Raw genomic sequence first — 71,812 nt, 5'->3', positions numbered from 1 at the left:
GGCTCCGCATTGCCGCCTCATTCCCGCATGCTTGTGTTTGTTAAGCAACACCAGCATGTAATCCAGCTCAAACAGGACTTTAGTTCCTGTCAAAGAGACTGATCCCTTCTTCCTTGGAGCCTGTCATATTGAAAGGGACATGTCTGGTCAAATACAGCCCGAAATGTAGGCTGGGGGAAAACGAGCAGAGGAGAACAAAGCAGAGAAGTGTTTTGATGGAATTTTTAAAAGCCCAAATAAAAGGGCTGTTAATATAAACATCCCCTTGAAGCGTCTGTGCTGTGCTAAGGCAAAAGGACAGCAAAGTGAAATTGACTAGAAACAAAAGAGATACTGACTAGTTTATTTTCACTGTCCATGGTGAGTGAAGTGTACAAAGCAATGAAACAGCTGAAACAGACAAGAAACGTAAGGTTCAGATAGGGCACTATGCCCATTTACAGCAGCTGAGGATCTAGCCCTAGATTTAAAAAGTCTGTCCCGTTTAATAATAAAAGGTGGCGCTTGTTTTTATAATGTAGGTAAGGATTTTTTTAAATGTATGATTTTTAGCCTGAGAGCATCTCTGAAAATTGGTCAGATGCCCAGATGCCACGGCAAGGCATGCCTAACCATCTTTTAACTAGGTAGCTGTGGCTCCACAGAATAGGTCATGCGGGTGTGAGACGAATCCTGACGGTGGCTAAGGGGGAGAATTCTTCCCTCGACGTTTTCAAAGCCATGCGACGGGATTTAGCCACACAACTCCCACTGACCTTAATAACTCGCATTGACTTAAATGGGAGCCGTGTGGCTAAGTCCTGGGCAAGGCTGGAAATGTAGGAGTAAGTGTCAAAAGTAATTTATTCAACACATTTCTCAGCCTGCTAAACTCGGGGAAGCCAATTCTTAACAAGGATCTCAACAGCGCCGGAGCCAACAGAGACGAAAACCTATGAGCTTTCCCTTTTTAAACCAAATTTCCTCTCTTCCCCCACAGCTGGCGAAAGCTGCTGAATTGACAGCCCCGGAGAGCAAAGTCTTTTGTCTAACCCCAGAACAGGTGCAGAAGAAGTGCAACATTTCTTGCACCCTGTCCAATCAATGCCTGGCGCTGCCCAGATCTAGAGGGACCTGCTCTCTCAAGGAGAGAGGGAGTCAGTTTCCATGGCCCATTTAACCCCCAGGCTTTATGCTGAGACTGCCAGTGAGAGTACAGTCAATCATAGCGGAGCTTTTTGGAAGTGGATGGCAGCCTCTTAGGAACTGGGATCAGACCCACTGTCTCATTCCTAGACCACGAGAAACGTTCACAAGAAATGTGCAGTCACACCAAGCTCACCTGGGCGCATGGTCCACCACAAACACTAATCTTCAGCCATGTTTGCAGAAAGGTTTGCAAACCATTCAACTGACCCATTCTAAATCTGTACCAGCTGACTCCACACCCATTCTGAGTGAGTACTTGGCAGACTATTCCAATGGCTCCGGGGCCTGTTCTGTGAGACTCAATGTTGATTTATGATTCTTCTTCGAGTGATTGTTCACGTCCATTACACATTAGGTGTGCGCGCGCCGCGTGCAAGAACGTCGGAAACTTTTTCCCTCAGTGGCTCCCGTCGGGCCCGCAGTGATATATATACGCTAGAGCGCCCCGCTCTAGCGTATATATATATCACTGCGGGCCCGACCCTCCCTCAGTTCCTTCTTACCGTCCGTGGTGACGTTGGAACAACTCTGTCTCTCGTCTGAGAGTGTCCCTTAGCGTAGTAATTAGTGTTATCTTTACAGTTATCAGTTCTTTAGTAGCTAGTGTTAAGCTTAGCAGTTATCAGTTCTTTAGAAAGACTTAAACTTCTTTGTGTTAGGTGTTTGGTCAACCCCGGCACCGCACCGGCCCTGGGCGGCGGGGCATGCCGCACACCCAAGGCTTCAAGGCTTGTGCCACGTGCCGCAAGCCTATGCCATTAAGCGATCCACACGACTCGTGTCTCCGTTGCCTGGGGGAAGCACACCAAAAGGAGCGCTGCAAGATCTGTAAGGCTTTCAAGCCCAGGACTAAGAAAGAGAGAGACTTTCGCCTTAAGCAGCTGCTCATGGAGACGGCGTTACAGCCCTCCACTCCGACGGCACCGTCAACCTCGGTGCGGAGTGCCCCGGCATCGGTCCGTGACCCGGCGCCGACGGGGCATCCTAAGCCCATGGCACCGAATCAGCGGGAACGCCTCCGGCACCGGTCGTCTTCGCCGGCAAAATCGAAGGGCCAACCCAAGGCCTGAGGACGTTCCCCGCATAAGAGGGTAGCGCCCGCGAAGACCTCGAGTGCGCTTAAGGCCGTTGCGGCCCCAGCACAGATCCCGGTGACAGTGGCTCCGGCGCCGAAAGGCCCGTCGAGCCCCGGGATAGGCGCGTCGAGTGAGGAGGAAGGGCTGGAGGAGCTTTTGGAACAGCCCTCCACCCCGGACACATTTGAGGCAGCAAAGGACCTCATTGAATTGTCCGCTGAGGGTTCCCTCCAAGCTAAGGACAATCCGCCGAGACTGCCATCCAGAGGCAAGCCGGCAATGGTGCGCCCATCACGGTCACCATCTCGGCACCGTTCACGGCACCGGTCCCGGTCGAGCTCCGCCTCGGTGGACTCCCGGCTTCCCTCCGCGCAGAGAGACGCACAGCCGTCGGGCCCCAATAAGCGCCCGGCACCGACCCAGCAGCCCTGCTCGAGTAGGCACCGGGATGTGTCAGTTATGCGATCCCCGAGACCGACCACCCACAGTCGTTCCCGGTCCCAAGGTCACCGGTACCGATCCAGGTCCAGGTCGGCAAGACACTACTCCCGGTCCCGGTCACGGAGGCACTACTCTCTGACCCCGGACCGGCACCGTCCCACGGCACCGCCGTGGCCTTCCAGATCACCGTCCGTGGTTTCGGATGCAGACTCGGGCCGGTCCAACAGATATGCCCACAGGGCACAGGCCAGTAGGGAACACGAAGCCACTTGGCACCCACAATGGGGCCAGCCAGGACAATGGCCATTCTGGACCCCTTGGGCCTACCACCAGCAAGGCCCCCCGTCCAGGACCTCGAGATCTGGCCCCTCGGGACACCGGTCCCGCTCTCCGCAGTGGCGCCCACCCTCTCGCAAGGAGGCCACGGTCTCCAGACCGCCGGAGCGAGAAAGGGCGGACTCGGCACCGAGCCCGGCACCGTCTCAGACCCACGTCACAGAGCGGACTCCAGAGGAGCGCCCAGTCGGTGAGGAGTTGCAGGAGGAGGAAGACGCGCAAAAGGCCCTGACCTCTTCCTCCTCGCCAGACGAAGCCGTGGCGGGCACAACAGTGTCCGGCCCTCCCCCGATTGACCATCGGGCGCACCAGGAACTGCTCCGCCGAGTAGCCCTCAATCTGGGGTTGCAGGCGGAGGAGACGGTAGAGCAGGAGGACCCCATGGTCGACATTCTAAGCCCGGAGGGTCCCTCCAGGATCACGCTGCCACTCATAAAAACGGTCCAGTCCAACTACAAAACAGTATGGCAAACACCGGCCTCCAGTGCACCAACTGCGAAAGGCGTGGAGAGGAAATACTTCACCCCATCTAAAGGGTTCGACTTCCTCTTCTCTCACCCAACACCCTGTTCGCTGGTCGTCTCTGCGGTCAACGAACGAGAGCGACATGGCCAGCAAGCCCCGGCCCCGAAGGCCAAGGAGGCAAAACGCTTGGACTTATTTGGGAGAAAGGTCTACTCGTCCGGGGGCCTCCAGTTGAGGATCGCTAACCAGCAAGCGATTCTGAACAGACACAACTTCAATTCTTGGGCATCAGTCTCCAAGTTTAAGGAATCCCTGCCTCAGGGCTCACAACCCGAGTTTGCGGCTATAGTAGACGAAGGGAAGGCAGTAGCCAAAACCTCTCTACAGGCCTCCCTTGACTCCGTGGACGCAGCTGCTAGGACAATCGCGTCAGGAGTGGTAATGAGGCGCTCGGCATGGCTACAGGCTTCCAGCCTTCCCCCAGAGGTGCAAAACACCCTCCAAGACCTTCCGTTCGAGGGGTCAGGCTTGTTTTCGGACCAGACGGATGCCAGACTACATAGCCTCAAAGACTCTCGAGCTACCCCCAAGTCGTTGGGAATGCATACCCCAGTGACACAGAGGAAACCCTTTAAGCCCCAACCACCGCAGAGGCAGTACCACCCTCGTCCTAGACAGGAACCGTACCGCAGAAGGGGCAGGGATAACAGGCGTAGACGTAACAACACGCCTAACGAGGGCCAGAATCATGGCCAAGGCAAGCCGCAGCCGGGAAATAAGCAAGGGTTTTGAAGCTGCGATCGAGGACAGCGTACCAAACTCTATTCCGGATCCCCCTCTATGTTTCAGAGACCGCCTGTCCCATTTTTACCGTGCTTGGTCACATATAACATCGGACCGCTGGGTCCTGCGCACGGTGGAGGCGGGCTACACCCTTCAGTTCTCCTCGCCCCCTCCCTCCCATCCCCCATCCCCGTCCCTCTTCAGGGACCCCTCTCACGAGCAACTCCTCATGCAGGAGGTGCGGACCCTCCTCACAGTAGGAGCAGTGGAAGAGGTTCCTCCGGACCTAAGGGGGAAAGGGTTCTACTCCAGATACTTCCTCATTCCCAAAGCAAAAGGGGGCCTCCGTCCCATTTTGGACCTACGCAGACTAAACAAATTTTTGGTCAAGGCACGTTTCCGTATAGTCTCCCTTGGCGCTATTATCCCATCCCTGGATCCGGGGGATTGGTACGCTGCCCTCGATATGAAAGATGCGTACTTTCACATCGCCATCCGCCCGGCCCACCGGCGGTTCCTGCGCTTCACCATCAACCAACACCATTTTCAATTTACGGTCTTGCCCTTCGGCCTGGCAACGGCCCCGCGAGTGTTCACAAAATGCATGTCCGTGGTGGCAGCTTTTCTTCGGAAAAGAAAGATGCGCGTATACCCGTACTTGGATGACTGGCTCCTTGTGGGCAGGTCGGAGGCCGAGGTCCGCTCCCACGTGACGCTGGCACTACAGGTGTTCCGCAAGCTCGGTCTACTGGCAGGGCCGGCTTTAGCAAGAGCGGGGCCTGATTCCTGGGGGCGTGGCTTGCCGCAAGCCCCGCCCCCAGGAATCGGGCTGCGGTCCGGCCGGAGCTCCAGCCAGGGTCGTGGGGCTTGGGTCTGGCCCGGAGCCGCTCAGCCGGGGCCAGGCTGGAGCTGAGCCGGGGGGCCGGGCCTGAGCCGAACCCGAGCCGGACCGGACCCGAGCCAAGCCGGGGGGCCGGGCCCGAGCTGAGCCGAGCCAAGCCGCGGGGGCTGGGCCCGAGCTGAGCTGCGGGGGCCGGGCCCGAGCCGAGCCGAGCCAAGCCGCGGGGGCCGGGCCCGAGTTGAGCCGCGGGGGCCGGGCCGGGCCAGGCCGGGCCCGAGCTGAGTTGCGGGGGCTGGGCCCAGCCCGAGCCGAGGGAGCCGGGCCGGAGCCGAGCCGAGCTGTGGGGCCTGGGCCGGACCCGAGCCGAGCCGTGGGGGCCGGGACGGAGCCGAGCCGAGCGGGCCAGGCCGGCGCGCTCGGCCAGAACCGGGGCCGGCGCCCCGGGGCCGGAGCTGCTGGGGCCGGAGCTGCTCGGCCGGGGCCGGACTGGGCCGCGCCGCGCCTCCCCGGAGCGCTTCTCACGTCCCCCTCCCACACCCCTGACTCAGCTTACCAGGTGCTGCCTGCCCGCCCCTGCTTCTTTTCAGACTTCCCGCGAACCTCTGATTCGCGGGAAGCAGGGGCGGGGGAGGAGCAGGGGGCGGAGCGTTCAGGGGAGGGGAGGAGGGGGAAGTGAGCTGGGGGCGGGGTGGAGAGCTGTGGCGCGGGGCCCTCTTGGCGCGGGGCCCAATTCAGCCGAATCGGCTGAATTGGCCTAAAGCCGGCCCTGTCTACTGGTCAATGTGCCCAAGTCCTCACTGATCCCCACGCAGAGACTGGACTTCATAGGGACAGTCCTGGACTCGGTGGTGGCACGGGCAAGTCTTCCAGTATCGCGGTTCTTGGCCATTCAAAGGGTCGTAAGCTCCATCCAACAATTCCCCACGACCACGGCCAGATGCTGTATGCAACTCTTGGGGCACATGGCGGCCTGCACACATGTAGTCAGACATGCCCGCCTAAGACTCAGGCCATTACAGTTGTGGCTGGCCCAAACGTATCGCCCCAACAGAGACCCCTTAGACCTGGTAGTGACAATCCCAGCTCGGGTGTCAAACTCCCTCCGCTGGTGGCTCGATCAGCAGCAGGTTTGCGAAGAGGTCCCTTTCGCCACCCCGCAACCCACTCTGATGTTAGTAACAGACGCGTTGGACCTGGGTTGGAGGGCGCACCTGGGGGACCTGCGGACCCAGGGCTTATGGTCCAGGGAAGAAAAGTTGCTTCACGTCAATCTGAAGGAGATAAGGGCGGTTCGCCTCACCTGCCAGACCTTTCACGCTACCATAGAAGGCCACAGCATGTCAGTTCTGACGGACAACACTACCGCCATGTTCTACATAAACAAGCAGGGCGGGTCCTGATCCTCTCGCCTCTGTCACGAGGCGCTCCTCCTATGGGACTTCTGCATAGCCCATTCAGTCCACCTACTCGCAACATATCTCCCGGGGGCCCAAAACGGGTTAGCAGACCGCCTCAGCCGGTCCTACCACATGCACGAATGGACGTTGAGACAGGACATCCTGCATTTAATCTTCCAGAGGTGGGGGTTTCCCCAGGTGGATCTCTTCGCCACCAAGAGCAACAGCCAATGCCCTCAGTTTTGTTCATTCCAGAACCTCAGCCCGGGCTCGTTGGCAGATGCCTTCGCGATTCCGTGGGGCGGGAGCCTGAGGTATGCCTTCCCTCCATTCCCGCTCATCCACAGGGTCCTCCTCAAGACCCGCAGGGACAAGGCGACAGTCATCCTCATCGCCCCGGCGTGGCCACACCAGCACTGGTTCACAACCCTGCTGGAACTGTCCGTGACCACCCCGATCGCCCTCCCCCTCCATCGCGACCTCATCACACAAGACCGGGGTCGCCTACTCCACCCGAACCTACCGTCGCTACATCTCACGGCGTTGTATCTCTCTGGCTAAACGATACGGAGCACAGGTGCTCCCACCAGGTCCAGCAAATTCTCCTTGGTAGTAGGAAGCCCTCCACAAGAGCGACCTACCTTGCCAAATGGAAAAGGTTCTCCCACTGGTGTGAGCCTCATCACATACAGCCTCTGCAGGCCTCAGTCCTATCGATTCTGGACTACTTGCTACACCTCAAGCATCAAGGGCTCACCCCCGCCTCAATTAAAGTGCATCTGGCTGCCATATTGGCGTTCCACCCTGGGGAGTTGGGGGTTTCGGTGTTCTCCAACCCCACAGTAGTCCGATTCCTCAAGGGGCTGGAGAGGGTGTTTCCCTACTCGCGCCCGCCGGTCCCTGCGTGGAATCTCAACCTGGTCCTGACTAAACTCATGGGGCCGCCCTTTGAACCCCTAGCCTCTTGCTCCCTCATGCACCTCTCATGGAAGGTAGCGTTTCTCGTGGCCATCACGTCGGCTAGGAGGGTATCGGAATTGAGAGCCCTCACTTCGGAACCTCCTTATACAGTTTTTTTTAAGGATAAGGTGCAACTGAGGCCGCACCCTAAATTCCTTCCAAAAGTGGTCACGCATTTTCATATGGGACAGGACATTTGTTTACCGGTGTTCTTCCCTAAGCCCCATTCGGACCCAAGCCACCGCAGCCTGCATACCCTCGATGTCCGTAGAGCCTTGGCGTTTTATCTAGAACGGACCAGGCCATTCCGCAAATCGACTCAACTGTTTATTGCCATTGCGGAGCGAATGAGAGGCCAACCTATCTCGACGCAACGCTTGTCAGCATGGATTGTGCTTTGCATACGCACATGCTATGAGCTCGCCAACGTACCAGCCCCGGAGATCAGGGCTCACTCAACTAGGGCCCAAGCGTCCTCGGCGGCTTTCTTGGCGCAGGTTCCACTCCAGGAAATCTGTAAAGCGGCCACCTGGTCGTCGGTGCATACGTTCACAGCCCACTACGCGATCCATCATCAGACCAGAGAGGACGCGGTGGTCGGCAGGGCTGTGCTTCAATCAATTGTTCCTTGACTCCTACCCTCCTCCAATGGTAAGCTTGTGAGTCACCTAATGTGTAATGGACGTGAACAATCACTCGAAGAAAAAACGGTTACAGAAGGTAAGTAACCGTTTTTTCCCATTGAAATGACATGAAATTCACAGCTTCACAGAGCTCTAATGTGAAAGTCAGTGTCTTTAACTGAAGTTTGCCTCAGAATTCCAGCTTCATTTGAACCCAGAACTCAGAGCAAAGCTCAAGAGGTAGAGAGCAACATAGGTGAACCCTTCTGACAAGTGAAATGAGAAATTTTGCACAATTCCAATAATTTCCCATAGCCTTCCAAGCAGCCTTCATAAGGCAGTAACGTCCCATCACTACCAATGTGGGCCAGGAGCTGGTATCCCAGTGGCAAAAGGATCTGTATCTTAGAACCAATCCCGCTCCCATTCACCTGATTTATATTAATTTATGAGGCCTGGCTCTGTTCTCCATCATGGTGAATTCGGCTTTCATGTACTGACTTTTCTTTAAGAGCTTAGCGTAGAGAGATGGGCCCAAATCAAATGGCAGGACCATCGCACAGAGAGAAGCCAGTCTCCAGCTCCTTCTTCCCCCCTGGTTCTGTCCTCTCGTAACAACCAGGGGGCTGGAACAATTTGTACAGTGGGGGTACAGAGAGCCATTGAACCAAACTGTAAACCCTGTGTATGATGGAAACCACTTCAAGCCAGGGGATGCGGCAGCACCCCTAGCACCCTAGTTCCAGCACCTATGGTAACAACTCAAATATTGTCACAGAATCACAGCAATGTAGGACTGGAAGGGACCTTGAGAGGCATCAAGTCCTGCCTTTGTACTGAGGCAGGACCAAGTAAGCCTAGACCATCCCTGACAGGTGTTTGTCCAACCTGTTCTTATTAACCTCCAGTGATGGGCATTCCACAACCTCCCTCAGAAGCCTGTTCCAGAGCTTCACTACCCTGAGAGTTAGGAAGTTTTTTCTAATATCTAACCTAAATCTCCCTTGCTGCAGATTAAGCCCATTTCTGCTTGTCCTACCTTCAGTGGACATGGAGAACAATTGATCACCGTCCTCTTTAGAACAGCCCGTAGCATATCTGAAGACTGTTATCAGGGCCCTCTCGGTCGTCTTTTTTCAAGACTAAACATACCCAGTATTTAACCTTCCCTCACAGGTCAGGTTTTCTAAACGTTTTGTCACTTTTTCTCTCCTGGACTCTCTCCAGTTTGCCCACATCTTTCCCAAAGTGTGGCACCCAGAACTGGATACACTACCTCAGCTGAGGCCTAACCAGTGCCGAGCAGAGTGGAACAATTACCTCCTGTGTTTTACATACGACACTCCTGGTAATACATCTCAGAATTACGTTAGCCTTTTTCATGACTGCATCACCATGTTGACTCATATTCAATTTGTGATTCACCATAGCCCCCGGATCCTTTTCTGCTGCCCAAGATCATCACTGATACATAATAATGCAACTAAGGGAATCTAACGGCAGTTCCCTGATGCACTAGTCTTAGCCTGTAGCTTGCTACCTAGATCCCAAGTGGATGACATCTGTGATATGAGAGTGTTTAACATCTGGGCAGTGCAGAGTCCAGGCTGGGAACTTCTGGAGCCTAGCAGGGAGGTTATGGAGCATGCTGGGAGTTAGAGGGTGGCCAAGCCGGCTGTGAGAAGGGAGGAGCCAGGCAGTTGTCATCTAGGGGAGGAGTTAGTCTCTGGCATTATTAGGGGGAGGGATAGCTCAGTGGTTTGAGCATTGGCCTGCTAAACCCAGGATTGTGAGTTCAATCCTTAAGGGGGCCATTTAGGGATCTGGGGCAAAAATCTGTCACATCTTGATCTACTTGGTCTTGCTGTGAAGGCAGGGGACTGGACTCGATGGCCTTTCAAGGTCCCTTCCAGCTCTATGAGATAGGTAGAGGGGACTTGCTGGAGATTTTAGCAGTGGGGATGACAGCCCAGGACTGCAGTGCAGTTTGCTGAGGCTGACTATACATTCACTACTTGGCTGTAGAGTTCAGGGTAGGTGAAAGCCGCTGCTGTGGTTTGAACATCCTTCTCTGATTTTTTGGCAGCTTTTCCCTCTTTTTCTCCTGGAGCAGTCCTGCATCTAAACTTGCTCTCTCTCTTCTGGCCTGACCGTTTCTAAAGGTGTTCACAGATTGTCTCAAATCTCTTTTGAGCCGAACAGCAGTTGACAAGATGAGACGATAGGGGAGGGGTTTTGTGAAATGCTCTGTTCAGCACAGGTGGAACATTTTTCTTCGATACGCAAACAGTGGCTCTCGTAGGAAAGGCTATTGCGTGTAAAAGGTGAACTTTGATGGGCCAAGACCTGAGTTCAGATCCTGTTTTTCCCCTGCAATTCTAATCACTACCATCTACAGGTGTATGCGGTGTTCACTGACCTAGTGTGAGTGAGTCCATCAACAATAGTGACAGAGACCTGAGTTCAGGTCTTGGCAGGTATGTAAAGGAAAAAGTTACTAGTTGTAGGGTGACAGCCTCAATTACCTGAATATCATGGGGAGAGGCACTGAATGATTTCAGATAATCAAGGGTTTGGATAATTAACAAATGTTAATGAAGGGTGGAGACCTTTCTCTGATAACCCAAACTTCCCGGTAACTGCCCCATAGTTTGGTTTAAGGTGTATTCGTTTAGAACAGTGACTCTCTACACTGATCTTTTATGATCGTTCAGAGAAAGCAAACAGCTTCCTTTGCTCGCTGTTCTCCACTAAAGCCAACACCATGCCAGTAAGCACCACTGGGATATTAATTAAAATGAGAAGCAACTCTCCTGGGAGTGTCTCAGTGAGCTAACAAGTTTAATGCACACACGAGAACAAAGGAAGACAATGGTGAGGTGGGGTGGCCTGCACACAGACCTGTGTATTAGGAAGTTGTGAGTTCTGATCCCACCTCTCCAACAAACTTGCTCCATCGCCATAGGCAGTTGCTTCGTCTCACCTTGCTTCAGTTTTCCCCTCTGTCACACAGGGGTGAGACTTACTCCCTCCCTGGAGTGTTGTGACAATGAATTGGTTAATATTTGCACAGCACTTTGTGCATGTGCTAACCAGTGCAGTTACTAGAACCTGATGCTAAAGAGTGCAAGTCAGTCACTAGCCAGTGAATTGGATACACAGATTGAACAAGTGATTGATAAACATACACATGCTAGGAGAGAGAACAAAGTTAGAAAGATTCAAGGGGTATGCATGGATGTGTGTCGCAAACACAAACTCCTGCTGTGCATGCTCAATGGAAGAAGCAATAAGGACATAGATGTGCAAAGCACAATATTAACAATAGCTCCTGAGCTAGGACTGTGTTGATGGGCATCTATCTCTAGAGGGGCCTGGCCTGGCCTGGCCTGTGAGTCTTGGAGAAATGTCCAGGTAGGTAAGTGGGTAAATGTTGCACACAGGAGGCTATGTTAAAAGAATGTCAAGCTTGCAAAGCCAAGTGTTCAGTGTTAGGCCTGGTCTACACTACGAGTTTAGGTCGACTTTAGCTGCGTTAAGTCGACTTAAGCCTGGACACGTTTACACGACGAAGCCCTTTCTTTCGACTTAAAGGGCCCTTTAAACCGGTTTCTTTACACCACCTCGACGAGGGGATTAGCGATAAAATCGGCCTTAGGGGGGTCGGAATTGGGTTAGTGAGGACGGAATTCGACATTAGTGGCCTCCGGGAGCTATCCCACAGTGCTTCATTGTGACCGCTCTGGACAGCACTCTCATCTCAGATGCACTGGCCAGGTAGACAGGAAAAGCCCCGCGAACGTTTGAATTTCATTTCCTGTTTGCTCAGCGTGGAGAGCACAGGTGACCATGCAGAGCTCATCAGCACAGGTAACCGTGATGGAGTCCCAGTCCCAGTCCCAGGATCGCAAAAGAGCTCCAGCCTGGACCGAACGGGAGTACGGGATCTGATCGCCATCTGGGGAGATGAAGCAGTGCTGGCCGAACTCCGAAACAGTAAAAGAAATGGCAAAACATTAGAAAAGATCTCCAAGGCCATGAAGGACAGAGGCCATAACAGGGACGCACAGCAGTGCCGCATGAAAATTAAGGAGCTAAGGCAAGCCTACCACAAAGCCAGAGACGCAAACGGAAGGTCCGGGGCTGAGCCGCAAACATGCCACTACTACGAGGAGCTGCATGCCATTCTAGGGGGTGCAGCCACCAGTAGCCCAAGCGTGTGCTATCAGTCCCTCACTGGAGACAGGGAAGCGGGTTCGGCGGACGAGGAAGATGAGGATGGAGAGACCATCATAGATAGCTCACAGCAGCAAGGAAGCGGAGAAACCAGTTTCCCCAACAGCCAGGATATGTTTGTCACCCTGGACCTGGAACCAGTAACCCCCGAACTCACCCAAGACCCTGTGGGCACACAGGGGACCTCTGGTGAGTGTACCTTTGTAAATATTACACATGGTTTAAAAACAAGCGTGTTTAATGATTAATGATTAATTTGCCCTGGCAATCGCGGCCAGTACAGCTACTGGAAAAGTCTGTTAACGTGTATGGGGATGGAGCGGAAATCCTCCAGGGACATCTCCAGAAAGCTCTCCTTCATGTACTCCCAAAGCCTTTGCAAAAGGTTTCTGGGGAGGGCTGCCTTATCCCGTCCGCCATGGTAGGACACTTTACCACGCCAGGCCAGTAGCACGTAGTCTGGAATCATTGCATAACAAAGCATGGCAGCGTATGGTCCCGGTGTTTGCTGGCATGCAGACAACATCCATTCCTTATCGCTCTTTGTTATCCTCAGGTGAGTGATATCATTCACGGTCACCTGGTTGAAATGGGGCGATTTTATTAAGGGGACATTCAGAGGTGCCCCTTCCTGCTCTGCTGAACAGAAATATTCCCCGCTGTTAACCACGCGGTGGGGGGGAGGGGTGAAGTGACCATCGCAGAGAATTGGGTGTGTGGGGGAGGGGAGTTAGTTGGGTTTGTGCTGCATGTTAAACCTGAAACCGCAGCCCCTCCTTTTACATTGCAAACCCATTTTAAATGGCCAACCCAACGGGTGCTTGGTATGGTTAATGAGAGCAGTACTGTTTTAAACCATCCCCACTTATTAACAAGGTTAAAAAAGCCAAAAGACTGTGTCTTACCATGGCTGCCTGCAAGCTGAAATCTGTGGCCTGGCACTGCGTGAGTGATCTCTCACACCAAACCGGCAGGCCCTCAATATAAGAGGAAAAATGCGACCTTGTAACGAAAGCACATGTGCTGTGTGATGTGAACAGCAAAATCTAACGTGAAAGAGTGTACCCATTGTTCTCAAAAATGTATCTTTTTTAAACAACTCTCCCTTCTCCTCCACCAGCTGCAAATGTTTCACCTTCACAGAGGCTAGTGAATATTCGAAGAAGGAAGCGAAGGACGCGTGACGAAATGTTCACTGAACTACAGACTGCCTCCCACGCTGACAGAGCACAGCAGAATGCGTGGAGGCAGTCAATGACTGATTTTAAAAAAGCCCAATATGAGCGAGAGGAGAGGTGGCGGGCTGAAGAGAAGTCGCGGGCTGAAGAGCAGAGGTTGCGTGCTGAAACGCGGGCTGAAGAGCAGAAGTGGCGTCAACTTGTACTCATAAAGCAAGAGTCGATGCTCCGGCTGCTGGAGCATCAAAGTGATATGCTCCTGCGTATGGTTGAGCTGCAGGAAAGGCAGCAGGAGCAGAGACCGCCGCTACAGCCCCTCTGTAACCAACAGCAGGAGCAGAGACCGCCGCTACAGCCCCTCTGTAACCAACAGCAGGAGCAGAGACCGCCGCTACAGCCCCTCTGTAACCACCAGCCCTCCTCCCCAAGTCCCATTGCCTCCTCACCCAGACACCCAAGAACACGGTGGGGGGGGCCTCCGGCCACCCAATCACTCCACCCTAGATGATTTCCACAGTAATAAGTTTTAAAGTGCAGTGTGTCCTTTTCCTTCCCTCCTCCCCCACCCATCCCGGGCTACCTTTGCAATTATCCCCCTAGTTGTGTGCTGCTTCCCTCCTCCCCCACCCATCCCGGGCTACCTTTGCAATTATCCCCCTAGTTGTGTGCTGAATTAATAAAGAATGCATGAATGTGAAGTAACAATGACTTTATTGCCTCTGCAAGTGGTGCTTGAAGAGGGGAGGGTAGGGGAGGTTGGGGTGCTTGGTTTACAGGGTAGTAGAGTTAACCGGGTGCGTGGGGGGGCTGCGATTTCATCAAGGAGAAACAAACAGAAGTTTCACACCGTATCCTGGCCAGTCACAAAACTAGTTTTCAAAGCCTCTCTGATGCGCACCGCGCCCTGCTGTGCTGCTTTAACCGACCTGGTGTCTGGCTGCGCGTAATCAGCGGCCAGGCGATTTGCCTCTACCTCCCACCCCGCCATAAATGTCTCCCCCTTACTCTCACAGATATTGTGGAGCGCACAGCAAGCAGCAATAACAATGGGGATATTCTTTTCGCTGAGGTCACAGCGAGTCAGTAAGCTGCGCCAGCGCGCTTTTAAACGCCCAAATGCACATTCCACCACCATTCGGCACTTGCTCAGCCTGTAGTTGAACAGGTCCTTACTCCTGTCCAGGCTGCCTGTGTATGGCTTCATGAGCCATGGCATTAAGGGGTAGGCTGGGTCCCCAAGGATCACGATAAGCATTTCAACATCCCCAATGGTTATTTTCTGGTCCGGGAAGAAAGTCCCTTCCTCCAGCTTTCGAAACAGAAGAGAGTGCCTGAAGACGCGAGCATCATGTACCCTTCCCGGCCAGTCCACGTTGATGTCGGTGAAATGTCCCTTGTGATCCACCAGGGCTTGCAGCAGCATTGAAAAGTACCCCTTGCGGTTTATGTACTCGGTGGCTTAGTGCGCCGGTGCCAAGATAGGGATATGGGTTCCGTCTATCGCCCCACCACAGTTTGGGAATCCCATTGCAGCAAAGCCATCCACTATGTCCTGCACGTTTCCCAGAGTCACTACCCTTGATATCACCAGGTCTCTCATTGCCCTGGCAACTTGGATCACAGCAGCCCCCACAGTAGATTTGCCCACTCCAAATTGATTCCCGACTGACCGGTAGCTGTCTGGCGTTGCAAGCTTCCACAGGGCTATCGCCACTCGCTTCTCAACTGTGAGGGCTGCTCTCATCCTGGTATTCTGGCGCTTCAGGGCAGGGGAAAGCAAGTCACAAAGTTCCATGAAAGTGCCCTTACGCATGCGAAAGTTTCGCAGCCACTGGGAATCGTCCCAGACCTGCAACACGATGCGGTCCCACCAGTCTGTGCTTGTTTCCCGGGCCCAGAATCGGTGTTCCATGGCATGAACCTGCCCCAGTAACACCATGATTTCCACATTGCTGGGGCCTGTGCCTTGTGAGAGGTCCATGTCAATTTCCTCATCACTATCGTCGCCGCGCTGCAATCGCCTCCTCCTCCTCCTCAGCTGGTCCTCCTGGTTTTGCTTTGGCATGTCCAGGCTCTGCATATACTCCAGGACAATGCGCGTGGTGTTCATAGTGCTCATAATTGCCGCGGTGATCTGAGCGGGATCCATGATCCCAGTGATAGCTATGGCGTCTGGTCTGAAAAAAGGCGCGAAACTAGTATCTAAAGACCAGGGGAAGAAGGGAGGGAGGGAGGGAGGGAGGGAGGGGCGGGCGACTGACGACATGGCGTACAGGTACAGGGAATTAAAATCAAGAAAGGTGGCTGTGCATCAGGGAGAAATACAAACAACTGTCACACAGAATGCCCCCCCCGAGATTGAACTCCTAAGCCTGGGTTTAGCGGGCCGTTGATTTGACGGAGGGAGGGGGGAAGGAAATGAATACAGAACAAATCTATTTTTTACATCTTAAGACGACAGTGCAGCATGACTGATAGCCCTCGGCATTTTCTGGGTGCTTGGTAGCAATGTAACCCTACGTGAGCCAGCCATATGTCTGCCAGCACCCAGATCGCCCTCGGCCTTTTCTGGGTGCTTAGCAGACAATACTTGGCAGAAAATAGTATACTACGACTGGAAGCCATCATCGTCCAACGAGGACGGTTAAAGGCAAGGGGTTGCTGCTGTGTAGCAATATATGCTGTACAGTAGCCAGAAGGATTGGTAAAGGTGCTCAGGCTACAATAATCTACGAGCATTTCAGGCAACCTGTAAATTAGGTCCGACGAGGACGGTTACCAGTCGTAATAAACCATCTACTGCCAAAAGGCAAGGGGCTGGTGCAATGCAGCCCTACGGCTGCCAGCCCCACAGCTACCAGCATCCCGAGCGCCGATGAAGGCTACCACTCATGCTGCACCGTCTACCGCCAAAAGGCAGTAAGCTGCTGCTGCTGTTTAGCAATGCAGTCCCACGTTTGCCGGCACCCGGAAGACATATGGTGACGGTGAGCTGAGCGGGCTCCATGCTTGCCGTGGTATGTTGTCTGCACAGGTAACCCAGGTAAAAAGGCGCAAATCTATTGTCTGCCGTTGCTGTGACGGCGGGGGAGGGGCCTGACGCAATGTACCCAGAACCCCCCGCGGCACTGCTTTGCATCATTCGGGCATTGCCATCTCAACCCATAATTCCAATGGGCGCCGGAGACTCCGGGAACTGTGGGATAGGTACCCATAGGCACCCATAGTGCAATGCGCCGGAAGTCGACGCTAGCCTCGGTACTGTGGACGCGGTCCGCCGACTTCATGCACTTAGAGCATTTTATGTGGGGACACACACAGTCGGCTGCATAAAACCGGTTTCTATAAAACCGGCTTCTATAAATCCGACCTAATTTTGTAGTGTAGACAAGCCCTTAGGAGATGCAGAATGAAGGTTGCCTGTGCAACCTTAATTCAGCCCCCGGCTGCCTATGTATTAAGTTAATCCTGTAAAAGATATTACCTCACCCACCTTGTCTCTCTGTGTATTACATGTTCACAGGCTCGTCTTTGCACAGGACCCCGGTCTCATGCAGTGCACAGGATGGACGGTGCTCACGGGATGGGTAGCTATTCAATATTCAATTCAGTGTGTGGCCCCAGGCCTTCTTTACCACCCAGGATTCAAACCTGCTCAGAACACAGAATTATTAGTTTCCTTGTGGGCTTTTCAGTGGTGCTCATCACTGCGGCATTTGAGTACTCCACAAACATTTATCTTCACAGCACCCCTGTAAGCCAAGCGGCAGGGTTTACCCCCATTTTACACATGGGGAATAGAGGCACAGAGGGCCAGATTTTTAAAGATATCTGCGCACTAGAGAAGCAGATAGGACCTGATTTGCCAGTGTACTTAGCACTGTAATTTCAACCACCGCTCCAATCAACTCCATCTGCAGCTGTGAGCACTTAGCACTTCTGCCAATCAGACCCCAGAGCTCAAACCAGGCACCCAGAAAATAAGGAACACAAGTTAGTAGCCACCTGTGAAATATTTGATGTAAGTGACTTGCCCAGCATCACATAGGAGCTTTGTGGCAGAGGCAGGGATAGAATCCAGTTCCTCAGGGGACCATTCAGCTGCCTTCACAATGAGACACCCCCCGCCTTCTCTTCCTGCAGTTCCACTGTTTCATTCACTATCCAGCTTCTGCAACGAATGAGGCAGGGGTCCTAAACAGAGAACAGCCTTGTTAACAATGCAGCCCTGATTCATCCCCTGGGCAGCATCCAAACTATGCACTGAATTGTGGGAGAAAAACACTACGTGACTAAACACTGTATCATAAAGAATAAACCCCAGGGGGACACATTAAGGTTGCATGGGCAACCTTAAATTTGGCATTTCTGAACGTTGGAGTGCTTGGCTTTGCAACCTTAATAATGTTTTTTTAATGTAAGGGGTTTCATGTACAATTCCCTAAGTTTTTAAAAAAGCAAGCAAAGAGACAAAGGACGTTCTATCATGCAGCATCATATTGGCACCCACATAAATCATCAGCAGGGTTGGACCCTTTAGATCCACCACACAGACCTCTGCTGCTTGAGCAAACAGAGTAACTGGCAGCAGTAGAAGGCTGTTATTGTTTTTGTGGACCAGCCACTAGAGGGGGCTGCACACACTGCAAGCAGCTTTCACAGATATTTGCTGGCAGCAGAGGAAGGCTGAGACTCAAGAATCCTGGATTCTGTTCCAGGCTCTGGAGGGGAGTGTGCTCTAGGCTTTCAGACTTTTCTGTCCCTGCTCCCCTCCTAACCTGCCCCCTTCTGCCTCTGCCCCCTACCATGTCCTTACATCAGCCTATCCCTTTCTGTCTCCCTCAGTGTCTGTCCCCCTCCTGCTCTGCTCCTATCCCCTCCTGGCCCCCTGCCTGTTTCTCCCCTCTCCCCCTTTCAATCTGGCTGCTTCCTCCTTATCCACTCTGTCTAGAACAGGGGTCTCAAACACGGGGCACGTGGGCCGCATGTGGCCCGTGGGGTTATTTTCTGCGGCCCGCGAGCCCCTCGCAGCCCCCCCGCCCTCCCCCAGTGTTTACCTAGAGCAGCTCCGGCCGGACGTGCACTGGGGGCAGGGCAGGCTCCCTGCCTGCCTGCCCTGCCCGGCGCCACTCCGGGAAGAGAAGGGGGGGCAGAGGGGCTGTGTGTTGCTGTTGCTTCAGGCAGCGCCCCCAGCAGCTCCAATTGGCCGGGAATGGGGAACCGCAGCCAATGGGAGGTGCTGGGGGCAGAGCCTGAAGCAACAGAAACACACAGCCCCTCCGCCCCCCATTCCCCACGTTCCAGCCTCTTCCCGGAGCAGCGCGGGGGCAGGGCAGACAGGCAGGCAGGCAGGGAGTCTGCCCTGCCCCCGGTATGTGCCAGGCCAGATCCAGAACTCCTCCTGCAGCCGAACCCCTGCCCTGAACCCCCTGCCTCACCCCGCACCCCTCCTGCATCCCAACCCACTGCCCTGAGCCCCATGCTGCACCCCTCCTGCACCCCGACCCCGCCGTACCCTGCACCCTGACCCCCTGCCCTGAACCCCCTGCCTCACCCCGCACCCCTCCTGCATCCCAACCCACTGCCCTGAGCCCCCTGCCGCACCCCGCACTCCTCTTGCACCCCAACCCACTGCCCTGAGCCCCCTGCCGCATCCTGCACTCCTCTTGCATCCCAACCCCCTGCCCTGAGCCCCCTGCCGCACCCTGACCCCCTGCTGTACCCCTCACCCCTCCTGCACCCCACACCCCAACTCCCTGCCCTGAGCCCCCACCACACCCCACACCCCTCCTGCGCCCCCTGGGGGCAGGGAGGGGGCAGAGTTGGGGTGGGGATTTCAGGGAAGGGGTTGGAATGGGGGCAGGGAAGGGGTGGGAAGAGGCAGGGCAGGGGCAGGGCCTCATGGAAGGGGTGGAGTGGGGGCCGGGCCGAGGGGGGAGGTGTCAGTTAATGCGGCCCTCGGGCCAATGTACTAGTCTTCATGTGGCCCTCGTGGTCATTTGAGTTTGAGACCCCTGGTCTAGAAGACAGCAGGGGAAGCATGAGAGCAGTGGAAAGACAGTCTCAGTGCTCTCAGGTCTGGGGTGTGGTACCACAGCGGCCCTTGGCCACTGGAAGAAGGAATTGTAGGAGAAGAAGGATGGAGCACGCTCAGGGGCTGGCTGGGGATGGTGCATGCACAGACTGTCAGCACACTGGAGTTGTGTAGGGATACAGCATGCTCTGCCCAGATGGAATCTTTGGAGAAGTTTGCTGCCAAACTCCAACAATCCTCTACTTGAGTGTATGCAAACCACCATTTCCAGAGGCTTATAACTTGGCCAGATTTGGGTGGGGTTTTCATTGGAACAGCAAAAAGGTACATCCCTGACCTCAGGGCAAACCCCCTTCCACTGCCAGATTTCAAGCATGGAGGTGCTAAAGCTTCTCAACAAAATGGATGTAAGAGTTTTTCAATGTGGGGAAAACAAAGTATTTTCTCCAGCTTTGTTCTCAGCACTGACAGAACCATTTTTGCTTAAACTAAAAAAAAAAAAAAAGGCCACCCAAAACCAAATAAAAGAGTCAGGCTGAGTCAGACACCTAGCCTGGGTGAACAGCTGAAGTGTGGCAAAGTTATAATCAACTTTGAAGAAAAAAAGCCTCATAATGGAAAGTGTTGGGGGAAAAAAAGGCCGTATAGACTCATAGACTTTAAAAGCCAGAAGGGACCATCGTGATCATCTAGTTTGTCCTCCTGCACATTGCAGGCCACAGAACCTCACCCACCCACTCCGTAACAGACGCTGAGTTACTGAAGTCCTCAAATCATTGTTTCATGACTTCAAGTTACCAGAGAATCCACCATTAATACTAGTTCAACCCAGCAAGCGACCCATGCCCCATGCTGCTGAAAAAGGTGACCCACCGCCAATCTGACCTGGGCGAAAATTCCTTCCTGACCCCAAATATGGCGATCAGTTAGACCCTGAGCATGTGGACAACACACACTAGCCAGACACCTGGGACAGAATTCTCTGGAGTAACTTTTAGTGTCCCATCTCTGGCCATTGGAGATATTTACTGCAAGCAGTCGCAGATCAGCTACATGCCATTGTAGGCAGTCCCATCATATCATCCCCTCCATAAATGTATCAAGCTCAGTCTTGAAGGCAGTTAGGTTTTTTCCCCCGCACTGCTCCCCTTGGAAGGTTGTTCCAGGACTTCACCCCTCTGATGGTTAGAAACCTTCCTCTAATTTCAAGCCTAAACGTATTGATGGCCAGTTTATATCCATTTGTCCTTGTGTCAACATTGGCACTTAAATAACTCCTCTCGCTCCCTGGCATTTATGACTCTAATGTATTTGTAGAGAGCAATCATATCTCCCCTCAGTCTTCATTTGGTTAGGATAAACAAGCCAAGCTCCTTGAGTCTCCTCTCGTAAGGTAGGTTTCCATTCCTCGGATCACCCTAGCAGCCCTTCTCTGCACCTGTTCCAGTTTGAATTCATTTTTCTTAAACATGGGAGACCAGAATTGCACACAGTATTCCAGATGTGGTCTCACCAGTACCTCGAATAATGGTGTTGACACTGCCCTGTCTCTACTGGAAATACCTCACCTGATGCATCCTAGGATTGCATTCGCCTCTTTCATGGCCACATCACATTGGCAGCTCATAGTCAATGGAAAGTGTCAGGCAACCTTAACTGTAGGATTTGCTGCAACTCTGCCTATAATACTCAGTGCAGCGGCATGGCGTTGCTGCATTAGGTTCCTCTGTCGAGTCATGAGACTTGAAAGGGTCAGTGTACCTTGCTTGACTGGAAAAGACTCAACCTCCTGCATCCAGAGCTGGACCCAGGGTTGGAACCTCCCTCCCAGAATGAGAGGGGTTTTACAGATCTGCAAAGTTCAGCTGGGGATCTGGTTAGAGTCGTAACATACCCAGAGTCTGGATGTGAGGCTTTGGTTCAGGCCCCTCTCTGTAAAGACGGAGAGTGTGCAATTTGACTACTGGATGGGACCAGGCAGACGTCAAACATAAAGAGCTCCCTCCACTCGCATTCAGCCACATGTCTGCAAACAGAGACATTCGCCGTCTGTGCACGGCTGGCTCCCGCTGCTCTCTGACACACTCTCTCATTACCCCACCCACGCTGCTTGGAGACGCAAGGACACCATTAGCAGGACAGTTGAACTTCAGTGGCCTTCAGCGTGGGCTGCCGACGCTCAGCACCTTTCAGGATTAGGTCCTTCAAGTCTAATTTCCTGTGCAGAATGCAAGGGGCCCAATTCTGAAGTCAATCGCAGTTACTCATGTTCTGCCCGGGGAGAATCAGACCCAAGGAGAAGAACGTCTGGAAGACCTGCTTGTGCACTGTCTCTCTCTGTCCACAGTTCAGCCTTCCAATCCGGCCGGACTTCCATTCTTTAGGCCATTAAAGATGAATGGATGAATACTCAACTGCTTGTGCCGTGTGTGCTAACCTATGCTTCCCCCTGGATCTGCTCCCTACTCTTTTACATGGGGTCACACCGTGCCGGTTTCAGGAACAGCTACGTTTCGAAGGGCCCTTGTGCTGGAGAGCAAGTTTTCACAAGATCATAAAAAATGGGAGCATATTAAAGGAGCCCTGGGGCAGCGTGCTGCCTTTGCTCTGCCTTCTCCTTGCTGTTTATGGAAACGGAGACGGGAACGTGGCCCAAATTATAGCGGGAAATCAGCGTACGGCTCCTGTGGGAAAAGATCTTCTCCTGCGTCGCTAGTGAGATTAGGCTTCTGCAGGTATGGCTTAGGAGAGTCTTATAACCAGGATGATCATTGATAAGATGCTGGTTCCTGCACTGATGGCCTCGAGAGACGGAAGTACTGTACTGTGAAGCCATGGAAACGGCAAGGCTAGGTGCTATGCTCTAATTGGGCCACTTCTCCTCACATCACAGCAGCACAGGCAGGTATGCCGTGATCTTTTTGTGTGTCTAAAATAGCAGGCTGCAGCGACGGTGCCCTGCCTTCAACAGCCATTAGACAGATTTACAGACTTGCCTCAGATTGAAGCGGGGCGTTCGCCTAATGGGATTTGCATCCGGCTGCAGCGCGAGCCCTTCCAGCCGTGCCTTTGAGTCACCCCTCTGCATTATGGCTGGGTACTCGCTGCGTGCATGTCACACTTAAAAAAATTGGACACAGCTGGGCAGGGGGGAAGGAATCTAATTCACTGGCAGAATGCACTCCTTGTTTAAGGAGTTCCACAAGAGAAAGCACCCAAAGTCTCCTTTACAGGAACAGAACTTAAACAGCGTATTACTGTTTGCCCAGAAACATAGGCCCACAGGCCCATGAAATTGTCAGGCTGCGCGAAGGCAGGGTCAGTTCCTTGCCACAATCACTTACAATATTCAACGCACTGATTAAGCACTATTTGGACTGAATCTCCCTTTCCCTCCCCTGCACTTGGGGGCTGCCCCACTTCACGCCCCCCCACTGGGCTCTGCACATCTGTATCCAAGGGGAAGCCAAAAACCAATCAGGCGCGATCCGAGTCCCTGAGTGACAAATGCGCTCGGAAGCTGGAATTTATTCCTGTAAATATGTTTGCATTATTTAAAGCATTTTGATAAATCATAATAGGAGAGACATCTGCTGTCAAAACTGCAAACTGCATTCATGCCTAAGGCTAAAATTGGAAGAGGTTCTGCCTCAGAAAGCTTGTCAAACTTAGGGGAGCACTGCAGATTTTGGGGGGGAAGAGAGATCTTCCCAGCAGGAATTAAATGCACAGAGTTAATATTAACTGAAGTGCTTTATCCCAGGCGTGGCCCACTGGAAACGTGCCCTTTTGTGTCACTTTATTTGGTGCTTTATCCTTTGGATCAGGCCACTCTCTTGATTTTCTTATTCCCAAAGGCAAAGGCTGCATAAATTCCCTCCATGCATTCCAGTGATATGCACACAAGTGCTTGCCCGCCATCCAGCCGCGTGTTCCAAAGGCGAGCGAGCTGCTGTCAGCGTGCGTGCACATCTCATTGCAGAGGGCTCACCCTTGAACATGCCTCCTTCGGTGTTAGTCCTCGGAATTAATGTCTCCTAAGCCTGATGGCATTTGAAAGTCCCCAAAGCCGAGATTAACTCCTTGGGGTGGGAGTCGGTGGCGTGCGTCGTCGCTAGCGCCGGGCTGTGGTTCTGGGTTAGGCTGACTCACAGCGTCACAAGATTAATTGCCATGCGTTCCAGGAGGTTTATCACTGCCACCCTCGGCTTCACAGATCTCCCCGCTTGCCACCGCAGCTTTCCTTGCTTTGTGCGTGTGTATAAAATTTCCTAAGAGAGCATCAGTGAGGAGGCGCGTAATCACTTACCAGCCAAAATCTACCCTGTGCAGAAGCGTGACATTTCTGCAGGCATCTGCGCTGCACAAGGGAGCCCATTACCAGGCCCTTAATCTGCGGAGAAGCAACTTTAGCAAAAAACAACCTTCGAGGGGCAGGTATTTTACCTCTGTGCCTTTTGGAAACAGTACAGCCTAGCAGGCCAGGCACCAGATGGGTAGTCAGGATAGTTGGATTCTGTTCCCAGCTTCGCCACTGACCTACTGAATGGCCTTGGGTAAGACACGTCACTGCTCTGTGCCTTAATTCCCCCCCGGGAATATAGGGGTGATAAGGCTTTCCCACCTTTGGAAAGACCTTTGAGATCTGTAGATGAAAGGTGACCTATATGTGAGGAGTACGATGCATCTTATTGCTACAGGTGGTTCCTTTTTCAAAGCCTGCTTTGATCCTCATGGCATTGTTAATTGCCATGTACTTGTTCTTGCAGTGAGAGTCATGGTGGCTTTCATGCACAAACGCTCCTCCTAGCTGTTTCTTGAGCTGCAGTAGTATTGACAAATATTGAAATTTTTTTTTAATGAGTTTGGTGGTCATGAGTCCTGCTGGACTGGCAGCCATGGGACCTGAAATCCTCTCTGTACAGAACTGGCACAGCATGGGGGGCAGCAGTGCACGCTGCCTCACAGCTCCTTGCCAATGTGCCTAAGTCTCGAGCTGCGAGGATCATCTTGGAGGGTCAAAGGTTAACTCATTCTCCATGTCCCATTGAATCATTGGCTTCTCTACGGAGCCTACAAAGAAGGGAGGCAGATAGTTTCAAGATTAGGGACATCCAGCCAGTAGGAACTGGGACGCCCATCAATTCATTTCCCATAAACCACCAGATAGGCATCAGATGGTAACAACTGTGGGTCACTTCTGCTGCAGCTAGAGTCACACCAGGAATGCTGTGCTGAAAGGCTCCATGGCAGATCTTCAAACTGATTTTGATAACAGTTAGGTGCCTAGCCCCTTTGAGGAGCTGGGCCCATCACCCTACACTAAGCTCCTAAGACATCCCCTAGCATTGACAAGCGTTGTGACTGTGACAAACATTATTCTTTCAATAATTAGTGTCCTGCTGAATCTCCAGGGTCCTGACAGCTAATTCATCTCTTGGAAGATCCTGAAAAATATCTGGAATATATTTAATAGTTTCGAAACCAGTTAAATGGAATTTATGGTCCATCCTGGATTCTCTGTCAAATCAGATTCTTTAGGGAGCTTGGTGCTCTTGGATATTGCAAGTCATTCTAGTCTGATAGTAGATTATTTTGATCATAAATATTTGCCCCATCAAACAAAATTTGATAGTTTACGTTAATAATGGGTGACTTCAGAAGGTTCATTGTTTCATTCAGGGTAAGCTCACAGAAGTCTTATAGGAACCTCCTAAAACTCCAAAACCAGGATTGAGAGTCTTGTGGAAACAGGCCAGCTTGAGAGAATTGCAATTCCGCCTGGCACCTGTTGGGGTGGAAGTGTTGTGGGAAGAACCTTGCGCAAGGTATTCTGGCACATCCGCTTCTGGTGCCAACTGCAGTCAGGAAACGCAGAGCCTCGAAAAGGGAACCAAAAACTTCATCCAACCATTCGGAATGCCAGAGGTTCGGCTCAAGTTCTGGGTTTCTCTGGCTCATTTGTTTCTACCCAACATGTGAAGTGATTGAGAGAATGTCACACTCTTCACCTGGTAAACGACAATAGTTCACCTTAATATTCTCCATCCATCCCTACCACCACCCCGATCAGCGTATCTCCAAACGGCAAAACTCGCCAGGGGTTGTATTGCAGTAGTGGGGTCTGTATACTGAACACCCCAGTGTTCAGGAGTGTTCTGGGGTCAGGACTTTGGTTCAGCCCATCAGAGAGATCAGAGCCAGTTGTAACATTTGGACCTGGGTACAGCTTCCAAACCACTGCCCTATAAATATTCAAGGCGGTTTGAATTCAGGGTTATGGGGCGTGGGCCTGTTCTCTACAAGCAGTTTGCCATTCAGCTGCACTCCTCTCTGATCACTAGAGTTAAAAGTGAGAAGACAGATGGAAGAGAAGGTCCACAGTGCTCCTCTGACCCTCTTCTAATCTTTCTAGCAACCTCACAAGCTTTTCTGGTTCTTTGGGGCTTGATTAGTGGTCTACTGGTCCAACCATGTCTTTACAGCCCTAGAAGCTGATTTTCTGACTGTACTGACAGTTCCTAACCTTCCAAAACTCACCCGGACATTTCCAATGCTCCTCTTCCAAGTTTCCCAACCCCATAAACTATCAATCCAGGCATTTATGTCACATGCATCGATGAGCCCTAATTTTCCTGATATTCCCCCAGCTACCTTCAGTGCCAGATTTGCCTTTGCATTGTTGTGCAATGTAGTATTATATGCTAAACACTGTTGGGCTGTTGCAATACTTGTATGGGAGATCTCTAAGGAGTACTGTAGGAAGCAGTGCTGGTAATTCATAACAGAGCACTCTTGCCTTTAGATCAGTGCCTCAGCATAGGGATGGGGAAATTATGCTTCTGAAGGTACTGACTTTGGGATGAGAAATAAAACTGAGGTCTCGCGTGCTCATTGTCAGTAAAGATCCCAGGGTAATTGCATTCAGCCCCCTAACATTCCCCCTGAAGTTTTCATTGTATGTGGCACTCTTCAGTCCCTGTCCTAAACTGGTTTGTGATGTTACTGTGGTCCACTAAACAGCGGATGCTCCAGAGGTGGCTGCATTCAGCAGTGGATAAAGTAGTCCCACTGGGTAGACAGGAATCTAGCTTGCAGTTGATAGAGCAGTTTGAGGTGCTCCAGGATGCAAGGTGCTATCTAAATGGCAGATGGTTATTATCCCATGCTTCCCTGGCCCTAACCTTTGGATGCTCTGCTAATCCTCTTTAGTGCTTGTCTCACCCTCTTAAATATTCCCTTGACTGTCTGATGTCTCTGGCCCTCTGTGGTGCTGCCAGCCACCTTTGATCCTCCCCTGAATCCATCCCAAGCTCTCTGCCATTCACCTGCCTTCATATCACGTTCACACGGTGCTTTCTCCTGCGTTTCTCCTGCGCCACCTCTCGCGGTGCTGGACAAAGTACATTGTAGGGGAGGAGCCTTTGAAAGGATTTTGGGGTTGGTTTTGGAGTTCCCAGACTCCCAACGGGCAGTGTCTAGCAGTCATATGACTTCAGTTCTGTGCACACTTCTCACGCTTAGATTCCTCCCTGGATATGTTGCCAGATCCTCAGATGATGCAAATTGGTGTAGCTTTATTGACCTCAATGGAGCCATGCTGATTTACACAGCTGAGGATCCAGCTCATTTAATTGCACTGCAGTGATGATCCCAGAGTGCCTCTGACTCGCAGGGATAATCTCACCCTTATTTAGTTCCTCTGTGTTCTACGTTAAAAGCCGGCTAGACACTCAGACAACGTTTTAAATACAAGCGTTTCTATTTTACCCAGTTCACGCCTTGAGCCTGCTTCCTTCGCGATGACCCAGTCCTCTGCTTGTGACCTCACAGTTGAGTCCACAGAGCTAACTGCGGACATCCTCACTCAGTTTGAATCTAGCCTTCAATTGTCTTCAGTGTGGAGTTTGCCTGAGGCCATGACCTCAGTGCACCGTTGCAACGTTCATCTGCAGAGCGGTTCCCGTGCAAGCTTTTAGATCCCTGCGCTCTGATTGATGTACCCGCTATCCCGGCTTTCCCTTCCATGAATAGTAGGGGGTAATCATTCACCCTCTGCTTGCTGCAGGGATCCCCCTAGAGATAGTCCCCCCGGTGTATTCTGCTGAACTATGATATCACGGTGACCAGCTGTTCACAGTGAGGGCAGCCATGTTTGTCCACCTTTACGCCCTTGTGGTGCTGGAGGGACCTTGGCAAATGGCCGACGTCCTCAGTCACCAAGAGCCTCTCGGGTTCGGACCGTTTGAGTTCTGAGAACCTCTGGAGGAGCGAATGCTGAAATGGCTGAGCCACTCCATCCTTCTACAGGGAGTGAATGCCCAACACTGGGAAGTGCTGCAGTTTTCCTTCAGCTACCCAACAGTGCATCAGTTCCTGCTCCGTTTCCTTCAGGCTGGGGGGACTCAAACTGTGCTTTCCTTCACTGCATTCCAGGGGCTTGATACTGTGGAGGGCTCTGAGGGGTTCCCTCAGACCTGCCCTGAGACAGTTAGTTCAGCCCAGCATTTCCCAGCCTGTGGGCTGTGTAGCAGGCCTGCATGTTACCCTGCAGCCCTTGCTGCAAGGACCTTAGCAGAGTCACCTTTGCAGTGGCCAGGCCGAAACAACAAGCCATTAAAAATGAATGATTTCACTCCTGGCCCACTGCGCACGCGGGGTCTAAACCAGTGGCGTAGCCAGGTTCTAAGAGCAGGGGGAGCGAACACAGAAAAAAAGGCACCACCCGCTGTGAAGCAGCGAAGAAGAAAAAAAAAGAAAAACCCAAGTCTTGCCGAAGAACCCGCCGCGCCGAATTACCCACCGCTGAATTGCTGCTGAAGACCTGGAGCGACTGAAGCACCCGCTGCTGAATTGCTGCCGAAGACCCGGAGCTGCCTGTGGGAAACCCGCGCTGGAGCCGCAAAGTAGCAGGCGCCTCCCAGCGGGCACAGGGAGGAGCGTCACCCGGCCGCCACAAAGCGAGGGCGGGGGGAGCAGGAGCCGCTGCCGCAGGATGCACACAGCGGAGCCCGAAGACCCGGACATGCTGGGAAGCGCCGAGTGAGTGCTCAGGGAAGCGGCTGCTCCCCCTGCTCCCCCCTAGCTACGCTACTGGTCTAAACCTAATCAATGGTTTCAGTAGGAACCAGATCATGACCCTCCCCACAAATGCCTCTCAAAGAAGCCACAAAGCTGGCATAGCTGGTCACCCCACCGATTGCCCTGGTGTGGGGGAAATCCTTGCGTAGCATAGGGCCACTGGCTCTTTGCTACCCGCTCCTGCATCTCCGGAGTGGGGGGTATGTTGGGAGCACCATGGGGAAGAGAGGCCGTGGCTGGAGTGCCCTTGTGATCTAGTGATTTGTAGCTGCCCATTGGGGGCAGTTGCAGCCAGGCACAGGTTAGAGTAGCCCTGATGAGGATTAGACCCTGAATGTAGGTGTAGGGGAGTGTAAGTGTGGTTTAAAGGAGCTATGCTTCATTCAGCACAGAACCTAAAGGACTGGGGAGAGCAGCAAAGACTTGAGCCCTGCATTACGACGTGCTTTTTGTTGATACTGATCCTCTAGATACAGAATATAGACATTTCTGTATTTAAAATATCCTGCATCCACAATTCCTCCAGTTGCCGTGCATTCGTGGCATAGTAACGGACTACTCCTGTGAAAATGCCCCATAACGCTAGGCCATCATAGCCAAATGCACATCTCATCCAATGCAGCCTGCACGTCACATTTCCGAGAGGCCTTTACCGATGTTCCCACCCACGCCGCATCACCCCAAAGACCCTCACATAAGGGAAAAGACCACCACTGCATGAAGAAACACTGCGCCATACGCACACAATGCAGGTGGGCATGATATGGCTTGAGCAGATGGAGGCCACATCATTTCACTTCCCCAGACAAAAAAGTTAACAAAGCTGGTGCTCAGATTGAGAGCACATCTCACTATAGTGGGAGTTCAAAACCTTACAAGAATGTTGTAGTACCAAAAAAAGCATACATTGTTAACAGGGAGGGTAATTGCCCACTGGAATAATTTATCCAGGGTCATGGTGGATCCTCCGTCACTGGCAATTTTTAAATCAAGATTGGATGTTTTTACAAAAGATCTGACCTAGGGATTATTCCGGGGCAGGTCACTGGCCTGTGTGATAACGGGGGTCAGACTAGATGGTCACAAGGGTCCCTTCTGGCCTTGGAATCTATGAAAAATACATCCAGACATTAGACACCCAGAGTTCAAGTTAACTTACTATTAATTGTGGCTTTTAGAGGTCCTAGCCCCGCTGGGAGCCTCGCTGTGCTGGGCGGTGCACAAGAGACAGCCCCTGCCCTGAGGAGATTACAGTCTAAATAGACAAGAGCTCAGAGTGGAAACAGAGGCACAGACAGCTGAAGTGACTGTGGGGACTTTACAAGGTCCCCCGGAAGATAAGTAGCAGAGCTAGGAACAGGACACGGGTTTCATGGGCCAGTGTCTTGGATGCTAAACTCCACTGCTTCTCTAAAAGGAGAGCCACTCTTGGAGAGTCTTGAGATGCAGATGCAGGCACAGGGAGGGATGTCTCATTCCTAGAATCATTTGCAGAACACACTAATTATTCACTGCGATAGCTCCGGAATGCCAGGTCACAACTGGATGAGTCATGTCCTTGGAAGAGAGGCAATCCATTATACAATGCACAGTTAGACTGTGGAACTCATTGCCACAGGATGTCATTGTGGCCAAGAATTTAGCAAGATTCAAGGTGGGATTGAACAGTTGTATGGATAACAAGGATAACCAGAGATAGAATAGCAAATGCTAAAAAAGGGGTGCGAGAAAAGGAGATTAAACCTCTGGCTTCAGGGCTGAACCTCTCTCTAACTATTAGGGGATTGGTTGATACCTTCATGGGGCCAGATTATTCCACAACTACCTACTGTGCGGTTCTTGCCCTTGTTGGAGACAGGATATTGGACTAGCAGGATCTTGGGTCTAATCCAGTCTGGCAATTCCTAGGTTCCTATGTACCCTACCTCCCCCATGTGTAAGTCCCACCCACAAATCCCCCAAAAACAAAACAGAGAGTTCAGCATAAGGAATAGCACAAGATTTAATGACTACTAACCTCCTGTGCCAGGGCCTGCTCATCTAGGGACATGGGTGCAACTCAGTGGAGAAATCTGAAATGGCAATTGTGCTGCCACCAGGTGCACACAAACGGGACTGCAAGAGCAGCATTTCTTCTCTTCGTTCATTGACAGCACAGCTCTAACAAGGAGCACATTGTTCTTTTAAGGATTTCTGGAAAGAATTCAGGGCAGAGATGCCTGCTGTAGTCACAAACAGCGATAGGTGCTGTTAACAGAATGGCCCTATTCCCCAAATGTATTATGGGGACTAGTCGTGCAGTGGCTGTTAAGGACTAGCTGTGAGCTGTTCCCCAGTGATAGGGTTCTAGTTTCTCTGATTCTATGAGCTCGCGGTCCACACAGCAGCGTGAGCGTTTTGACTCACAGACGACCCTGCTCCAATGTGCTTTGTCAAATCTAAATGGGTTGAAGCCAGGGCTGTTCAGAGATTCCATTTGTGCAAGAATTTTGCTGCATCACCATAGAGCTGCCAGATGGAATATTTTGGAATCCTTCCTCGCTTGGCCTACCCCAATGGTTCGCAACATTTCTGGGCTCAGGACTAGGGTTGCCAGGTGTCCGGTTTTCAACCGGAACGCCTGGTCGAAAAGGGACCATGGTGGCTCTGGTCAGCACTGCTGACTGGGCCGTTAAAAGTCTGGTCGGTGGCAGGCTCTCTACCTGCTGTGGCTCTGCACAGGTCCCGGGAAGCAGCCGGCATGTCCACACTCCGGCTCCTACATGTAGGGGCAGCCAGGGGGTTCCGTGAGCTGCCCCCTCCCCAAGCACTGCTACCGCAGCTCCCATTGGCGGAGAACCGCGGCCAATGGGAGCTGCAGGGGTGGCGCCTGTGGATGGGGCAGCACGCAGAGCTTCCTGGCCACACCTCTGCATAGGAGCCGGAGGGGGGACATGCTGCTGCTTCCAGGAGCTGCTTGAGGTAAGTGCTCCCCGGAGCCTGCACCCCTCATCTCCTCCTGCACCCCAACCCCCTACCCCAGCTCTGATCCCCCTCCTGCCCTCCAAACCCCTCAATGCCAGCAAGGAGCCCCCTCCTGCCCCACCCCAGAGTCTGCACCCCCAGCCAGAGCCCTCACCCCCCCACACCTCTGCCCCAGCCCAGAGCCCCCTCCTGCACTCCGAACCCCACGGCCCCCTCCTACACCCCAAATCCCTCATCCCCAACCCCACACCAGAGCCACACCCCCAGCTAGAGCTCTCACCCCCCCCTGCCCCAGCCCAGAGCCCCCTCCCGCATCCTGAACCCCTCATCCCTGGCTCCACGCCAGAGCCCGCATTCCCAGCTGGAGCCCTCACCTCCTCCTCAACCCCAAACCCCTGAGCCAGCCCAGTGAAAATGAGCGAGTGAGTGAGGGGGGATGGAAGGAGCGGGGCTGGGGCCTCAGAGAAGGGGCAGGGCCTCGGAGGAGGGGTGGGGCAGGGCAAGGGTGTTCGGTCTTGTGCGAGTGGAAAGTTGGCAACACTACTCAGGACCCATTAGTAAATGTTTATGGCCTGTTGCGACCGTGGAGGTGGAGGTCCTGGGGTGGTTTCAGTCAGATCCTGCTCCCCGAGGCATTGAGTCCTGCCCAGCACTCACCCACAGTGGCGGCTCCTGCAGCTCCTGTGCTGTAGGGCTGGCTGAGCTTAGCTCTCTGCTCTGGGCGTTGCAACCTCTGGGGTTGCAGCGCTGCTCAGGTTTGGCCTTGCCCACCTTTGTGAGAGTGGAGCTGTGACCTGGCTCATGGGGTACAGAGCCACACACTCAAATTTGGCTTTCCTGGACTCCCGTCATAACGACTGGGCCAAACCTGAGTGGTGCTGGGATCCCAGAGGTTGCAGTGCCTGGAGCAGGGAGCCCAGCCAGCCCTGTGGGACAGACAGGATCCTCCATGCGACCCTTTGAAACATTCCGGCAATCCAATTTTGGGTCCCGACCCCCGGGTTGAGAAACCCTGGCTGCCATTATGATACAATTCACCATTCTAGCGCAATACAATCCCTCTGCTCCATTCAGGGCCGGCTCCAGGGTTTTGGCTGCCCCAAGCAGCCAAACAAACAAAAAAGCCGCGATTGCAATCGCGATCTGCGGCGGCAATTCAGCGGGAGGTCCTTTGCTCCGAGCAGCAGTGAGGGACCGTCCACCGAATTGCCGCCGAACAGCTGGACGTGCCGCCCCTCTCCGAAGTGGCTGCCCCAAGCACCTGCTTGGTAAGCTGGTACCTGGAGCCGGCCCTGGCTCCATTTGAGCATTCTCCCCAAAATACACTTTACAAACCCAAGGGTCTTCTCCATCAGCCCCAGCTGAGATCAGTTCCAGCTGTACTCCGGGACTGCGGTGCCGAGAACCTCCCAGACCCCCTTCATCTCAGACTTGAATGTTCACACAGTTATTTTGCAGGTTTCATGTATGTCCAGCTGCAGACGTGAGACTATCTATAGCTCAGGAGAGCTGGCTCCCAGCACCATGACACAGGGCCCGGAAAGGTCTGTGGCAGAGTGCCAGCAGCTCTAAGCAAGAAATGCGGATTGTGCATTGCAAGGCAGTTGCCTACCGGGTCAGTGCTGCCAGCAGAGCTCTCCCGCACGTCAGCCCCTTGTGCGTGCTCACGAGTCTGGGCTGACAGAGATGGCTGAAAGCTGAGCTGTGTTTCAGAGGATACTGGAGGTGACTTGCAGCCCTGGAATCTAAGCCCGGTGAAGCCTTTGAGGGAGACGAGACACTGGGAGGCTGTTGGGTAACAGACCCCACGAGGTGCCCAGAAGAGGGAGCAGAGAGCATTGACACTGGGAGGAAGCAGACCTAAGTGGGCTTTGCCCAGAGGACCTAGCCCCTTGCTGCCAGTGGCTGAGCCCATGCCATCCCCCGAGGCTGGAGGGTTCAGGGCAGCAGCAAATGCCACCTTCATTTTGGTTTGCCTAGAAGCTGGCACGGAACGACTGTCATTAAGCCTCAGTCTGGAATGTGCCCCTCTCACTAGCTGCCACACAATGAAATAGCACCGAGGGGGAAAAGCTAGTGTGTGCACATGGGGGGATCCCAGCTGCCAACCCAGCTCCCTTTGCCCAGGAGGAGGGTGGGGGCACTATCTCCTGGAGGGGCCCATGGGAGTCAGGCCCCAACCGCCGCAGATGCCAGCTCCTCGAGGGGCACCCCAGTGAGGCAGTCTGGTCTAGTGGGCAAACCACAAAGCGACAACAGCAATCGCCTTAGTTTTCATTTGTTCTGTAACTGGCTGCTCAGCGGAGGAGCCAGCCCCCCCTTGCAGCAGTCAACCAGCCCTGGCGTACCCCGCACTAGCCCTGCAAAGCAAAGGACTTTGGCATTGGTCCTTCCGGGCCCCCAAAGGCAGTGGGCAGCTCCTAGGAAGACCACGAAGAACCGGCAGAGTACAGAACTGTACACACACAGAACAAGGAGATTGGGCCCTCTGGGGCAGGGACTCAGACAGGTGCAGACAATGGCAGGCTCTCAGCCCTAGCACCCAGCTTCCACTTCCACTTTGCTACCAGAAGTGCTAGGAACATTCTTCCCCCCAGCGAATGGCCGAGATTAGCCCCAACATCTCTATTATCTTCAGGCCGCAGGGAACTCCAGCCGCAGGGTATGTGGGCCCCAAAGGCTGGCCCTGTCTCATGGCACGTGCCAACTGGAAACGTGCCTGCCGCTGCAGGCGTAGCGCATTGCAACAGCGGGGAGGCCGGGGCTGAACTGCAGCCTGCTGTGTGCTGTCGCCAAGGAGAGGGAAGAGAGTCAGGCAGGGAGAGGCAGAGAGAGCTGGTGCTGGGCACCTCATGCGGCTCCTCCAACACCTTCACCGCAGTGCAAGATTTCTCCCAAGTGTCACTCGGCGGCAGACAGGGGTTGACGTAGGTGAAATGTCTGGCTGGGAATTGAGCAGCAATGTGACCAGTTTGACGCAGCTCTCTGCACATGGATTTTATGCCACTCAAGTGTCTTTCACTGTCTCCAGACCCTTCCCAGTTTGCTTCTTTCTCTGGATCTCCCTCTCCTGATGGGAATGATGTGACTGGCTTGCCGGGGCGTTTTATTCCCAAGCGGTCTCGACAGTCCTGGACGGATCCCTCCACCTTCCTGAGCACAACTTCAGAGCAACTGACGAGTCTATGGAAGGATTTGCAAGGCACCTTCTTTGTATATTTGGACAGGACAGCTTGGGAGTGCCACGCACGTCAACTAAGCCATAGGCCATGCTCAGTGCATGAAAAGGGGCCAGGTCTGGTCCCCAGTCTGCTCTGATTAACACCACTGCCCTGGCCGTCATGGGACGAGGGTGTCAATCCAGAATTTGGCCCAGTGAGTCTTAGTGTGTTAACTAAAAGCTCACGGTAACCAGGGACACCATAAGGAGCCAGATTCCCCACCCAACTCTGCCCAAGGGCTGGTGAGGCACAGGGGACAGAATCTGGCCTTAGATAGCTCAGCTGGGGAGTCTCCCAGCATGGAGGAGTTCTCAGCAGCTGTAAAGCCAGCGTGGCCAGCTCCCCACAATTCTCCCCACAGCCGATAGCATCCTGGGGCAGGGGGGAGGCATGGCTGGAGCACACTGCATTCCGGCCATCCTCAGCTGGCAGGCTGTGCCTTGGGATGGTCGGTGTGGGTTAGAGCTGCCCCCATTGGACCAGGGCTCAGCAGAGAAAGAGGGAGTTGTAACCATCTCCCCGCTCAGCTAGGATGAGTGGGAACTCAGCACAGTGCAGAATCTGGCCCTGTATCTTTACAGGTATCAGTGACCGTGTTTGGGTCCCTTCAGCTGCTCCCTTTTGTCTCAATTGGCTGTTAACACTGAAACCTATTGATGGGAGTGCTTTGTTCCAGGTGGGCCTGACTGGTATATAAGGGCAGTCAGCAGCGAACCAGCTGAGCGGCGAACAGCAGAGGCTAACAGAGGGAGTTTGCCTGGGAGTTTGCCTGGGGAGAGCTCACTGAGGCTTTCATCTGTGGGTTTCTCTGAGTAGTTCTTGCAACAGCTGAGGAAGCTCTTAAGAGGAAGGTGATATGGAAGGTGAGCGATCAGCTGTTGTAACCTGCACAGGTTGTGCCATGTTTGTCTTTCTTCCACAGGACAGAAGTGACTTTGTCTGTACAAAGTGCAAGCTGGTCTCCATATTGGAAGAGAAGGTTCGAGGTCTGGAGAAACGAGTATCGACTCTGCGTTGCATAAGGGAAAATGAAGATTTCCTGGACAGACGTCAGGAGATGCTTCTACGGCCACAATGTTCTGAAGATTCAGAGCAGGCGCAGCAGGGACAGACGGATGATGAAGAAGTTTGGCAGCATGTGACCTCCAGAAGGAGAAAGAGGAGCGTCCATGTACCAGCAATGGAGATACAGGTGAGCAATCGTTTCCATGTTCTCTCTACAGGTACTAATGCGGAGAGTGGAGTAGATGACCCATCTGAGGGAAGGGAGCAGAAGGAGACTCCACCGATTGGAAGGCAAAAGATGCACTGTCCTAGGGATGGGGGTTCCACGACCACCACTCCCAAGAGGAGGAGGAGGGTGGTGGTGGTCGGGGACTCCCTCCTCAGGGGGACTGAGTCATCTATCTGCCACCCCGACTGGGAAAACCGAGAAGTCTGCTGCTTGCCAGGAGCTAGGATACACGATGTGACGGAGAGACTGCCGAGACTCATCAAGCCCTCGGATCGCTACCCCTTCCTGCTTCTCCACGTGGGCACCAATGATACTGCCAAGAATGACCTTGAGTGGATCACTGCAGACTACGTGGCTCTGGGAAGAAGGATAAAGGAGTTTGAGGCGCAAGTGGTGTTCTCGTCCATCCTCCCTGTGCAAGGAAAAGGCCTGGATAGAGACCGTCAAATCGTGGAAGTCAACGAATGGCTACGCAGGTGGTGTCGGAGAGAAGGCTTTGGATTCTTCGACCATGGGATGGTGTTCCAAGAAGGAGGAGTGCTGGGCAGGGACGGGCTCCACCTAACGAACAGAGGGAAGAGCATCTTCGCCAGCAGGCTGGCTAACCTAGTGAGGAGGGCTTTAAACTAGGTTCACCGGGGGAAGGAGACCAAAGCCCTGAGGTAAGTGGGGAAATGGGATTGTAGTGAGTCGGTGTGGCTCCCCTCCTGTCCTGAAGAGGGAGCCCCGGCGCAAACACCCGAGTGGGCGGAGCCACCGCCGCCTGTCCCCGGCCCCCGGAAGTCACGGGGCGGGACAGGAAGTATAAAGGCCGGCAGCCAGAGCTCAGTCAGGCGCCGGCCACCGCAGGGAGCAGACGTGCGGTCGGGAGCTCCCCGCCAGGATACCACGGAGACCCGAGGTGGATGCCCTAGCTGGCCGGAGCTGCCCCGAGCTCACTACGACGAGGAGCCGCCGGAGCCCGTCCGCTCCCGTCGCTGGGAGGCGCCCTTGGAACTCCCCCATAGCAACCCCGAAGGGGAGGCCCCGCCAGAACCCCTGCAGCCCTGCTGTTATCCGGAGGAGCCGCCCGAGGGCCAGTGGCCGGATTTCCCTACGGAGCTACCGGATCTGCCACCAAGCCCCGGCCGAGAGGAAGCTCCACTGATGGACTGGACTGCACCCGGTGCCACAGACGAGGTAGGCCCCGAGGGGGATAATGGAAGTAGCCCGGGGGTAGCCGACCCCAATCAGGCTACGGAGGCCTGTGAGCCCATGGCAGTGTGTTTCGGTCAGGATACCCCACTGACCGGCAGCGACACTAATCGCTGCTAGGGCTCCGGGCTGGGACACAGTGGAGTGGGTGGGCCTGTGTCCCCCCCCTGCCACCCGCACTCACGGGTGGCAGGCTTCCCCCTCACCCAACGGTCAGGTAGGGACCTGAGCTGCTTACCTGCCCGTCTGCTCAGCCCCCGCAACAAAGGGCCTGAGCTTATTGACTGTTTGTGCCCAGCCCCTGCATCCAAGGGCCTGAGCTTACTGACTGTTTGTGCCCAGCCCCTGCATCCAAGGGCCTGAGCTTATTGTCTGTTTGTGCCCAGCCCCTGCTACAAAGGGCCTGAGCTTATTGACTGTTTGTGCTCAGCCCCTGCATCCAAGGGCCTGAGCTTATTGACTGTTTGTGCCCAGCCCCTGCATCCAAGGGCCTGAGCTTATTGACTGTTTGTGCTCAGCCCCTGCATCCAAGGGCCTGAGCTTATTGACTGTTTGTGCCCAGCCCCTGCATCCAAGGGCCTGAGCTTATTGACTGTTTGTGCCCAGCCCCTGCTACAAAGGGCCTGAGCTTATTGACTGTTTGTGCTCAGCCCCTGCATCCAAGGGCCTGAGCTTATTGACTGCTTGCCTGCCCCGCCCCTGCTCCAGAGGGCCTGGGCCACTGAACTGCTTATCTGCTCAGCCCCCTGGACCAGAGGGCCTGAGCTAATTAACTGTCTGTGCTCAGCCCCTGCATCAGAGGGCCTGAGCTAAGTGACTGTTTGCCTGCCCAGCCCCTGCTCCAGAGGGCCTGGGCCCCCAAACTACTTGCTCGCCCAGCCCTGCGCCAGAGGGCCTGGGTTCTTTGACTGTGGTTTACTCAGCCCCCTGGACCAGAGGGCCTGAGTCCTGAGGTAACTGACTGTTTAATTCGTGAAGTAGGGAGTCGGTGTGGCTCCCCTCCTGTCCTGAAGGGTCGAGCCCCGGCGCAAACCCTTTTACACGTGGCGCCCAACGTGGGGCTTGCGAGCCCCTGCCCCTGTGAGAAGGGGCTAGAAGGGGGAGTGGCCGTTGCCCCCCCCTTTCACCCAGGAATGGATATGGAGCGTTTATTCCAGTTACTGACGGAGAGTCAGGAGCGGCAGCAGACGGCCCAGCTGCTGCAATAGCAGCAACAGCAGGCCGCTCAGCTCGCACAGCAGCAGCAGCGAGATGCCGCCCATCTCCAACTCCAACAGGAGCAGCACACGGCCCAGCTTGAACAGCAACAACGGTTGGTGCAACAGTTGGGGAACCAGCTGCAGCAGCTGCTGGTTACGCTCCCCCATCCCGCGGCGGGGCCAGTCGGGGAGGCTGCGGGGATGCCGCGCTTGTCTGCTCCCCTTCGTCTGACCAAGATGGGCCCGGACGATGACCCCGAGGCCTTCCTGGTCACCTTCGAGCGGGTAGCCATCGTCGCCGGCTGGACTAGGGACCAATGGGCTACCCTCTTGGCCCCCTATCTGACCGGGGCAGCTCAGGTGGCCTACCGCGGATTGGCGGCGGAGGAAGCCCGGGACTATGACCAAGTGAAGGCCGCCATACTGGACGCTCTCGACATCAGTCCCGAGACCTTCCGACAACGGTTCCGGAGCCAGACTTACCCTCCCGGAGCCCGACCGCGGTTGGTGGCCCAGGCCCTAAAAGAGAGCTGCCGGCGATGGCTGCAACCCGACACCCGGACGGCGGAGGAAGTGACCAAGCAGGTTATATTAGAGCAGTTCATACACACTCTACCCTCCCGGAGACGGGCCTGGGTGCTCCGCCACCGGCCGGCGACGCTGGCCGCCGCGGTATCACTGATGGAGGATTTCCTCGCCGCCGAAAACGCAGTGAGTCCCACCTTCCGACGCCCCAACGCTGGGTCCGAGCCAGCCCGCGGCGATAAGAAGGGGAACCCCTCGAGCGAAACACGGCACCCCGAACCCCGACCCGACTCCCGCCGCGAGCCCCGGGTCCGACACCCGGAGTCGACCCCTCGGACCGGGCCACAGACCCCGGGCCAAGGGCCCCTAAAGACTCGGCGGAGCCCCCCCCGGAGCCCGAGTCAAGTAGGGCCCCGGAGCAGGCGGCTTGAACTCGGTCCCTGCTTCGGCTGTGGAAAGATGGGCCACCTCCAGCGAGACTGTCCAGAGATGGATTGCAGTTATGGGCAAGTCTGGGCGGGCCAAAAATCGGGCCCGGCCAGCCCTGAACCCCAAGCTGACAGTCCCGGCGGCCGTTGGGGGGAGAACTACCCAGGCGTTGATCGAATCTGGCTGTGGACAGACGCTGGTCCGGAAGGAGCTAGTACCGCCGAGCGATGCCCGCCTGGGGTGGATCTATTTACAGTGCATCCACGGGGACGTCCGACCCTACCCCAGTGCCCAGGTCTCCCTGACTATCGCGGGGATCACCCGAAACCTGGTGGTCGGAGTAGCTCCCCACCTCGCGTACCCCGTGATCCTGGGTCGGGATTGGCCGGCCTTCGAGGAAGTTCTTCGTCCCACAGCGGCCCTGGAGACCGATCAGCTGGAGTCTTCCCCCGAGGCCACCGAGCAAGTCGTGGTGACCGAGGTAAACGGAACAGACGAGGCACGGCAGCAGCCGGAGCCCGCCCCTCAACCCCGCTTCGACACCGACTTCTGTCGGGACCAACGACAAGACCCAACCCTCAGCCCCTTCTATGAGCAGCTCGCTGCAGTGGACGGGAGCATCACGGACCCCCAGCGAGCTAACCAATGGCCCCATTTTGAGCTGCGCCGAGACCGCCTCTACCGCGTAGACCGTGATCCCCGCACCCGGGAACCACAGACCCAACTGTTGGTGCCCCTGTGTCACCGGCGGGCCGTAATGAAGCTGGCCCATGACGTGCCGGCCGCCGGACACTTGGGGCAGGAGAAGACCCTCGCCCGGATCCTGTCGCGTTTCTTCTGGCCGGGAGTCTATCAGGAGGTAAAGAAATACTGCACCTCCTGCCCAGACTGTCAGATGGTCGCTCCGCCCGGGGTACCCAAAGCGCCTCTAGTCCCTATGCCGTTGATGGAAACCCCCTTCGAGCGGGTCGCTATGGACCTCGTGGGCCCGCTCCCGAAAAGTGCCGCGGGGTTTCAATACATCTTGGTGCTGGTAGACTATGCCTCCCGGTTTCCGGAGGCCATCCCTCTACGGAGTATTACCGCCCGGACCATCGCGGGAGAGTTGGTAAAGATCTTTGCAAGGGTGGGGCTGCCTAGAGAGATCCTCACCGACCAGGGAACGAACTTTACCTCCCGATTGTTGCAACAGGTCTGCGCCCTCCTCGGCGTCAAACAACTCCGCACCTCCGTCTACCACCCGCAGACGGATGGGTTAGTGGAGCGGTTTAACCGCACTCTGAAGGGAATGTTGCGGAAGTTCCCAGCAGAGGACCTCCGCCACTGGGACCAGTTCCTGCCGCCCCTATTGCTAGCCGTCCGGGAGGTTCCGCAAGCCTCGACGAAATTCTCCCCATTCGAACTATTATACGGGCGCAGACCACGGGGCCTCTTGGACCTGATGCGAGAAACTTGGGAGCAGTCGGCCTCTCCCGTCCAGGGCCTCTTAAAGTACGTCCTCCAGTTACAGGAGTACCTGACCCAGGCCGGGGCCCTGGCACACGAGAACTTGAAGACAGCACAGGAGCGCCAGGAGCGGACTTACAACAAGGGGGCCCAAGTCCGCGAGTTTCAACCCGGGGACCGAGTCCTGCTCCTCTTACCGTCTAGTGAGTCAAAACTGCTAGCCCGCTGGCAAGGGCCTTACGACGTGGTGCGCAAGGTGGGTCCTGTCACCTATGAGGTACGGCAACCGGAGAAACGTAAGGGGACCCAACGGTACCATGTGAACCTGCTGAAGCGGTGGCATGACCGGGAGGGCCTCTTAATTAACCCGTACCCGCCCGAGCCGGAACTGGGACCCCGTGTGCCCTCAACAGATGACGACCCGCTACCCCTGCTAGGCGACTCACTTACCGAGGAGCAACTCAAACAGGCCAGCTGCCTCCTGCAGGCCTTCAAAAAAACCTTCACCGCAGTGCCAGGTTACACGTCCCTGGTCAAGCACTCGATCCTGACCGAGCCTGGAAAGGTGATTCGAGAGACGACCCGAACTCTGCCATATCGGGTGCGCGAAGAGGTCGAGGAGGAGGTAAGGGCCATGCTTGCTCTGGGCGTCATTGAGCCGTCCCAGAGCGAGTGGCGCAGCCCGGTGGTCCTGGTGCCCAAGCCAGATGGCACCCGCCGCTTCTGTATCGACTTTCGGAGGGTAAACGCCGTTTCCCGCTTCGACACCTACCCGATGCCCCGCGTAGACGAGTTACTGGGCCGCCTGGGGGAGGCCCAGTTTATTACCACCCTCGACCTCAGCAAGGGCTATTGGCAAATCCCCCTCGACGAGGTTTCGAAGGAGAAAACCGCCTTTGCCACCCCGACTGGGCTATACCAGTTCACGCGGATGCCGTTGGGTCTCCATGGAGCCCCTGCCACCTTCCAGCGACTGATGGACCATCTCCTACAGTCCCATCAGGACGATGCGGCAGCCTATCTCGACGACGTGGTCATTTATAGTCGCCGCTGGGAAGACCATCTACCCCGGGTCGCGGCAGTCCTGAGGTCCCTGCGACAAGCGGGCCTGACCGCCAACCCCAAGAAGTGCCGTATAGCCTGGAAGGAAACCACATATCTCGGCTATACGGTTGGGGGCGGGTGCGTCAAACCCCTCGTGGGAAAGGTCCAGGCCCTTCTGGACTGCCCCACCCCGACGACCAAACGACACGTTCGGCAATTCCTGGGCCTCGCTGGCTACTATCGACTGTTTGTTCCTCAGTTCGCATCCATAGCGGCGCCCTTAACTGGGCTCCTGACTAAAGACCGCCCCCGGCAGGTACAGTGGACCCCAGAGTGTGAGGCCGCCTTCCGGACGCTTCAGAAGTGCCTCTGCCAGGAGCCGGTTCTATACAGCCCGGACTTTAATCGCCCGTTCATCCTGCAGACCGACGCCTCCGAGGTGGGATTGGGGGCAGTCTTATCCCAAGAAGTGGACGGAAGGGACCACCCCGTGCTATACCTCAGCAGGAAGCTGTTCCCCCGGGAGAGGAATTACGCGGTCGTAGAAAAAGAAGCTCTTGCCGTGAAGTGGGCCTGCGATGCTCTCCGCTTCTACCTCCTCGGGGCCCCGTTCACTCTGGTCACGGACCATGCCCCCTTCCGGTGGCTGATGCGGATGAAAGACAATAACGCGCGCATCATGCGCTGGTACCTGGCCTTGCAGCCCTATGCGTTTACTGTGCAGCATCGGGCTGGCAAGGACCATGCGAACGCGGACTTCCTGTCCCGCCTAGGGGAACTGGACGGACCTGGCCCCGGTACGCGGGAGCCAGTCTTGAGGGGGGGTGTGTGTAGTGAGTCGGTGTGGCTCCCCTCCTGTCCTGAAGAGGGAGCCCCGGCGCAAACACCCGAGTGGGCGGAGCCACCGCCGCCTGTCCCCGCCCCCCGGAAGTCACGGGGTGGGACAGAAAGTATAAAGGCCGGCAGCCAGAGCTCAGTCAGGCGCCGGCCACCGCAGGGAGCAGACGTGCGGTCGGGAGCTCCCCGCCAGGATACCACGGAGACCCGAGGTGGATGCCCTAGCTGGCCGGAGCTGCCCCGAGCTCACTACGACGAGGAGCCGCCGGAGCCCGTCTGCTCCCGTCGCTGGGAGGCGCCCTTGGAACTCCCCCACAGCAACCCCGAAGGGGAGGCCCTGCCAGAACCCCTGCAGCCCTGCTGTTATCCGGAGGAGCCGCCCGAGGGCCAGTGGCCGGATTTCCCTACGGAGCTACCGGATCTGCCACCAAGCCCCGGCCGAGAGGAAGCTCCACTGATGGACTGGACCGCACCCGGTGCCACAGACGAGGTAGGCCCCGAGGGGGATAATGGAAGTAGCCCGGGGGTAGCCGATCCCAGTCAGGCTACGGAGGCCTGTGAGCCCATGGCAGTGTGTTTCGGTCAGGATACCCCACTGACCGGCAGCGACACTAATCGCTGCTAGGGCCCCGGGCTGGGACACAGTGGAGTGGGTGGGCCTGTGTCCCCCCCCTGCCACCCGCACTCACGGGTGGCAGGCTTCCCCCTCACCCAACGGTCAGGTAGGGACCTGAGCTGCTTACCTGCCCATCTGCTCAGCCCCCGCAACAAAGGGCCTGAGCTTATTGACTGTTTGTGCCCAGCCCCTGCTACAAAGGGCCTGAGCTTATTGACTGTTTGTGCCCAGCCCCTGCTACAAAGGGCCTGAGCTTATTGACTGTTTGTGCTCAGCCCCTGCATCCAAGGGCCTGAGCTAAGTGACTGTTTGCCTGCCCAGCCCCTGCTCCAGAGGGCCTGGGCCACTGAACTGCTTATCTGCTCAGCCCCCTGGACCAGAGGGCCTGAGCTAATTAACTGTCTGTGCTCAGCCCCTGCATCAGAGGGCCTGAGCTAAGTGACTGTTTGCCTGCCCAGCCCCTGCTCCAGAGGGCCTGGGCCCCCAAACTACTTGCTCGCCCAGCCCTGCGCCAGAGGGCCTGGGTTCTTTGACTGTGGTTTACTCAGCCCCCTGGACCAGAGGGCCTGAGTCCTGAGGTAACTGACTGTTTAATTCGTGAAGTAGGGAGTCGGTGTGGCTCCCCTCCTGTCCTGAAGGGTCGAGCCCCGGCGCAAACCCTTTTACAGGGATCCTGGGAGGAAGCACAAGCAGGAGAGCGCAAGAGGGGAGGACTTCTGTCTCATACTGAGAAAGAGGGACCATCAGTGAGTTATCTTAAGTGCCTATACACAAATGCAAGAAGCCTGGGAAACAAGCAGGGAGAACTGGAAGTCCTGGCACAGTCAGGGAACTACGATGCGATTGGAATAACAGAGACTTGGTGGGATAACTCACATGACTGGAGTACTATCGTGGATGGATATAAACTGTTCAGGAAGGACAGGCAGGGCAGAAAAGGTGGGGGAGTTGCGTTGTATGTAAGAGAGGAGTATGACTGCTCAGAGCTCTGGTATGAAACTGCAGAAAAACCTGAGTGTCTCTGGATAAAGTTGAGAAGTGTGAGCAACAAGGGTGATGTCGTGGTCCGAGTCTGCTATAGACCACCAGACCAGGGGGATGAGGTGGACGAGGCTTTCTTCTGGCAACTAGCAGAAGTTGCTAGATCGCAGGCCCTGGTTCTCATGGGAGACTTTAATCACCCTGATATCTGCTGGGAGAGCAATACAGCGGTGCACAGACAATCCAGGAAGTTTTTGGAAAGTGTAGGGGACAATTTCCTGGTGCAAGTGCTGGAGGAACCAACTAGGGGCAGAGCTTTTCTTGACCTGCTGCTCACAAACAGGGAAGAATTAGTAGGGGAAGCAAAAGTGGATGGGAACCTGGGAGGCAGTGACCATGAGATGGTCGAGTTCAGGATCCTGACACAAGGAAGAAAGGAGAGCAGCAGAATACGGACCCTGGACTTCAGAAAAGCAGACTTTGACTCCCTCAGGGAACAGATGGGCAGGATCCCCTGGGAGAATAACATGAAGGGCAAAGGGGTCCAGGAGAGCTGGCTGTATTTTAAAGAATCCTTATTGCGGTTGCAGGAACAAACCATCCCGATGTGTAGAAAGAATAGTAAATATGGCAGGCGACCAGCTTGGCTAAACAGTGAAATGCTTGCTGATCTTAAACGCAAAAAAGAAGCTTACAAGAAGTGGAAGATTGGACAAATGACCAGGGAGGAGTATAAAAATATTGCTCAGGCATGCAGGAGTGAAATCAGGAAGGCCAAATCACACTTGGAGTTGCAGCTAGCAAGAGATGTTAAGAGTAACAAGAAGGGTTTCTTCAGGTATGTTAGCAACAAGAAGAAAGTCAAGGAAAGTGTGGGCCCCTTACTGAATGAGGGAGGCAACCTAGTGACTGAGGATGTGGAAAAAGCTAATGTACTCAATGATTTTTTTGCCTCTGTCTTCACAAACAAGGTCAGCTCCCAGACTGCTGCACTGGGCAGCACAATATGGGGAGAAGGTGACCAGCCCTCTGTGGAGAAAGAAGTGGTTCGGGACTATTTAGAAAAACTGGACGTGCACAAGTCCATGGGGCCGGATGCGCTGCATCTGAGGGTGCTAAAGGAGTTGGCGGATGAGATTGCAGAGCCATTAGCCATTATTTTTGAAAACTCATGGCGATCGGGGGAGGTCCCGGATGACTGGAAAAAGGCTAATGTAGTGCCCATCTTTAAAAAAGGGAAGAAGGAGGATCCGGGGAACTACAGGCCAGTCAGCCTCACCTCAGTCCCTGGAAAAATCATGGAGCAGGTCCTCAAGGAATCAATTATGAAACACTTAGAGGAGAGGAAAGTGATCAGGAACAGTCAGCATGGATTCACCAAGGGGAAGTCGTGCCTGACTAACCTAATTGCCTTCTATGATGAGATAACTGGCTCTGTGGATGAGGGGAAAGCAGTGGATGTGTTATTCCTTGACTTTAGCAAAGCTTTTGATACGGTCTCCCACAGTATTCTTGCTGCCAAGTTAAAGAAGTATGGGCTGGATGAATGGACTGTAAGGTGGATAGAAAGCTGGCTAGATTGTCGGGTTCAACGGGTAGTTATCAATGGCTCCATGTCTAGTTGGCAGCCAGTTTCAAGCGGAGTGCCCCAAGGGTCGGTCCTGGGGCCGGTTTTGTTTAATATCTTTATTAATGATCTGGAGGATGGTGTGGACTGCACTCTCAGCAAGTTTGCCGATGACACTAAACTAGGAGGCGTGGTAGATACACTAGAGGGTAGGGATCGGATACAGAGGGACCTAGACAAATTAGAGAATTGGGCCAAAAGAAACCTGATGAGGTTCAACAAGTACAAGTGCAGAGTCCTGCACTTAGGACGGAAGAATCCCATGCACAGCTACAGACTAGGGACCGAATGGCTAGGTAGCAGTTCTGCAGAAAAGGACCTAGGGGTTACAGTGGACGAGAAGCTGGATATGAGTCAACAGTGTGTTCTTGTTGCCAAGAAGGCTAACGGCATTTTGGGCTGTATAAGTAGGGGCATTGCCAGCAGATCGAGGGACGTGATCGTTCCCCTTTATTCGACATTGGTGAGGCCTCATCTGGAGTACTGTGTCCAGTTTTGGGCCCCACACTACAAGAAGGATGTGGAAAAATTGGAAAGAGTCCAGCGGAGGGCAACAAAAATGATTAGGGGTCTGGAGCGCATGACTTATGAGGAGAGGCTGAGGGAACTGGGATTGTTTAGTCTCCAGAAGAGAAGAATGAGGGGGGATTTGATAGCAGCCTTCAACTACCTGAAGGGGGGTTCCAAAGAGGATGGAACTCGGCTGTTCTCAATGGTGGCAGATGACAGAACAAGGAGCAATGGTCTCAAGTTGCAGTGGGGGAGGTCTAGGTTGGATATTAGGAAACACTATTTCACTAGGAGGGTGGTGAAGCACTGGAATGCGTTACCTAGGGAGGTGGTGGAGTCTCCTTCCTTGGAGGTTTTTAAGGCCCGGCTTGACAAAGCCATGGCTGGGATGATTTAGTTGGGAATTGGTCCTGCTTTGAGCAGGGGGTTGGACTAGATGACCTCCTGAGGTCCCTTCCAACCCTGATATTCTATGATTCTATGATTCAATTATTATTTATTATATAGTTGTACGCAGAGGTCCCAACAGAGATCTGGGACCATTGTACTGGGCACTGCCTACTGGAAGTCAGTCCCTGCCCCAAAGAGCACACAGTTTCAATGGACACAGGGTGGCGAAGTGACCAGCCCAAGATGGAACAGCAGATCTGGGTCAGAGATGGGCTTAGAAGGCAGATTCCCTGTCTCTCAGGCCAGGGCTGGACCTGCTGGACCACACTACCACCCCCAGACTTCACTGTGGGATTTGGACAGGTAAGTCCGACTACTCTGGGATCGGGAAAGGCCCTTGGGGGAGGGTAGTATTTTGAGCCCAGTCTGACCCCTGCACGCCTTTTGCTAGAGAGAGAAAAATTATTCCCTCTAATGGGCTAGAATCTATATAGACCCTGGCACCATAATGCTAGAGCACACAGTAAAGGGGGAGTGTGTCTGGACATACTGAAATAACAACACATTCCCTTTCCAGTTCTAGCGGGGCAGAGGGACACACCACAGAAATGCTCAGAAACAGACCGCACTAATATACGGAAATTTAGCCCCGGGTGCGCCACATCCTACAGCATGTGGCTGGAGAGTCGAACAGACAGACATGAAAATGGGCAGTGCCAGACAGGACTCTAAAGCTGGAAGGCCTACAAGGAAAACGGAACGTCTCTAGTGCTGAGTGGGCACGAAGGGTGTGTCTACGCTGTGCTCGGAGGTGTGATTGCAGCATGGGCAGCTTTCCTCTAGCCAGCATGGCTAAAGACAGCCATGCAGACGTGGTGGCATGGACGCTGGCACGGGTGAGGAACGTATGTACCCAGGGCCCACCCTGCTGCATCTTCACTGCTTTGATACCTGAATTAGCTAGATCAATGCTAGCTCGGGCAGGCATGTCGAGAGAAATTTGGGGCCCTCAATATGTTATGTTCACTGGGGCCTCGCCCCTTCCCATTTCATCTCATTTACACAGATGTCAGAGGTTTTGGGGGGGCCCTCAGCTCAAAGCTCCAGTACAATTGTTTCCCCATTTCCCCCAATCAACCCATTTGGGTATAGCCTACATGTGCTGCACTCACGGTGCAGTATGACATACCATGAGTGGGACAAATTCTACTCTCAGCCATCTCATAATGGCCACTGACTGCTGAGCTGTGTGAGGCGTGAGGGCCAGATCTGGCTCTGTGAATTGCATATTGCATGGAAGGATCTCAAAGCACTCTAAGGGCATCAGTTACTTTAGACTCAGCTAGTGCTAGTTGCGCTCACGGCAGAGAATTTCTCCACGCTGGGCGCTGTTTTCTGGTCATGAATTGCAACAGAGACACCTAAATGGCCCCCATCACTGCAGCATCTGAGCACCTTACAACCTTCCACATGTTGATCCTCACAGCAACCTGGGAGGCAGGGATGTACTATAGATTCCAGACAGGGACTTGAGGCCCAGGGCGGCTAATGGACAGACCCACAAAGGCATTTAGGTGCCTAAGTCCAAAATTTACATCCTCAAAACCCCTGCCCAGCTGCTGCCTAACTCTGTAGGTGCCAAAACTCCCTAGGCAGGTACATTTCCACCAATAAAGGCCCTCGGGAGCATAAAGATCTGCCATTGGGCATGTGCACGGCCATCTCAGTCCTGATGCCTGGGTGCTGAGCTCACACCTACGCCCGGGGGGTGTCCTCAAAGTAGGCATTTGCCCACCTTTCGCCTCTGGGGCCTGTCCTGGTAGGCTAGGTCAGAGGCTGCCTCATCGATCAGCTGGAGGAAGAGGTGGTGCTACCCCATCCCATCCTTTAGCCTAGTGGTTGGAACATTCACCCAGGACGGGGGAGAGCCAGCTTCAAATCCAGGTCTCCTGTATCTCAGGAGAGCACCCTGCCCATTGGACCAGTGACAGGGAGTCCATACCCTATGGATTAGGGCACCCAGCCAGGTTGTGGGACACCCAAGTTCCCATCCTTGTTCCAGTGAGTAATTACTTATACTGAGTGGAACAGTTCCAACAGGAGACACTAAGGAGGGATCTGCCCTGGAGCTCAGTGGTTAGGGCCCTTCTGAGACAGGAGATGTAGGTTCAAACCCTTTTGCTACCTCAGGTGGGGGTCAGGATTTGAAACTGAGTCTCCCAGATCCTGCTTGAACCACAGGGCTAGAGGTTCTAGGGGTGGTTGGCAGCACAGCCAGTTTTTTGCAGCAGAGGGTTTAGGGGCTTCACTCCAGGATGGAGTCACAGCTGGAAATCCCCAGCAGAGACAGACACCGACATCTTTCTGAGCGGTGAGGCTTAGGCCATGCCCCTCTCTTCAGCATTTCCTATTGGCTGGCTTAGGCAGCTTCTCACACAGCTTGCTCGCTTTCAGGGATCCCACTCTTCGGCACCTAGCTCTCCCCACCCGTTGTACAGGGAACTTGGGCACCTAGCTCAGGCATGTGGACTCCATTAGGCAGCAGGGCACCTAAAATTGGGCACTGCAATGCTGAGCCCAAGTCCCTGTCCACAAGCTATTGCCTGGGAGGCCAGGATGACCAGGGCACCACAGGAAAAAAAAAGGGGGGCAGGAGGGAGCCAGAGAGAAAGTAGGCGTACTTACAAAAAGGTGTAGCCATATTTAGCTCATCATGATCTGCCACCAGAGCCTTTAGTCCCATTTCTCTGTAGTTCTCGTATCTCTCAGACAAATCCAAAGTTTTCCAAGGAGGCAGACCCCAGCTGGTGCTCCACAGTCCCCAGACTCAGTACCTTTTACCCAACATAGGCCTTCCCCTCCTTCTGCTACTATTTGGAGCTGTTTTTCCCTTAGCACTCCCTCAGCCTCCTTAGGTGCTACCTTTCCTCTTCTCCTTTCTGGACTGAGCTGGGTCTGCTTTATATAGGCCCAGCCCTCCCCCCCACCCCCAGCCTCCGAGCAGATTGGTTAATTGGAGTCAGCTGTTTTGTCCTCCCCCACATGTGACAGATCCATTCTGTCAGTCCCCTTTGTGGATCTTGCTGACAGGGAGCAGGGAATTTAACCCAGGCCTCCCATGTTCCAGGGTTGGAGTCTAACCTCTGGACCCTTCCTCTCCATTAGGAGAGGCAGTTGTGACTTTTTTGAATGTGTCCAGTGTTTGCAATTATTCAGTGAATAGTTGGTGTTAACAAATGTCAGCCTCTAGTTGCAATGGGTATTAGCTACTCATTGATTGGTGACCTAAGTGACATGGTGTTGCTCCTGACTGGATGATCTATGCTAACCTTGGCAATTGTTCAATGGCAGTTTGGGATTCAGAATGACTGAGAGCCACCAATGTGAGGAAGCCATGAAAAAAGCAAATGAGATCTTAGGATGTATCAGGCGAGATATTTCCAGTACAGACAGAGAAGTGTTCCTTCCATTGGACAAGGCACTGGTGAGACTTCACCTGGAATACGGTGTTCAATTCTGGTCACCCACCTTCAGGCAAGGTGAATTCAAACTGAATCAGGTCCAGAGAAGAGCTGCTAGGATGATCAGGGGACTGGAGGGCCTGTCTTGTGCGAGGAGACTGCTTGTTTAGTCTAGCAAAATGAAGGTGGAGGGGATCTGATGGCTGTCTAAATATACCAGAGAGGTAAACACCAGGGAGGGAGAAGAGCTATAGAAGCTAAAGGACAATGTCGGCACAAGAACAAATGGGTATAAACTGGCCATGAGTAAACATAGGCTGGAAATTAGAAGAAGGTTTCTGACAGTCAGAGGAGAGAGGTTCTGGAACAGCCTTCAATGGGAGGAGTGGGGGGCAAACAGTCTAACTAGTTTGAAGATGGAGCTAGACAAATTTATGACCAGGATGATGACAGGGTTGCCTGTGATAGCAAGGACTTGATGACTCAGGAGGTCCCTTCCAGTCCTATGTCCCTATCAACAATGGTTAGAACTTTTCTAGTGCAAAGACTCTATTGAATAAGTAACCCAAGTTAACATACGATGGCTCCTTGTCCCCCTCTAGTAGTTTGTATAGACCACATAGAAGAACTGGTTGCAGAAGACAACCTTGGTTCCAGTGATCAGGAGTTAACTCAGTTAAAAATAAATGTAAATACTAATAAAAATTGGTCTGCAACTAGGGCCCTTGATTTCAAATGGGCAAACTTAAAAAAAATTAGGGGAAGTAGTTAGAGAAGTGGACTGGACTGAAAAACTCAAGGATCTGAATGTGGAGGTGGCTTGGAGTTTAAGTCAAAGTTGCGGAAGCTATCTGAAGCCTGCATCCCAAGCAAGGGGAAAAATTGGTAGGGAAGGGTTGCAGACCAAACTGGATGAACAAACATCTTAAACAGGTTATTAAGAGAAAGCAGAAAGCCTACAAGGAATGGGCTGGATCAGCAAGGAAAGCTACCTCCTGGAGGTCAGAAAGTATAGAGAAAAGGTGAGAACTGCCCAAAGCCAAGCAGAGTTGGACCTTGCAAAGGGAATTAAAACCAACAGTAAAAGGTTCTTTACCACATAAAGAAAAAGAAAACAAGGAAAGAAGAAGTGGACCACTAAGCAGTGAGGATGGGGTGGAGATTAAAGATAATCTGGGCATGGTCCAACACCTAAACAAATACTTTGCCTTAGTTTTTAATAAGAGTAATGAGGAGCTTATGGGACGTGGCAGGGCAGCTAATGGAAATGAGGATATAGAAGTAGAAATTACCATCACCAAGGTGGAAGTCAAACTCAAACAGTTTAATGGGAGCAAAATGGAGGAGGAGGTGGATAATCTCCATCCAAGAATACTAAAGGAACTGGCACATAAAATTGCAGGCTCAATTGCAAGGATTTGTAATGACTCTGTAAACGCGGAGGTCATACTGCATGACTGGAGAATTGCTAATATAATACCTATTTTTAAGGAAGGGAAAAAAGGTGATCCAGGAAACTACAAGGCTGTTAGTTTGCCCATAATTGCATGCGAGGTCTTGGAACAAGTTCTGAAAGATAAAGTAGTTAAGGACATAGAGGTAAACGGTAGTTGGGATAAATACAGCATGGTTTTAAAAAGGTAGATCGTGCCAGACCAACCTGATTTCTTTCTTTGAGAAGATAACTGATTTTTTAGACAAAGGAAATGCAGTAGATCTAATCTCCCTGGATTTCAGTAAGGCATTTGATACAGTTCCACATGGGAAATTATTCGTTCTGTTGGAGAAGTTGTGGATTAATATGATAACTGAAAGGTGGATAAGGAACTGGTTGAAGGGGAGACTACAGTGGGGCATACTGAACGGTGAACTATCAGGCCAGAGGGAGATTACTAGTGGAGTTCAATGTTTGTAGGAAAACTCCACCTCAGCCCAGATCCAATTTACCAATTTTCAGGCTGATATGACTTTTCTTGTGGATCTGAAAGGAGATCAAAATCCCGTTTATAATGCAGACTGAGTTGCAACCTTAACAATGGAATGACGGCCATTGCTCCATAATGCTGACTGGAGGTTTCCATTAGAGACACCTGTTTTCACTCGCTCACGGCTTTCCCAAATGCCTCCATGCTTCGTCTCAGCAGAGCAGACAATGGGTGTGAGGTGGCTGTTGTGGCTGTACCTGCTGCATGACAACCTGCCTGGGACAGAACGGCTGGTGCCATGAATGCGGCGTCAGCCTTAAATGGTTAATAACAAACAATCTCAAGAGTTGACTGTCTGCCAAGTTAGCTAGCAAACACAAAGGGGATGGTTCAGTCCTGACCTGGCCCTGGAGCTCCGCTCCTCTCCTGTCCCAGCCCCACTCAGCATTGCCCTTCAGAGGGCGCAGGCAAGCCTTCTTAACTGGCCTGCTGGCTCCCTATTGGTTAGTATCTCCTCCTGGCCCTTCTAGGTCTCTGGAGGACTAAGTCTCACTGGTAGCCCTGCTTGAGCAGCTTTTCTTAAGTCAGGGGGTGTCAGGAAGCTGACATCTCCAGCAGGGGCAGAGGAGGTCTGAGAGACCCCAGCACAGGTAGGTACAGCAGGCACAGGGTCGGCAGCTGGAGTGTGAGGCCTGTGGGGAGGCTCCACACTACTTCTCCTGCATCTCCTCCAGGATGGGGAGGATCATGTTCCACCTGGGTTGTTTGGCCAGGTCCTTGTCCATCAGCTTGCAGAGCTGTGGAGAGACGCTGGGCAGGACAATCGGGTGCAGCCCCTCCAGACATGCCGATCCCCACGTCAGAGAAGTCCATGAGGACTTCCCTCTCGCAGCAGCATCTCAAAGCTCCATGCCAGCCATGTTAATCTCCAGCTTCTTCTGCAGCACTGCACATGCCACCCAGACCGGAGAAGACATCCTGCCTTGCAGGCGGGCACTGCCACAGCAGCCATCCCAGGTGTCACTACAACTTCACTGAGTGTAGCCTTCACCTGCCCTGCCAAACCCAGGCACGCCAGAGAGAAGAGCTCCGTGGGCACCTGCAGGATTTTCTTTATTTCTTCTTCTTTTCCTCCGGTTTTCCCCTCTTATCCTTTTTTTTTTTCTTAAAAAAACAGAGTGACAACTGAAAAGAAAACAGGATCACTAATGCTGCCTTTGGACTAGGAAATGCTGGGAGCAGACAGCCAGGGGATTCAAGCATTGTTACGCTGTTGGTGTTACGTTGTTACGCCAGAAGCAGTGGGTTGGCCGTGTTGCACAGGCACAGGGTTTTTTAGCCCTGTGTAGCAGGAGGACAAACACAAAGAGCCAGGCCTCAAGCAGTAACTAAAGAAACTGCCCGCTTGGGAAGCCCCTGTCTTTATTAAGCTCCCCCTGCAAACAGCCTGGTGCTGTCTAGTGACTGTGAAGGACAAGGGACTCTATAGCCATGCCACACCCTGTTTTTCTTGCTTGGTGTAAGTTTTGATATATTCCTATTTATGTTGTTTTTTACCAGAAAATACCTACAGTGGGGGAGTTATTGCACATGTTAGGCTTTGCACTGGCTCTCCGCACAGGGCTAAGTCATGGTTGGTGCCCCATAGGGGGTAGGGAGCTCTTCCTTCCCTCACCCACGCAGGGCTGCAGCTTAGAAGCCAGAATTTGGCTGTAAACACTGGAGATGGCGCGATGGGCCTGCCAGTTAGCACTGCTGCCAGAACTTACAGCCCCACAGAGGGGCCCTGGGGATAGCCATGGTGCCATTCCCCCTGTGCACTGGGGAGGGCTGTGCATGGCAAAGCACAAGCAATACCTATTTAAAGGTGTAACACTAGTCCCTCCACGCACCTATAGGCATTATATCGTGTACAATCACAATGCTACCCTTGGTACAGCTCAGGCACTATAGATGGAAGGTTGCCAACTCTCACAAGTCTCAATACTCGGGGGTTTCCTGCAAGCCCTAGCCCCTGGAGTCATGTGAATTCATGAGAATCTCGGCACCCATTTTAAAAAGAGGAGGTCTCTGGTCCATTATGCTTGCAGAGCAAAGCCTGGAAAAGTGATCCATTTGGATCCTAAAGGCTCAGAACCCAGAAAAAATGGAATATGTATTATTATTTTAAGATCTCTGGAGTCTTAAACTGCTCTCAGGATTTTTTGGTGGGGCCTGACTCGTGGTGTTTGAATGGTTGGGGTTGGTGATATTCAGATATTCACCCAGTTCAATTGCCTCTCACTCTATAGTTTGGCCCATGCTATAAAGAACACTAATAGTCGGGCTTCTGTCTTGTAGTCCTCGCTCTGCTGAGCTTTCCTCACTCATCCAATGCCTGTGCTGTGTGTGCTGGAAAATATGTAAATAGCAGGGCACAGCAGAATTCCTCCCCTGTGTCCTCGCTGTGTACGAAATGCCCATTAAAAACATATGTTCCAAAAAAAGCCCCTCTCTGCTGAAGCACCGACTCTTCTGGCAACGAGGAATTGTTTGAAGAGAATGGTCGCGAGCAAATCAAAGGGTTAGCAGTCAGCAGTGCCGAGAGAAGGGACCTGCTGCTGTCCCAGCTAAATTAGCAGCAGGGACAGGGTTTGGAAGCTGCACCAAAAAATCAATAGAGCTCTCGCGAAATGCCTGCCACTCAGGGAGGAGATTGCAATTCACCTACAGGGCCTGTAATTTGGCTTAAGTGGGAGGAAAGTCTCAGCAAGTCATACACAACCTGAGGAGAAGAGCGTCCTCCAGGGCTGCATCAAGCCAAGCAGGAGCAGGAAGCAGCTTGTGCTGAACGATCCAAAGAAATAGGTTGTTCGGGGAGGAGCTTCCTTTGTCTGGAGAGGCCAAATAGTCACCAGGAGGAGCCTTCAGGTCCCTCGGCTCCCCCTTTGGCCATGCTGGGGAAAGGAGATTGCAACTCTTCTGACCCTTGACTCCAGCTGTCACCCGACTCCTGACTCCACCTCCTCCTCCTTCCTTCTCCGCCCCGCAGTTTGCCCCTCTCTGTGCAGACCCCCATCCAATCCCCGCTAGATCCAGTCAAAGCTCTTGCCATTGGCCTGGTACTGAGACAATGATCTAGTCGGGCTGTGAGCTCCAGGCCCGGGCAGGAAGGGGAGTGCCACAGCACAGGGCGGGCAGCAACCTGGCACTCATGCACATCACAGTGCCGCAGACAAGAGGGGGATTTGCACTAATCGCCTTCCTCACAAGTGTGAGGCAGATTGCGCGTCACCTTGCCACCAAAGTTCATCATTGGTCCGAGGCCGTATGAGGGAAAATGAATGCCAAGAGTTTTCTGTAACAGGCAGGGTTTCCCCAAGTGACTGAGGAGCACACATGCCAATGACCTTCCATTGGACTCATGCACCTAAACCCCTTAGGCACTGCTGAATGTCCCACTCCTGTTCATGAGACGTAACAAGGGTAACAAGGGTGTGCTTTTGTATTTAAGATTTTATTAATATCCTTATGAAATTTCTTTGGGGAGAAAAATGCTTGTACCTATGAAGGAGACACTTGATAGTCTCTCAGCCACAGTGATATAAAACACTATGTGATCCTTTCAGTGAATTACAAGCGCCTGGATGGAGTATTAATGCTTTCAATGGCGATTTTTTTTAAAAAAAGGGGGGGGGAAACATGAAAAGCAGCGCACCCAGGGTGGAAAGTGGAAAGCCACAGATGGGCTAACGCTGAGAGGAGTGGGATAGATTCAGGGGGAGGGTCTGGAGCAGGAAAGTGGGTGGTTTGGAGGCAGAGCCTAGCATAGAAATAGACGAGGGCCAGCGGGAGGGTCTGGAATAGGGAGAGGAAGTCTGGAGGGATGGGGTTTGAGATAGGGAAATAGACAATCTGGAAAGTGGTGTCTGGAGCAGTGATGGAGATTTCCCAGAGGAGCAGGGGAAAAGAGCAGGCTCCCCGAGACAGTCTGGAGGGTGGAGGAGCCTGCAGTGGGGATGTTGGTGAGGTGCAGGAGGAGAGCTGTGTGTATTAATTGCCAGAATGTATTCCTAAACCAGCAAGAGGCAGCAGGAAATCAAATGTTAATAACATGCAGTGCCTCCCTGAAAAGAATGAAATGTAAATGAGCTCATTAAGCTATTATTTAAAGACGAGGTGGTGGGTTTGGACCCTGGGTTGCCCAGTGCTGCATTCTAATCAGCTAGTTAGGTCTGCTGGCTAGAAATACAGGCCTGACACCCTCGCTAGACCACTTCACCCACACCCCGGGGTCACCCTCAGCGTGCTTGTCCCAATGGGCTATGTTTGCAGTGAAACGTTAGCATAAGGTAGCAGCATCCCAGTTGGGCAGATTCGCATCTGGACAGCTTCTAGCGCTGAGCTGCTATTTAAGAGAAGCAAAATCTGGAGCATTAGCCCTCATCCACATTTGTGGGGTAACGTTGTACCCCTGGAGCACTCATCCCTCGCTCCCATCGAAAACCAGCCATCACGGGAGCACCTAGCAAGCTTGGCAATGGACACTGCCACATTTGCCCAAGATCTGCTGACTGGAAGAACCTCAAGCCATGTGGAGAATGCAATGAATTTGTATGTGCTGAACCCTCCACGTGGATGCTGATGTATGAAAATTGCCTATAGGCTCACACTGAATGAGACTCCTGCTAGTTCTTTCAATTTGCTAATGAAAGGAAGATTTTTCACCTAAAACATTAAAGTTTCTGAATGCATTTGGGCTACAAATGTCCCTCATGAAATCCCCACAAGAGTGCTGCTTTGATGGGCATGGTGAGATGATGGGTATCAAGGATTCTTCTCTTGATATGTGCAGCTACGAGATGTTCTCCTAGATTGACAAGGAACAAGTGTCTTATTTGTCTTGGTTGAATGTGGTGCCAAGCAGGATTGTTGTTGATCCAAACGAGGACACTTGTAATGACAGCAACATTATGTATGTTGAAGAAAAGAACCATTGGCCACCTGTTTACCTTGCAGGAGTACATTCTTGCAAGGTGGTCCATGTGATCAATACCACTTTTAGTGCTATTGTAGTGGAGAATCATGTGGGGTTTCTTTTTGTCTCCTTTAACACCCTTGTCACAATGCATCATCGATAGCGTTATTACCAACTTGCCCTTCTTTGGAACACAGGGTGAGTGGCCCAGCAAAGCTGAACAGCAATGACAATTTCTCTCTACTGTGAAGTGGATGCATCTCACTGGGTATAGTTGACTAGTTTCATCAGATTGTTCCAACAGAGGTCAAATTTTCATTGAGTAGACCTTCAACAAGCTGAATAGTGGCAAAGAAGTTACCCCCAACATAGGTGCTGACTCTGTGGTGCTCTGGGGCTGGAGCACCTATGGAAAAAAAAATAGCATGTGCACAGCTCCCACCAGCCACCCACCGATCAGCTATTCGGCAGCTCCCGCTGAGCTGATCAGCTGTTCAGCAGTGGGCAGGAGACGCTAGAGGGAGGAGACGGAGTGGGGGCAGGAAGAGGTGGAGCGAGGGTGGGACCTTGGGGCGGTGTGTGTGTGGCAGGGCCGGCTCCAGGCACCAGCCCACCAAGCATGTGCTTGGGGCGGCACCTGGAGGGGGACGGCACGGCGCGGCGCTCCGGCCCGAGAGCGGGGCCGCGACTGGGCTCGCCGCCCTCCCCGCAGCGCTCTGGCTGCCGGGGAGAGCGGAGCCGCAGCGGGCTCACCACCCTCCCCCGGCGCTCTGGCCGCCGGGGAGAGCGGAGCTGCGGCGGGCTCGCCGCCGGGGAGAGCAGAGCCCCGGCCGGCTCGCCGCCCTCCCCCCGGCGCTCTGGCCGCCGGGGAGAGCGGAGCCCTGGCCGGGCTCTCCGCCCTCCTCCCGGCGCTCCGGCCGCCAGCGGAGCCGCGGCGGGCTTGCCGCCCTCCCCCCGGCGCTCCGGCACTGGGGGTGGGGGGCGGCGGGAGGCTTTTTTGCCTGGGGCGGCAAAAAAGCCAGAGCCAGCCCTGGTGTGTGGAGCACAAACCCAGAAAAATGAGTCGGCACCTGTGATCCCCATGTTTCTTGCAGTCTTGTGCCAGGGCTGAGCCATTTCCATCATAATGCAGGCACCTTGGTTCATTTCTCTTTGTAATGTAGGTTGTTTGCCAAGGTAAACCTCTCCATTCAGAGGATATGATGTCACAGCACCACAACACTGCTAGATCTTGATACCACATTTTGGTGGTTTACTTGGGAAATACTGTCTAAAAGGACATCGGCCTCTAAAGGCATCAGCTGCTCAATGACAGTTAAGCCTGCCCCAGGAGAATAAAACTTTCACAACTGCTGTACAAACATTGTCTGTAAGTTGTAAAATGCAGCCAGTATGTCTGATACCCTCTGTTTTTCTCATGTGCTTTTGTCGTTGAATCCCAATCCTGAGAGGTTGCCCTGAATCGCTGAGGCTCATTATTTCCAGGAAGAAAGGGCATCTTGAGCATGGATTCCATAATTCCACCAGGCCTTCGTGATTTCCATAATACCCGCCAGCCAGAATTAGGAGGCCAGTGTATGCTTTCAACTCAGTTGGGTCGAGCAGTTTATATTCCTTGTTTTTGTCTGGATTGCTGTCATTCCATTCTCTGCATATGTGATCTGCCTCTCTAGTTGTCTCTCTTGTCACAATGTGGAGAATGTCTTCTTTGTGGAAAAGCTCAAATGTTTCCTCCAATGTATCTTTTTGAGCATCACGTCTTGCTCCTGACTGTTCACGGATAACATCCTGGCCTGATCTGTGATGAACTGCCTGCAGAGAACACCACCACCTTCTACCATTTGTGCCTCTCATGGAATTACAGTCCATGTTGTCGACAGTGGTGGGTCAGTCTGATTCACTCAGTATTTCAGTACTGCACTTCCTGTCTCTGCATGTTCTTCCTCTTCCACAATACAGTCACCCCACATAGCTGCGGTGATGATAACATGAGCTCCTCAACGAAGATTAATCTGATGAACAATCAATAGAAACATGTAATCACATGACAGTTTGCTTTCAGAGTTGCAAATCATTTTATTAGGTTAAAAGCAGAATATTGTGCTTGTTTGTTTGCTATCTTACATTGTGCAACACAGAAAACCCCATCAAGAGTGTTAGGCAAAGAGACCAGCATTGGTTCACTGTGTGTTGAGGATACCTAACAAGCCTGGATTTGAAGGGACCAACCTCCCTGGACTTCTACTTTAGGATGACTGTATACAGTAAACACCGTCACTCCAATGTGTTATCAATTAGCATATGTAATGTCCTAAAACAGTATAATTGGAGGGCCACTAGTTCATGAGTTATTGCAACATATATGCTCATGGGGTTCAACAGCACCCTACAAAGACATTATCAGTTATCATATGCAAATTACATTTATGTACAAAACCAGCTTGCTTAGTGAGGGAGGCACAGTTACTACTATTACAATACAAGCTACTCTGACTAGAAGCAAACATGTACATAGAACTACTAAAATACAGGATAACAGCGCAACACCGTTGTGGTATATTTGTAGATGAACTTTGATACAGAAAATATGTTTTTCATGCTAAATTAACGTTTTTTTCGCTGACTTGTGTACACATGCCTAGGTGACAGTTTCCTAAAACAGCATTGTTGGAGGGCTACTAGCTCATGAGTTATCACAAGATATATCCAAGTCACTAATTAAAATATTGAGTGGACCCAGGATAGACTCCTGCAGGAACCCACTAGATATGTCCTCCCTGTTTGACAGTGAACCATCAATAGCTACTCTGAGTACTGTCCTTCAGTTATGCACCCACCCTTATAGTAACTGCATCTAGACCACATTTCCTTAGTTTGCTTATTAGACTGTCAAGTGGAACTGTGTCAAAAGCCTCGCTAAAATCAAAAGAGATCATGGCTACAGCTTCCCCCCACATCCACTAGGCCAGTGACCCTGTCAAAAAGGAAATTAGGTTGGTTTGGCGTGATTTGTTCTTGACAAATCCATATTGGCTATTCCTTATCACCCTGTGATCCTTTCGGTGTTTGCAAACTGATAGTTTAATAATTTGTTCCCATATGTTGCCTGGTATTGAAGTTAAGCTGGCCGGTCTAGGATTCTCCAGGTCCCTTTTGTTCCCCTTTTTAAAAATAGGTACTATGTTTGTCTTTCTCCAATCCTCTGGGACCTCCCCTGTCTCCAGGAGTTCTCAAAGATAATTGCTAATGGTTCAGAGATTGCTTCAGATAGTTCCTTAAGTACCCTAGGGTGAATTTCATCAGGCCCTGGCAACAACAGAGGCAGAAGGATGCTCTAGCAGGTAGGAACTGGCCTGTGATGCAGGAGACTTTGGTTCTATTCCCAGCTGAGCTTCCTGTGTTACCTTGGTTAACTACTTAATCTACCCTCTGCTTCAGTTCCCCCTCTAAGGGGGATGACAATTCCCTAGCTCTGGGGGGTGCTGCAAGGATAAAATCCATTAACAATTGTGAGGGGCTCAGATACTCCAGTGATGATGGCTAGATAAGTACTGCGATAGATCAACAGGGACAGAACAACACGGGCTCTGCCACAAGCAAGCTGAAAAACCATGGGCAAACTTCCTCATCTCTCTGTGCCTCACTGTAAAATAGGGGGAGAGAAGAAGGGAGGGCTGGTGCTCATCCTCTGTGAAGAGCTTTCACACCTTTAAGGAAATCATCTGCAAACACTTGGAAGGTGGTAAGGTGATAGGGAACAGCCAGCATGGATTTGTAAAGAACAAATCATGTCAAACCAATCTGATAGCTTTCTTTGATAGGATAACGAGTCTTGTGGATAAGGGAGAAGCTGTGGATGTGGTATACCTAGACTTTAGTAAGGCATTTGATACGGTCTCGCATGATATTCTTATCGATAAACTAGGCAAATACAATTTAGATGGGGCTACTATAAGGTGGGTGCATAACTGGCTGGATAACCGTACTCAGAGAGTTGTTATTAATGGTTCCCAATCCTGCTGGAAAGGCATGAGTGGGGTTCCGCAGGGGTCTGTTTTGGGACTGGCTCTGTTCAATATCTTCATTAACGACTTAGATATTGGCATAGAAAGTACGCTTATTAAGTTTGCGGATGATACCAAACTGGGAGGGATTGTAACTGCTTTGGAGGACAGGGTCATAATTCAAAATGATCTGGACAAATTGGAGAAATGGTCTGAGTTAAACAGGATGAAGTTTAACAAAGACAAATGCAAAGTGCTCCACTTAGGAAGAAAAAATCAGTTTCACACGTACAGAATGGGAAGAGACTGTCTAGGAAGGAGTACAGCAGAAAGGGATCTAGGGGTTATAGTGGACCACAAGCTATATATGAGTCAACAGTGTGATGCTGTTGCAAAAAAAGCAAACATGATTCTGGGATGCATTAACAGGTGTGTTGTGAGCAAGACACGAGAGGTCATTCTTCCGCTCTACTCTGCTCTGGTTAGGCCTCAGCTGGAGTATTGTGTCCAGTTCTGGGCACCGCATTTCAAGAAAGATGTGGAGAAATTGGAAAGGGTCCAGAGAAGAGCAAGAAGAATGATTAAAGGTCTTGAGAACATGACCTATGAAGGAAGGCTGAAAGAATTGGGTTTGTTTAGTTTGGAAAAGAGAAGACTGAGAGGGGACATGATAGCAGTTTTCAGGTATCTAAAAGGGTGTCGTAAGGAGGAGGGAGAAAACTTGTTCACCTTAGCCTCTAAGGATAGAACAAGAAGCAATGGGCTTAAACTGCAGCAAGGGAGGTCTAGGTTGGACATTAGGAAAAAGTTCCTAACTGTCAGGGTGGTTAAACACTGGAATAAATTGCCTAGGGAGGTTGTGGAATCTCCATCTCTGGAGATATTTAAGAGTAGGTTAGATAAATGTCTATCAGGGATGGTCTAGACAGTATTTGGTCCTGCCATGCGGGCAGGGGACTGGACTCGATGACCTCTCGAGGTCCCTTCCAGTCCTAGAATCTATGAAAAAATACCTATGGACCAAAAATGACAGAGAAATCAGAGTGGCCTTCATGACTCCATTGAGCTCAGTGGCCAAATTCCCATTGATTCTAGTGGGACAGGATTTCACTCTAGTTGTTTATTTTATTCTGGAAAAGAAAACAAGCCCAGAGTCATACAAGAAAAGTGACAGAAACTCAGGGGCATGTTCCCCTCCATCAGTACCCCCAGTCACCTGAACTGGGGGACAGTTATCAGAAGTAGGATTAAGTCCCCCATGGCCTTTACCTGATAACAGATGTTTTCAATAGTATATTAAGCAAAGAACAGTGGGTAACAGGTAATTTAAGATCTTAAATCCCTCAAGCACTTTTGAAAAATGTACCCGATATCTAGCAATAAAATAAAGTCTTATTTGTGCACAGTCAGAGCTCAGAGCCAAATTTCAGCACCTAAATGAAGTGGGTGGATTTCCCACAGGGCTCCTTGAGGGGGAAATCTGGCCTACCATGTTTATTTTTAGAAAGTGGAAATTCACTGGGCATGTCCTTTCTCATCCCCATCAGGAGTGGGGCAGAGATTGTCTTGATTTGTCCAACACGCTGCACAGCAGAACCTCAGTCCTGACAGGAGTTTTTGAGTGCTACCATAATATAGATGTTTGCTACTGCTATTAACAGCAGGAAGGAAATGATTTTATATATCTATTTTTCATCAGCATTTATAATGGTGTGTATTTTCCTTTGTTCTGCTGTAACGACTGGATTAGGATATGAGCACATTTTAAACTACCGGGCAGCTGTTACTCACAAGCAGTGCAAATAAAATCGTTAATGCCAGCCAAATAGCTGAAGCATGCAAGTTTAATTTTGACGTATAGTCACAAACATAGATGCCTGTGCTATGTACAGTGTCCTAGCACTCTGGGGGGACCTCGTAGGGCAATTTAGTTGTGCGTGCGATAGCTTAATTCAGAGGCAATGTGCTCCAGAGGAATTACAGGTGTGTTTTCATACATGTATTCATGCTAGAAGTGCTTGGCAGCCATCTTGGAAGCTCTCTGTGGCTTTGCAAGACATCCAATCAGGGAACAAAAACAATCCCATGTGAATTAGATGACCAATCACACAGCAATAAATAGCAAACACTGACTAGTGAGTATTTGAAGCAAAAGTAGCCGTGAATAGTTCACAAATTATCCATAGGCTGATGTATGCCTGTATAAACCAGTCATGAAATGATATGAAACAAAACCTGAATAAGAATCCAAATCTGTTAGTTAATTTGCAAAAAAACACAAAATAAATTTATCTGAATAACTTTTTTGCTCTGATTAGCTGATCTTAGCTCAGAGGAAAAAAATCTTATCCCACTTCTGCTTACTTACTTACCTACTTACTGCATGGCCTTGCAGGAGATATTTAACCCCTACGGGCTTCAGTTTCCCTACTTGTACAAAGGCTAATACTTACCTACCTAACAGTGCTGTGGTGAGTTTTGATTAGTTAATTTTTGTGTATTACTTTGATCATGCAAATCTCTATTTCGGTGCTAGATATTAGCACTACCAGAGAATGAAATACTTTGTAGATTCATCGATTCCAAGGCCAGAAGGGACCACTGTAATCATCTAGTCTGATCGCCAGAGACCTGCCCTGAAATAATCCCTGGCGCAGAGCTTTTAGAAAACATCCAATCATGATTTAAAAATGGCCAGTGATGGAGAATCCCCCATGATTGACCCTTGATAAATTGTTTCATTGGTTAATTACTCTAATGTATGCCTTATTTCCAGTCTGAATTTGGTCTAGCTTCAACTTCCAGCCATTGGTAATGCTACCCCTCCACATAGTTAACCCCCCATTTTTACTGACCCATATGTCCCATTGGCCTCTGATCATGCAATGACAGGCCCCGTTGTAATGTACTAGGGTGACCAGACAGCAAATGTGAAAAATTGGGATGGGGGTGGGGGGTAATAGGAGCCTATATAAGAAAAGGACCCCAAAATCGGGACTGTCCATATAAAATCGGGACATCTGGTCACCCTATAATGCACACATGAGGGAAGAGTTACTGGGGGAGTCTTAATACTCAATCTCTGGGTTTGGGGTGTTTGAGTTCTGAAGTTGAATGTACTACTATAGTTTTTTGCAAAAAGCATGGGGCTGTGGTTGATGCACTGTTCTGGGGCTCCGGAGAGCTGCATTTAGTTCCAAGCTCTGCCACAGACTCCCTGTGTGGCCTTTGTGCCTCAGCTCCCGATCTGTGAAATAGGCATCATAGCATGTCCTTAAACTGTAAGCTCTCCAGGCCAGAGACTCTCTCTCTCTATGCGTCTGTACAGCGCCTAGCACAATGAGGCCCTGAACTCTGATGGGAGCTGCTGGTGCTATCGCAATTCAATAATGCTAGCCACAAAAGAGTGGGTGCCATTGAAAACTGAGTGGCGTGCAGAAAGGAGCACAAATATACAGCGTGATAAGTATTCTCAGTGGTACCCACTGCCTCTGGATTCCTGCCGCTGGAATTCCAAGAGTGCCTCCTGCTATGACAGTTAACCTGATCCACTACACAGTGAATTCCTAGGCTGCTAGCGATGGCTTTTTATTGTGAACTGTATTTTTCTCTCTAGCAAACCTACCTTGCCCAAAGACAAAAGGAAGAGACACAAAAGGCTTGATTGCACTGAGAGGTTGTTTTCTCAGGTTTGTACAAAGCTCCCGTTCTCTCAGCTGGATGAAACAAGCATTACCAACATTAGCTGAGAGGAATATGTGGGAAATTTGGAGGAAAGAATCCCCAGGAAGCCAGGTTGCTGGGGCGCACGTAATTTTCCACATGAGGTGGATTAGGCGGGGCTCTGGGATGGGATTATTGTGATTTTTATTCTCTTCCCTACCTCTAGAGAACTGCATTGGAAAGGAGCCCAGACGAGGGGAAAGAAAGGTCTTCCCTATCAGACAGCTGTTGAAAGATCTCAAAGAAAGAGTCAGCCTTCTCTCTCAAACCATTATGCATTACAAATGCAAAGGGTAAGCTGCGGGCCTACAGGAGTTATTGTTCATTTCAAACAGAGGGGCTTGAACCTGCCACCTCTTTTGGCCATTCCAGCCATTGAATCAGGCGGATCTGAGCTCCGGACGCTCAGGGTTGGAGCAAGCAGAAGGCTGCTCTGGTCTACTCCACGGAACACAGCAAAATAGCCTTGAAATTCTGGCAGCCCTAAGTGCCAGACGCTGCAAGCAGGAGCTGCTGATCCCATCTCTCAGGCAGGCGATTTCTCATCACGTGTGGGGGCTGGCAGCAAAGAGCCACACTATATAGTACCTGAGGACCCCATGCTTGTCACTGTGCTGCACCCCATAGCTACTCAGACCTTGGGGGCAGGAACAGGATCGAACTCAGATCCTCCAGCTCCAAAAGCACTTGAGCTAAAGGAGAATCGCCATGAGCAGTATGGGTCTAAGACCCACAGTGAAACAGTGCTGATTCCATCTAGAAGACATACTCCTGCTCAGTAGCCAGTCCCTTAGGTTCCTGAGCTCACTGTTGTCTTTGAGTCAGTTTTACCTGCCTGCTTTACAGAGCTTTGTGCCCATTAACCCCGCAGAGCGAATGCAACCGGGCCAGGACAAGCTGGATTTGATTCTGCCTCATGCATCGTTGACAGACTCAGCCGATAGTGGAATCCTTATTTTGGTGCTAGTCAGGAAGTGGAGAGAACGCTGATAGGTTGTCAGATGTGCAGGGGCCTGCAGTGCTGAGGGAGTTATGCCCAGGGAATATAGCTCAAGAGAGAATCAGACCCAGGAGAGCATTGGCACCAAGCCACTGGCAATCTCTCTCGGCCTCCTTGGGGTTATCCTTTTATGGTGCACACATGGAATCCCGGGAGAGAGCCTGCGCCCCTCTGAAGAGAATTCTATGTGTGAGGACATCGGGGTGCTGAAGGGGTCTACGATAGGGCTGATTTAACAAGGTTAACTACTTCATTAGTTTTACGGGAGAGGTGGACAAATTTGTGAGGGGGTTTGTATGACAGGGCTGCTTGTGGTGATGGGGATCAGGACTTGGCAGCCCTGAGGGTCCCTTCTGGTTCATGTCTGATATTGCTAAAATCACATGCTTCAGAGGTGTCAGGGACTGGGATGTGGGTGGTCATGCCTAGTGGTTGGAGCAGGCGCAATAGCTGGGGTCAGAGCCCAGAGTCAGAGGCTGGATGTCAGAGCCAAAGTCAGGAATCGGAGCCAAGGGTCAAAGCTGGGATACCTGGAGTGAGGCTCGGCAGAAGCAGGGCTGGGTCCGAGGCAGGAATGGGTCTGGAGCAAGGCTGGGAATGGGCTGGCACAGGCACTATCACAGCCATGGGCACATGCCGTGAGCAGCCAGCAAACCACTGCTGCTACCGGGCTTAAGAGCAAGCCAGCTGCCTTCCTCAGCCAGCCCAGCTGTGCTCATGGGGATGTCAGGAGGTTGAGCAGGTGCAGCTGCAGAGCCTGACTCCTGACAGGGGTCTCCTTCTTCTGAAGCATCTGGGATGGCCGCGGCTGGAGATGGGACACTGGGTGGGGAGGGCCATGGCTTGGCGGTGGCACCAAGCATTCTCTCTCTCAGCGGCGTGGCTGGTGGTTCTTGCTCACAGGCTCAGGGTCCAACTGATTGCCGCCCCTGATTGGGAGGGAATTTTCCCCTGGATCAGACTGGCAGAGACCTTGGGGTTTTTTATTTCTTCCTCTGCTGCCTGCGGGGATCATTGGCCATGCTCACCTGGGTGCATCTCCTGTAATCAGTTCCCTGCTACTGGTGCGCGTCAGTCCCTCCTATCCTCTGCCTGTGGCACATCATACTCTAGTCTCCTTACGGCTGTGATACTTTGGTCTCATTGCAGCTGTGGGTGGGTTGGGTGCTGTTTAGTGGCCTGTGATGTACAGGGAGCCTAAACTCTAGGGCGCTGTGCTGAGAGCAGCATGGCCAGTGGGTTCAGCCAGGTAAGCGTTGCCGGCGCAGGCCTCACTCTGGTATTTTTCCTTGCAAACTCTTGCCCTCCTGGGCACACAGGGACAGCGCTGGCTGCGAGACAAACACCTCCTCCCCCGCCTGCGCTCGGGGAAGCTGAGGGCTGTCAGGTGAATTGCCTAGCTACCGACGCGGCTGACCTTGGCTGGCTGTACTGGGAGCTGCAGCACGGCAGCTGCAGGATAAATGTGCCCACTAACACATGCAGGCACTGGGAGAGCAGGGCGCAGCGTGTCAGAGCCACACTCGGAAAGAAAACAACAGGGGAGAAGGGGGGCTGGAGCAAGCATGTGCTTTGCAATGGCATGCATGCCGGACAGTGCTCACTGCTGGGAGAGTCGCATCGGAGGGCAATAGGGTGTGTGTGGGGGGGTCTCACTGTCCGTGGGCAGCTCCGGGGCATTTGTGGAATAGCCCCTAGGGAGTGCAGGGAGACTGTGCAAGTGACAGTCTCCCTTTGGTGATGTAGCATGTTCTCCTCGCTGCATCCAGCCACTGGAGCTGGGCTGTGTCCCCGTCTCCTCCCCATGCATTCCCATCCCTGTGGGGTGGCTTGGAAGGAGCAGCTCCTGTGCTTGGGGATCTCAGGAACTGTGATTGTATACAAACACTCACACACATACACACACAAACATGCACACACACACACAGACACACACACACACATATGTGTCCTGGGCCTCATATCATAGCTATGGTATGTTATGTCACACATCTAAGCAAATCTTATGCTCCAGGAAGCCATTCTCCGCCCAGTGATAGAGTGTTAGACGGTTGCATTGGGGTTTCCTTCACTGACCCCCTCTGAAGCACCAGGCATTGGCCACTGCCAGCAGAAAGACTGTGAGACTGGGCCGATGGGCAGACTCGGGTCTGGCAATATGTTCTTATCTTTGCGGAAACTGGAAGGGCAAAGCAGATGTAGCCAGGCTGAGTCGGTGTTACAGTGTGAACCATCAGGGTTTGGCCAGGCCAGGCCTTTGTAATTAAGAATGAAAGAGACTGAGGTGTAACTCCTGGAGATATTAATGAAGCCCTTAGATTGAAGCTCCCAGCTCCTAATCCTGTACAGAGTCATATGGCACAACACAAATCGCTCTGCTGCTGTGCCTGCTTTGATGACAATCTTGTCAGATCTCCTCACAAGCTGAGCTGGGCTGGGCGAGGTCAGGATCTGGGACAGGAGATCTCCTAGGAGAGCCCACGGGGCTGGCGGAAAGGGTGTTGCCAGTTCCCTGTTTAATGACCAAACTATGCAAGAGCCAACACAGTGCAAGGGGGCAGGTGCCATCTTTCAGATGAGACATAAAACTAGAGCGCCTGACCTTATGTGACTCTTAAAAATCCCACGGCATCCTCACCGAAAGTAGGGCCCTGGCCAAATTCCATCCTGGGTAATTACATTTTGAATTCACTCTGTTCTTCCAAAGCTATCCTCCACTTCCACACCAAACAACTGTCCAGCAGTGCTGCTAACCCTGAGTCGGCATCACAGAGATTTCCAGGCCCTCCGCCCGGCCCATATTTCTCACCAGGTCACTATTGCTTCTGCTGGAGTCTTTGCCTCCTTGTTCTAGTATCTTTCACCGCACCGGACTGTATGGTGGTTTGCCTGTTGGGGAATTTCATATGCATCCTGGTGTCCAGCTCTGAACATCTGTCAAGCAAGGGATTGATTTACTTCAAACTAGACAACCGAGGGTGGTGGTGGTGGTGGTGGGGGGGGGGGGGGGGGAACGAGGGGGCAATGCTATGGCCAGCAGAAAGGCCTGGTCTGATCTAGGGCCTGACCACCAAACAGGAGCAGAGACCAGTGAGTTTAGCAAGTCTTTCCACCAAGCATCACCAGCAGGGCACAGCTAAGCCTTTAGACTTTGCAGTTGTGGAGGCAATGATCTAGAGCTGCCCTGGACTCAGCCATCTTACGGCATCTTTTGAGCTGAGTGAAAACTAGCTCGAAACCTCAGCTGCCTGGACCGTGATAAATAGAAGCCGGGAAGCCAAACTTCAGGGCAAAGTCTGTGAATGTCGGCTGTGCAGCTGATTTCTCAGAGGTGTTGGTGGTTGCATAATCTGATCAAGTGATTCACAACTACAAATATAGATTCATGTCACCCCTTGCACTGGCCTAGATGCAGGAATCATAGAGACCTCAGCTCAGGCTGCAGTGCAATTGGCTGAGCTATTCAATGTCTTCCTTGTCAGTGATCTGGAAGAAAATATCAAATCACTGCTGCTAAAGTTTGCAGATGACACAAAACTTTGGTGAAGTGGTAAATAAGGATAACGACAGGCCAGTGCCACAGAGCGATCTGGATCACTTGGTCTGCTGGGCTCTTTTCAGCAATATGTATTTTAATTCATCCAAGTAGCCTAAGAACAATGAATGTAGGACCCACTTACAGGTGGGAGGACTGCATCCTGGAAAGCACTGATTCTGAATAGGACTTGGCAGATATCAAGCGAACATGAGCTCCCAGTGCAATGCTGAGGCTAAGCGGGCTAATGTGATGCTGGGCTATATAAGCTGGGAATAGTGAGTAGGAGTAGTGAGGTATACGTACCTCTGCATGCAGCAGTGGTGTGACCATTGCTGGATCCTGTGTCCAGTTCTGGTGTCCACACTTCTAAAAGGATGTTGAAAATTGGAAAGGGTTCAGAAAACAGCTACAAAAGACATTCGATGAAAAACCTGCCCTATAGTGAGTAACTTACGACGCTCAATCTAGATAGTTTATTGAAGAGAGGGTTAAAAGGTGTAAAATGGGCCTCCATGGGAAAAGATTTCTGCTGGCAGATGTGTATTGTGGCTGTAGCAGGAGTAGAGGGCTCCTTGATCTAGCAGACAAAGGCAGAACAAGATCCAGTGGCTGAGGGTAGATAAAGTCACACTAGAACCAAAGGTCAATTTTTTCACAGCGACTGTAATTAACCATTGGAACAACATACATAGGGTTGAGGTGGATTGAAGTCTGGAAACCAGGATTGGCTGTCTTTCTGAAAGAGACGCTCTAGCTCAAGTTGTGGACCTGACACAGGAATTACTAGGTGGCATTCGCCGGCCTGTGTGATGCAGGAGATCAGACTAGATGATCACCATGACCCCTGCTGGCCTTAAATTCTTGGAATCGATGAGTCCCGCTAGCTTGCCAGGCTGATTTCAAGGCACAGGTTTCTGAGAGGCATCAGCTTGCAGGGCTGATAGGACATTATGGGCTTCTGATGTCTTGGCTGAAGTCAAGGTCAGTGACTCTGCAGCTGTAGTTTGCTGGGCTCACGTCAAGGGGCAGGTCTCTATGAGGTCACTAGCTCAGCAGCTTTAGCAGACCTGACTGACGGCAAGGTGCAGGCCTCTGAGTGTTCCTGGCTCAGGAACCACGTCTGGCTGGCTAGCGTCAAGAGACAGGCTTCTGTGAGGTCTCTCGCTTAATGCCTTGGGCTGAAGCCAAGACATGGCCCTTAGCTAGGTCCCTGGCCCGACATCCCACTTTGCAGGCTGATGTGAAAGCACAGGTCTCTGTGAGGGTCCTGGCACAGCAGGGCCTCCTTGTCCTGCCGCCTCTATGCCATCCCTGCACCCTGCTGTCTGTATGAAGTGTCCCCAGGGGCTATGCTGTAGTCCTGGGTCTAACTCCCACCCAGGAGGCTGGTCCCTTTAATGACTGGACATCAGGCATGTCCCTCAAGCCCACAGTCCTCTCTTGGGCCCAGCATTCGTTGTTTCTATATGTGAGCCAGCTTGATCTGCACTCACCACATGATCTGTGCTGCGCCAGGCACCAAGGAGGCCATGCCCCTGCCCCCAAGAGACAGACAGATTGCAGCTGGCCCTCACATGGGTACATATGGGGTGGGAGAGGGCCTTTCCCTGCTTGTGCTCCCCCCGCTCGCCCCAGGGACCTGCCACCATTTCAGTCCCTGCTAGGGTCCTCCTACAGTGCCAGCTCCCCGCAAAGGGGCAGAGAGAGGAGGGGCCATGGCCACACCGCAGAGGGAGTGTGCTGTGGGGTAGCACAGTGACTGCACTGCAGAGCTCCGGGGGGGTTGTGCCTGCTGGAGGTACAACGCCTGCCCATGCTCTGCACCATCCCCAAAGCAGGGCAGCCGTTACCTGCCACAGAACGACCTTGTGTGATTGGAGAAGGGTGCACCAGAGGGCTGGGGGGAGCCGAGCTGTAGGGTCCAGAGCCTCTGCCCTCACCCCAACCCGAGAGTGCGTTGCAGTGCTGGTGGCTTTCAGGGGGGCCCCAAGATCATCATGAAATTGACTAAAACAATCGGGCTGGGTTTGTGTCTTTGCCTTCTTGTTTCTGAGCTGCTGGGGGTCACATTTTCAAGTTTTTCTCCGCTACAATGAGGGCTGGGGGGAGGGATAGCTCGGTGGTTTGAGCATTGGTCTACTAAACCCAGGGTTGTGAGTTCAATCCTTGAGGGGGCCACTTAGGGATCTGGGGCAAAATTAGTACTTGGTCCTGCTAGTGAAGGCAGGGGTCTGGACTCAATGACCTTTTAAGGTCCCTTCCAGTTCTAGGAGATAGGATATCTCCATTTATTATATATTATTATTTTTATTTTTTTAAGTGAAAGCTGAGAGTCTCACCTGATCCCC

This window comes from Emys orbicularis, chromosome 8 (genome assembly GCF_028017835.1).
Source record: "Emys orbicularis isolate rEmyOrb1 chromosome 8, rEmyOrb1.hap1, whole genome shotgun sequence".
NCBI classification, from domain to species: Eukaryota; Metazoa; Chordata; order Testudines; family Emydidae; genus Emys; species Emys orbicularis.
This window is presented reverse-complemented; position numbering follows the sequence as displayed.